This window comes from Bufo gargarizans, chromosome 6 (assembly GCF_014858855.1).
Source record: "Bufo gargarizans isolate SCDJY-AF-19 chromosome 6, ASM1485885v1, whole genome shotgun sequence".
Classification (NCBI taxonomy): Eukaryota; Metazoa; Chordata; class Amphibia; order Anura; family Bufonidae; genus Bufo; species Bufo gargarizans.
In genome coordinates, this window is record NC_058085.1 from 274500133 (window position 1) to 274572221 (window position 72089).

Genomic DNA, 72089 nt, shown 5'->3' on the forward strand with positions numbered 1-72089 from the left:
CAGTGTCATCTAATAGATTCCAGAACTGTAAGGGTTACATAGCATCATAAATCAATATAATGCTATGTGACCCCATCAATCCTGGGAGGTCAGGACAGGAGCTGCGGACTCGCAGCGTGACAAACGCTCGTCTGCAAGGTGCCTTAGAGCTCAGGGCTTGTTCACGCGAATGTGTGCTGCCCGTTTCCGTATTGCGGATGCGCAATACACGGGCACCGTTATGTGGCCATTCCGCATCAGGGATGTGGACCCATTCGTTTCAATAGGTCCACAAATCCAAAGATGCGGAATGGAAGAACAGAACACTACGGAGTGCTTTCTGTGGTTCCGTTCCGTGCTTCCGCACTGCAAAAAGATAGAATTTGCTCTTTTTGCGGAACGGAAGGATCGCGGACCCATTCAGGTCTGCGATCCCTATGGACGGTGCCGTGCATTTAGGTGATATTTCATTGTTACACTGGGAGAAAATTGTTTTCTAATATTAAATATGCTTCATCCAATGCTTTCCAGTGCTGCTCATAGTGGCACATTATTCACAGATTATATCATTTTTTCAGGGGTCGAATGACCTGGTTCATATTTATTGGAGATGGATTAGGTCAGGACTCACAGGTTGCGGTGATATCTACTTCCTGGGAACAGGAAGTCAGTATCTCTAGTCATTCCTATGCGACATCAAGGTTCTCATGGAAGCAAATAGAGAAACAGACTTCCTGTCTAAACAAGATGCTGGGAGAAATTTATCAAGACTGGTGCTAAGGAAAACTGGCTAGGTTGCCCATAGCAACCAATCAGAGCTCCTTTGGAAAATCAAATGGATTAACCTGAATGGTTGCTATGGGCAACTAAACCAGTTTTCCTTTGTACCACTCTTTTTGCTCTAAAGCCAGGATAGGAGGTAGCTCCAATCCCAACTGTTCCTTGATTGCCCCAATCTGTGACCACAGCATGATCAAAAAGGGATTTTACCCTCCGATTGGGTACCAGAGACTTAATCGGAGACTGGGAAAGCCCTCTGCAGTCAACCCTGGAGACTTAGAAAGGACCCCAGGACCAAGCTCAGTAATCTTGCTGTTATGGCACATTAGTGCTGCCCTAACCGCGGTCTGTGCCATAGTAACACAAAGCATAATGCATTAGCATACATGAGTATGCCTATACAGTCTAAGGAATTAATTACGAATAATTTTATACTTAAAGGGGTTATCTAAGGCTATAAACTTGATGGTGGAGCAGACGAATCTGTACGCCCAACAGTTCGTCGCTCAAAACCCAGGCTCAGTTTTGGCTAGACCCGGTGGCTGGACGCCGGTCAGTGCAGCCGAGATGAGGACATTTTGGGGCCTGCATATGGGTCTAGTCCAAAAACCCAGTGTCAGGCAATACTGGAGTGGGGACGTCCTGTACCAGACCCCACTGTACAGTATGGTCATGACACGTCACCGGTTTGAGGCCATCCGGAAATGTCTGCATTATTCCGATAATGCAGCATGTCCACCCCGAGGTGATCCTGCCTATGACCGGCTGTACAAGATACGGCCGGTCATCGATCACTTTGGGGCCACATTTCAGCAGGCCTACGTACCTGGAAGGGAGGTCGCGGTTGATGAGTCTCTCGTTGCGTTCAAGGGGAGACTCAGTTTCCGCCAATACATTCCCACAAAGCGGGCGAGGTATGGCGTGAAGCTATACAAAATTTGTGAGAGTACCTCAGGGTACACTTACAAATTTCGTGTGTACGAGGGGCGAGATTCCCGGATTCAACCACCAGAATGTCCCCCCACTCTGGGTGTTACCGGGAAACTCGTGTGGGACCTTATGTACCCACTGCTGGATAAGGGTTACCACTTGTACGTGGACAACTTTTATACCAGCATTCCCTTGTTCAGGTCCCTTGCCGCCAGATCCACGTTCGCTTGTGGGACCGTGCGGAAAAATCAACGCGGCCTCCCTGCCTACCCCCTCCAGGTACCTATCCCCAGGGGTGAGACCCGTGCACTTACCAGTGGAAACCTGTTGCTGGTCAGGTATAAGGACAAGAGGGATGTCCTTATGCTGTCCACAATCCACGGTAACAGCACCACCCCAGTCCCTGTGCGAGGTACCGCGGCAACGGTCCTCAAGCCCGATTGTATCGTCGACTACAATCGGTATATGGGAGGAGTTGATCTCTCTGATCAAGTCCTCACGCCATATAACGCCATGCGCAAAACCCGGGCATGGTACAAAAAAGTTGCGGTCTACATGGTGCAGGTTGCCATGTACAACTCTTTTGTACTATCCCGAAGCGCTGGCAGCACAGGGACATTCCTCCAATTCTATGAGGCAGTCCTCAAAGACCTGATCTTTTCGGACCGGGAAAGAGCAGGCCGGAGTACCTCGGGAACTGGAGGCGCCCGGATCGTCCCTGGCCAACACTTTCCAGGTGTGGTCCCCCATACTGGAAAGAAGGGACGAACCCAAAAAAAGTGCAGTGTGTCACAAGAGGGGGATACGGAAGGACACCACAACTCAATGTGACACGTGCCCCGATCATCCGGGCCTCTGCATTATCGATTGCTTCAGGGAGTATCACACTTCCATGGAGTACTAAATTTTTATAATCCCCAACAGTTCACTAGAGAACATAAAACACTATGGCTCTCAGACTTTGGAGACACGAAAACAATTTTTCTTTTCCCAAAAAATATTAGTTTTAGTGCAGGCATCCTCAAACTGCGGCCCTCCAGATGTTGTAAAACTATAACTCCCAGCATGCCCAGACAACCTACAGCCATCATCAGGGCATGGTGGGAATTGTAGTTTTACAACATCTGGAGGGCCGCAGTTTTAGGATGCCTGCTTAGTGTCTCCAAAGTCTGAGAGCCATACATATTGGGCATCGTCGCGTGCGTAAAAGTCGTCGCTATAAAAATAACTTTTTACCAAACGCCTCGGATGAACGGTGTTAAAAATATAAAATAAAAACGGTGCCAAAACACCTATTTTTGGGCAAAATTTAAATTTAAATCCATTTTGCCGGTAATAAAGCAAGGGTTAACAGCCAAACAAAACTAAACATTTATTGCCCCAATTCTGTAGTTTGCAGAAACACCCCATATGTGGTCGTAAATGGCTATATAGCCGCACGGCAGGGCATAGAACGAAGGGAACTCCATACGGTTTCTGGAAGGCAGATTTTGATGGACAGTTTTTTTTTTTTTTTACACCATGTCCCATTAGAAGCCCCCCCTGATGTAGCCTAGACTAGAAACTCCAAAAAAGTGACCCCATCTAAGAAACTACACCCCTCAAGGTATTCAAAAATTACTTTACAAACTATGTTAACCCTTTAGGTGTTCCACAAAACTAAATAGCGAATGTAGAAACAATTTTAGAATTACATTTTTTTGTTACATTGCCTCAAAAAAGAGTAATATAGAGCAACCAAAAATCTAATTTACCCCAAAAATTGTCCCAAAACAACAACCACCTTATCCCGTAGTTTCCTAGATGGGGTCACTTTTATGGAGTTTCTACTCTAGGGGTGCATCAGGGGGCTTGAAAGGGTACATGGTGTAAATAAACCAGTCCAGCAAAATCTGCCTTCCAAAAACCGTATGGCGTTCCCCTTCTTCTATGTCCTGCCGTTTAGCCAAACAGTAGTTTACGACCACATTTGGGGTGTTTTTGCAAACTACAGAATCAGGGCAACCCATTTTGAGTTTTGTTTGGCAGTTAACCCTTGTTTTACTCCTGGAAAAAACTGATTATATTGGAAAATTTTCCAAAAAATAGAAATTTCTAAATTGTTTCTCCATCTGCCATTAACTCTTGTGGAACAGCTAAAGGGTTAACAAAGTTTGTAAACCCAGTTTTGAATACCTTGAGGGGTGTACTTTCTTAGATGGAGTCACTTTTTTGAAATTTCTATTCTAGGGGTGCAACAGGGGGCTTCAAATGGGACATGGTATAAACAAAACCAGTCCTGCAAAATCTGCCTTCCAAAACCCATATGGTGTTCCCCTCCTTCTATGTGCTACCGTTCGGCCAAACAGTAGTTTACGACCACATATGGGGTGTTTCTGCAAACTACAGAATCAGGGCAACCCATTTTGAGTGTTTGGCAGTTAACCCTTGTTTTACTCCTGGAAAAAATTGATTATATTGGAAAATTTTCCAAAAAATAGAAATGTCAAAATTGTTTCTCCATCTGCCATCAACTCTTGTGGAAGACCTAAAGGGTTAATAAAGTTTGAAAAAACAGTTTTGAATACCTTGAGGGGTGTAGTTTCTAGAATGGGGTCATTTTTGGGAGGTTTCTATTATCTAAGCCTCACAATATGACTGCAAACCTGAACTGGTCCATAAAAAGTGGGATTTTGAAGATTTCTCAAGAATTTCAAAATTTGCTTCTAAACTTCTAAGCCTTGTAACATCCCCAAAAAATAAAATATCATTCCCAAAATGCTACAAACATGAAGTAGACATATGGGGAATGTAAAGTCATCACAATTTTGGGGGGTATTACTATGTATTACAGAAGTAGAGAAACTGAAACTTTGAAATTTGCTAATTTTTCAAAATTTTTGGTAAAAAATGTTTTTTTTTTATGCAAAAAAATTAACTTTTTTGACCCAATTTTAGCAGTGTCATGAAGTACAATATGTGACGAAAAAACAATCTCAGAACGGCCTGGGTAAGTCGAAGCGTTTTAAAGTTATGAGCACTTAAAGTGACACTGGTCAGGTTTGCAAAAAATGGCCTGGTCCTGAAGGTGAAAATGAGCCTGGTCCTTAAGGGGTTAATGGGATATTATTAAAATGTAATTTAAACATTTATAATTTAAAAAAAACTTGAGCGATTAGTTTTCATAAAATACATTTTATTGAGCATACTGAAATAACAAATCAACTCATTTAACAGGTTATTCAGTGTGAAATATGTGCAGTGTAATAAAAAGAGGGGGGGGGGGGGAAGCAATGTCAAATTGCAACACAAAAAAAAAAAAGTAAATTACAAAGCAGTCCGGCAGTAAGAAAACAAGAGTTCAATTTCTCCCGCATAAAACTAGTCCTTCCACAGCCATGTCAATGAAAAAAAAAAATAAAATATTACGGCTGATTAAACATGGAAAGGCAAAAACAGATGGTCATTCAGGGGTTAAAGAAATATTTCTAGCCGGAAGAGTACTGCAGCACTGGAAAACTTGGAAGCCGGATTCACACAGGCAGGTCTGAGCGCCGTGCAATGAAGATTGTAAACGGTCTCTGCCTTCTCTATGGTGTGTCTGGCCGTCACTGACAACACTCACCGCTCCTGCGCGATTTTCAGACAACTGCAAAGACCTTCTGAAAAGTTCTCGTAGATTTACATGTGGACGTGATGGACATTTGAAGAGGTTGTCCCATCTAAGATATTTAAGGCATATCACTTGCATATGCCATAAATGTCAGATAGGAACAGATCCCAGAGGTGGGACCCGCTCCTATCTCCAGTACAGGATCCCAAAGTGAAAGGAGAGCACACCGTGCATGCGTGGCATCCTCTTCATTCACTGCTATGGGACTATGGAGAGTGGGCACACATGCACAGCTTGCTCTCCCTTCACATCGGCGGCCCATTTTGGAAACCAAACATATCTGACCTGTATGGCATATGCTAGAGATATGCCATAAAGTTCCCAGTTGGGATTACACCTTAAACGACATCTGCAAGTGGTTAAATTGGTTGTCCAGCCGTTAATATTCACAACCTATCCTCAGGATAGGTCATCAATAATTGATTGGCGGGGGTCCGAGGGCCGATCCGCTGTTTGAAGAGGAGACGGCGCTCCATGCGAGTGCCACTTCCACGTGATTACACTACAAATGTGTCTCCTGATAAGAAGTGCAGCGCATTGAAGAGAAAGCGGTGCTCACATGGAGTGCTGCCTCCTATTCAACAGGTCATCAATATTAATGTCTGGACAACCCCTCTAAAGCAGGAACAAGATGTAGACTTGTTCAAAAAGTGTTCACTCTTTACAATAGCAAATGTGATTGGAGCAGAAATACAAAACCTAAGGAGAACGTTTATGAGACCCTGTCTTTTCCTGCCCGTAGCAATCAATCACAACATAGCTTTCATTTTATGTTCAGCTCTTAAAAATTTTAAGTATTGCTGTGATTGGTACCTATGCGCAATGACAGATTTTCTTTCATTTTCATAAATCTCCCCAGTAGTGTTTGGAAATGGAGGCAGATACCCTATTTCTATATGCCCTATAAGGTCATCACGGAGGGCACCTCCAACAGCCAGTCAAAAAAGATAGGTGCTAATTTATTTTATTATAAATCACCAGCTATTTGAATATGCAGGATGTAATACCATATCTTTCCTCTGCAAGGAAAAACAGCAGACTGTTGGCGGTTCCAGGAGCTGTCATGCAGTGGCTAATATGAGACAACCCCTTTATATTTGGAAAGATGTACTTTTACCACTCAATGAGGGCACTGATGCTTTCCGAAGCAAAAATGTTCTTTATTCAATCTGAAAGACGACTAGGTGGCATTTTATCATTAAAAAAAAACAAAAACACAAGAGAACAAAAATGGCACAAAAAAAAAACAACTACGGTAATTATAAATGATCAAGTGTGCCAGATTTTAGGGTGCCATTCTCAGACATTATTGTCTGGTTTCGTGGCCATTTTACCACTTAAAAATATCGACCTCATTAAGCAACCAAAATGTTCTACAAATAAGATCATGCATTCACTGAAAAGTCTTCTTCCAACAAACTTGCTCTGAAAGTGAATTATTGGGCAGATGCTTACAGACCATGAGATATATATTAAAATGGTTTAATTTCCAAAATACCAAAATAAATAGAAAACAGAGTGCAAAGAAAGTAACTTCAAGGCTCTGTAGGGGTGGGTGGTCTGGACTGCGGTGCGGGAGGCGAGTTAGCCGATTCAGCGGGAGGTGAGTTAGCCGATTCAGCGGGAGGTGAGTTAGCCGATTCAGCGGGAGGTGAGTTAGCCGATTCAGCGGGAGGTGAGTTAGCCGATTCAGCGGGAGGTGAGTTAGCCGATTCAGCGGGAGGTGAGTTAGCCGATTCAGCGGGAGGTGAGTTAGCCGATTCAGCGGGAGGTGAGTTAGCCGATTCAGGGGGAGGTGAGTTAGCCGATTCAGCGGGAGGTGAGTTAGCCGATTCAGCGGGAGGTGAGTTTGCCGATTCAGGGGGCGGTGAGTTTGCCGATTCAGGGGGCGGTGAGTTTGCCGATTCAGGGGGCGGTGAGTTTGCCGATTCATGGGGAGGTGAGTTTGCCGATTCAGGGGGCGGTGAGTTTGCCGATTCAGCTGCTTCTTCTTCATCTACTACTACCGTTTTCTCCTCCGGGGCAATAGCTTCAGCAGGAGGTGGAGAAGGTGAAGCAGGGGCACCAGAGTTACCGTCTCTAGTCCCTTTGTCATTGCAAACAATCTCGCCTTCCTCAATTTCCTGATCAGACTCTGTAGTAAATGCTACAGTGTCCTCACTTTTGCCTTTATTAGCCTCTTTACTGCTGCTTCTATCCTCCCGGCTACGTTTCAAATTTCTCTCCCGGCTTGGACTGCGGCTTCTCCTGCCGTTCCTTCTGCTTCTTTCTTTGCTGCGACTCCTGTCTCGCTTTCTTTTCCTTTCTTCTCTGCTGCGGCTTCTGCTTCTCTCCTTGCTGCGACTGTATCTCTCTTTGCTCCGGCTTCTGTCCCTTCTCTTTCTATCCCTGGTCCTACTTCTCTCTCTCCTGTCCCTGCTTCTGTTCCTTTCTCTCCGCTTACTATCCCTCCTTTCCTTGCTGTGGCTTCTATCTCTATCATTGCTTCGGCTTCTTTCCTTTTCATCAGCATGCTTTATTGGACTTTTTTCTTGACTCCCATTCTTTTCTTCTCTCTCCTTACTAGGACTTCTTTCTTTACTTCTGCTGTCCCTCACCTTGCTCCGGCTCCGACTTGCGCTTTTATGTTCTCTACTGGGGCTTCGGCTACCTCCATTCTTTCGTGATTTGCTAAGACTCCTGCTTCTCTCTTTACTGTTACTACGGCTTCTTCCTCTCCTACTTTTGCTTACACTTCTGCTGCGACTTTTGCTCCTGCTCCTATCCCTACTTTGACTTTTACTGTCCCTTCTACCCTTGCTTAAACTTCTACTATCTCTCCTGTCTCTACTGCGACTCCTGCTTCTTCGGTCTCGACGTCTGCTCCTGCTTCGAGATCTGTAAAGGTTTTGAAGAAGAAAAAAAAAAGAAAAAAGAAAAAAAATATGATAAGCATAGGGAACATGACCTTTTTTATTCTCAAAGTCAATGATAAAATTTAGCAGTTTCACTTACCGAGATTTAGAGCGGCTGCTCCTCCATGATCGAGATCTGAAATTGGCATGAGAAATTTTAATTCAAAGTAAATAAAGTACCACAAAATTAAAAAAGGGAAACGGCTCTAGTGATTAGATATATGAATGTATGTCAATATAGGAAGCAGATTTTTCATTTTGGGCTGGCGTGAACAGCGCAAAACCAAAATGCAAAATAGAATTACTCCCCCCCCCCCCCCCCAAAACTACTGCTCCATTACATTTTTGTCAAACTAAGGGGACTTAAAGGGGTTATCCAAGTAATTTTTTTGTTCTTTCCATGTTCCTACAGCTCTGCAGGCAGTGAGGAGACCATGCTGGGCACTGAAGGCGACATACTAGAGAGAACATTGCACAAGAAGGTAGGGGGAAGCTCCTGTGTGTATTAGGCTACTTTCACACTAGCGTTCGTCGGTCCGCTCGTGAGCTCCATTTGAAGGGGCTCACGAGCGGACCCGAACGCTTCCGTCCAGCCCTGATGCAGTCTGAATGGATGCGGATCCGCCTCCGCTCGCCTCCGCACAGACAGGCGGACAGCTGAACGCTGCTTGCAGCGTTCGGGTGTCCGCCTGGCCGTGCGGATCCGTCCAGACTTACAATGTAAGTCAATGGGGACGGATCCGTTTGAAGATGCCACAATATGGCTCAATCTTCAGGCGGATCCGTCCCCCATTGACTTTACATTGAAAGTCTGGACGGATCCGAACGAGGCTATTTTCACACTTAGCTTTTATATGCTAAAATAATGCAGACGGATCCGTTCTGAACTGAGCCTCCGTCTGCATTATTATGATCGGATCCGTTCAGAACGGATCCGATCGAACGCTAGTGTGAAAGTAGCCTTAGCAGTGTCATTATACAGGTGGGACACGTAGTTCTACACTTACAAGTTGCTGTTGATTCTCCTAGCACTCAGGGCAGCTCTTGTATCCACTCCCTTAGCAGTGTCATTATACAGCTTGGACTTGTAGTCCCACACATACAACATGCTGCAGAGTCTCCCAGCAGGCAGACATGTCACTCAGGGCAGCTCTTGTATTCACTCCCTTAGCAGAGCAGTGGGAGGGGCAGAGATTGTTTTTATTGCATGTAAACAAAGGGCCAGAAAAGAACCAGGGAAATTAGGAAATATATATATATTTTTTTTTTTTGCATAAAACTTGCTTAGCTCAGTTATATATCAGATTTTCAGTGCTATATTATTTTTTTTTTACAAAACTCGGACAACCACTTTAACCAGGTTTCAGCCAAATTGCTCTTAAAAATACACTGCAACACTTCTGCAGAAGGGGGGTACCAGACCATGTGGCGGCAATAGTCGTTCATAACCCTGCTCCATTACAGAGCTGTACATGTATGGAGAGTTGTGCAAAACCCTTGATGGTAGCATGTCGACAAGGCATGAGAATCAACTCAGATTACCTACTGCAATTTACCAGCACAAAGTAAAAGACAGTTTACCTTGAACGGCTGCGAGAAGAGGAGCGTCTAGTCCCGGATGAAGCCCTATCCTCCACAAGACGAATCTTTCGGCCGTTCACCTCTTTACCATCCAGTCTTTCTAGTGCTCTCTTCATGTCTGAATATGAACGGAATTCTATGACTCCTTCATTAGGTCGGCGATGATGAGCATCAGCATAAGTGACCTCCCCAGCCTGCCGCATAAAGTCCTTAAAAATAAAAAAATAAAAAGAAGAAAAGATGGGCGGTAAAAAAGAGGAACAACTTTCCTTTTCCCATTTTAAAACACTGCCCCCCTCTCAGCTACAGGGGACTTGGAAAATCCCTTCAAAAACTTTGACACACATGTATGTCACAAGCAGGAGGCTACAGTATTTGCTGCAAACCATGACTCTGCTCACAATATGCTAGCTGATGACATTCAGTGCACAAGTCAGGAAAGAAATACCATGGACATAGGCCATCAATATAAAAAGCACCAGAAAACCTTTCAGTTACAAAAAAAATCCACATAAAGACAGTGCCAAACCTCCCCATTCCAGCACAACTGCTGCTATACTCTGCACCGCTGTGGCGATGACATGTACGTATACTGCATGTTATCGTTGCAGCTAGGGGTGGGCGATATGGCCTAAAATCTATATTGCCATATAATTTTAAGCATGTGCGATATGTGATATATATCGAAATATATTATTTTCTATATTGGGGGGGGGGGGGGATTCAACTTTTTTTTTTTTTTACTTTTTATTTAAAGGGATTCTGTCACCTCCCCTAAGGCAAAAAACGATTTAAAACCAGCCATGCAGCACAGCTTACCTGGATTAGGCTGTGCTGTTCAATCTTGAAATCCGTCCAGCAGTTAGTTCAAAAAACGAGTTTGATCAATGAGGAAATGCGTCCTGAAGGTGCCCAGAGGGGCGTTTTTTTCTTCTGAGAGAGCCCAGTCCCGCCCCTTTTTCAGTGCCCAGCCCGCCTTCCTTTTACTTCCTAACTGCCGCCTCCAGCCTGCCACAGCCTCCCCTTCCTCTCCTCCCCCTCCCTCTTGCCGAACGAAGTCTCGCACAGGCGCAGTACCCACTGAGGGCTGCGCCTGTGCGATCATCAGGAGACTGAGGGCGGCAGCTTCATCTTCGTCACTGGGCATGCGCCGAGCCCAGTGACGTCCGATGCTCGCTCTTCCCTCAGCAGGGAAGAGCGAGCATCGGACGTCACTGGGCTCGGCGCATGCCCAGTGACGAAGATGAAGCTGCCGCCCTCAGTCTCCTGATGATCGCACAGGCGCAGCCCTCAGTGGGTACTGCGCCTGTGCGAGACTTCGTTCGGCAAGAGGGAGGGGGAGGAGAGGAAGGGGAGGCTGTGGCAGGCTGGAGGCGGCAGTTAGGAAGTAAAAGGAAGGCGGGCTGGGCACTGAAAAAGGGGCGGGACTGGGCTCTCTCAGAAGAAAAAAACGCCCCTCTGGGCACCTTCAGGACGCATTTCCTCATTGATCAAACTCGTTTTTTGAACTAACTGCTGGACGGATTTCAAGATTGAACAGCACAGCCTAATCCAGGTAAGCTGTGCTGCATGGCTGGTTTTAAATCGTTTTTTGCCTTAGGGGAGGTGACAGAATCCCTTTAATAACCATTAGCCTCCTTAAGGGCTAGAACCCTTGTCATATTCACCCTAATAAAGCTCTATTAGGGTGAATAGGACTTTACACTCTCCCTGCTGCCATGTGCTTTGTGCACACAACAGCAGGGAGCCGACCATGGCAGCCACCAGCCTCTCATGTGCCCCTGATCCGCCCCCCAGCATCTCCCTTTTATCAGCCCCCTCTGGTAACTCAAACCCCCCCTCCCCCCTATTAAACAGCAGTGTAATGATGGAACTGATGGAAGTTACAAATGAGGGACCCCGATTATAAGCTTAGAATGGGCACTCAACCACTCACCCTAAGTAAGCATCAGATGCTGATTAGCATCCATTAGAATTTTAATTTGCATGCTCTTCTGCCATAAAAAAGCCTACCTTTAAGTCTTGCCAACTGCACCTCGTAGATAGGTTCTCCACTCTCAGACGATACATTGTACGAACTGGAGGTCCAAACCTGTCACTGCCACTTCTGCGGTAGCTATAGCCACCTGGGACAGAGAAGAGGGATCAGATGTGGCAGCGGTATGAATGAATATAACAGAAAGGCACACTTCTGTCCCACATATACACCAAGACATTACATCTCGGACAACTATCAGATATGCTGAACAAGTTACACATTTTCTATCCAACCCTCCCTCAGTTTTGACATTTCTCGTTCTTTAAGCCAGTATCACCATGATGCTCTGCCCAGGCACTCTTGTTTCGTCTACTAGCTGTCTATACATGCCACCCTCCCATAAACAAGTTTCCATCAAAATACACATGCACCCCAAAAGTCACTTACCTTAAAGTAAAGGGCTCGCCTTTTGCCGCCCACGCTCATCAGCCTCGGCCCCCCGCCGGCTGGTAAACCCAACGCGCTCACCCACGTACGCGCCCCCCCGTGGCACCTCCTCGGATCTCACGAGAAGAAGAGAGAGGCGGGGGAAGGAAGAGGCTGCATAGTCAATATCACTCGGAGACAGACCCAGCGTCAGCCCCATGCTAGCCTCTGCATAACCTCCTAGCGCAGTCTTATAAAATAGTGACTGAATTATTCCCCACATATCCGAGGTCATTTTTAAAATTCTATACTTAATCGTTAGCAGCAATAGGTCACAAAGGCAAAAGAAAGGTGGGTTTTGAAATATCCAAAGTTGTAAGTAACATGCAAAAAAGGGAAATAGAAAGTCTATTCTACTATGAGCAAGTTATTTTGGTGAAGCAAAAGATTCATCATCATAATTGTAAATGAAGGAAAAAAATAAATGAATTTCGAGCATTAGGCCACTTTCACACTAGCAGTTCTGTCAGGTGAATGGCCTGTCGGATCTGTCCTGCCGCTAGTGAACGTGTGCTCCAGACTGATGCTCCGTCTCCATTGACTATAATGGGGGCGGGGGTGGCGTTCCTGGTCCAGGCACGGCGAGAGGCTGCCGGAAAAAAAACTACGACATTTCTGACATTTATTCTGACAGCCTCTCGCCGTGCCCGCCCCCATTACAGTCAATGGGGACAGAGCGGCAGTCCGAGGGCACGCGTTCACTAGCGGCAGGACCGATCCAACAGCCTGTCGAAGGTCCATGCTGCTAGTGTGAAAGTAGCCTTAGTTTTGCAAAGAGGTATTGCCAAGGGACAGAGAATCATCCCGCTAGTGCCACCTTGTGGAATTGACTCCTTATGAGTCAAAGTCCAACTTACGGTATCAAGTCTTGGGACATTACTTGATGGTTCTCATTTTTTTTTTTTATGGGATACCTCTTTGCATATTATTTCTCCATGGAGCATTGCCAATAAGTCTCCATACACAGCTGGTCTCCAAGGAAAGCCAATAGCCTGCCTAGGGCCCAGTCACACGTCCGTAGTGTATTGCGTATCCACAATACACCCGACTGGCACCCCCATAGAACTGCCTATTCTTGTCTGCAATTGCGGACAAGAAGAGAACATGTTCTATTTTTTTCAGGAGCCGTGGACTGGAAATGCGGACAGCACACTGTGTACTGTCCGCATCTCTTCCAGCCCCGTAGAGAATGAATGGGTCCGAATTTGTTCCACAAGGTTGTGGAACAGATCCGGACCCATTCTACGGATGTGTGAATGGACCCTAACAGTGTTAGTTTTCAAAAGTTATAAAATGCAAATACTAAAGTATTTTTAAGTCTATAAGCCCCCTTTTTTTTTTTCAGGAAATTTTGCAGCTAAGACCGGGGGGACGAACACTTTTAAACCCTTAAAGGGGTTGGCCACCATACACATAAAAAATAAATAAATTGCACCAGATAATAACTAAAGCCAAGAGTATTAGTATACTGAGAGATACACTGTATGTATAATGTGTTCAGCATAGTATGCTCCCATAGATGAGGCTGTGTGGGCGGACGAGCTTCAAAGTGAAAGTAAAAATCCCAGTATGCATCTTCAGAGGAGTGGTCACATGACATCCCTGGCCAACTGTGATACCATAGTAACAGCAGCCCCTCAGCTGTCATTCATGGCAGACAAGTCCACATAATGGTTTTTAGACACCATGCCCCATTTGAAGTGCCCCTGATGTACCCTACAGTAGAAGCTCCCAAAAAGTAACCCCATTTTGGAAACTATGGGATAAGGTGACAGTTTTATTCATACTATTCTGGGTTACATATGATTTTTAAAATCGCTCTATATTACGTTTTTTGTTAGGCAAGGTTGCCAAAAATGGCTGTTCTGGCACAGTTTTTATTTTTAGTTTTTTTTACAACATTCATCTGACAGGTTAGATCATGTGCTATTTTTATAGAGCAGGTTGTTACAGATGCAATGATATCAAATTTGTCTAATTTGTTTGACTTTTACATAATAAAGCATTAAAAAAAAGTCTCCATTAAAATAAAATAAAAAAGTCTCCATTTTCTGAAAGCCATATATTTTTTTTATTCTTTGGGCGATTGTCTTAGGTAGGATGTTATTTTTTTTTGCGGGATGAGATGACTGTTTCATTGGTACTATTTTGGGGTGTATATAACTTTTTGATTGCTTGGTATTACACTTTGTCATGCCATCAAGCATCGGCCCGCTGCCACAGCACAACAGCCGCCCAATGAGAGAAGTCTCCTAACCCCTTCCATACAGCGGTCCCAATGGACCGCAGCATGAAAGGGGTCAAACGGCCGACATTGGTGCCAACACCGATGTTGGCCGTTTCAAGCAAAGTGTGAGCTGTATATTATAGCTAACACTCTGCTAACCGCTCCGGCTATCCTGAAACAGATCGGGGCGGGTCATATTATATATACACATACATTTTAGAAGGTTCTGATCCCCCACAGTCATGGACTGTGGGGGATCAGAACCTTTCAGCCGGTATTAGGATCCTGTGATTGGCTAGTCTGACTAGTTTGTACAATCAGCCCGGGACCGCCCTCATTGTAGCCGGGAGTTCAAACGTGCTCTTACTAGGCTCCCCACTCCGAACTCTGACAGAAATAAGCTGCTTGTACTGATAGGAATCCGCTGCTTGTTCTGCCAGAGACCAATTAGGGAGCGCACAAGTGGCAGGGGGAGACTGTACATACGCTGCTCAGGCAGATTAGGAGAGCAGCACATGTTCAGTTACAATAAAGGCATGGACAAGCTTTCTCTAAAGCTCCATGTCGCGTGCAGCCATGGACGAACTGGCTGCACGGCAGAGCGGAGATCATGGGGCGTGGCTTACTATAAAAAGATTAGCAGACATTTTTTAAATAAAGTATATTTGGAAACTCATTTTTACCCTGCCTCCAATAGTATGATATAGTGGCCAACCCCTTTAATTTTGGTTGGCAATGAATAAGTGCACTTCCCTTGAAGATATGGCAGGGGGATGAGCAGGCTGTGTGCTATTCTTTCACTTATCACAATTTAAAGAGTAGGTAAATGTCAGGGCCCCAAAATTATTTTTCACATTTACCAATGTGTTGGAAAGACATAAAACAGGCCCAAAAATGGTTACAACTCCCCATAAACAAGCATGGTTGGAACAGCCAAGTGTGCAAGTTTATTGCCAAAGAGAAAAAAAGAATAAGAAATTGGCATCTCCAGTGCCAATGATACACTAGGATAGTGACTGGGCAGCAGGCTTTGACGATTTGCCAGGTGGCCCCCATACATAGTATGTTGTTGGAGTGTTCACTGACAATTATCTGCATCTTAAAAATTTAAATTTTTCCTGGGCTTACTATTTTAGTCAGGCAGTTAAGAGGGTTTTCAAAGACTTATATACTGATGACCTATCCTCTGGAAAGGTTATCAGTATCTGATCGGTGAGGGTCCAGCACCTGGGACCCATACAGATCAGCTATATGAGAAGACCCTAGTGCTCCTGTGAGAGTGAGCTGAGAGAAGGCCACAACGAAGCACACTGCTGTACAGTGTATAGCGGCTGGGATTGGTATTGCACTCAGCCCGATTCACTTCAATGGGGAGGAGCAACGTCATGGTCATGTCACAGATGAACAGGGAAAGCTGCAGCGCTACTGCCTTCTCAAACACCCCCACTGATCAGATACTGATGACCTATCCAGAGGACGGGTCATCAGTATACAAGTCTCGGAAAAGTCTCCAGGACACATGATAAAAGAAGTACACTCACAAAACTAAGAAACAAAAAAAATGGGAATCGTAGGTTCACAACAGCTGAAGAGCCGCAGGCTGGGCATTCCTGCTGTAGAACCTCACACAGGTTGATGAAGCTGTGGGCCCTGCTGGTGCATAAATGCTCAATTGGTGGTAAATCTAGTGACCAGGCAAGCCAAGTAAGTTTTGCAATCTGGCAGAGAGATTCCTGGGAAACCTGCCATGCCAGCTGAAAGCCCTGCCACGAGAGGCAACATGTGGACTCAGGATGTCTTGGAGGATTCTGGGAGTGGTAGTTTCCAAACAGCTGGCGTGCCGGTGGTTGCTGATCCCTGTGCTATAGTGTCCCCCTACATCATATGCGATGGCTCCCCAGATTATCACACCAGCAGTTGGGGCAGTGTGACGCTCCACGGCAAAAGACGGACTGAAGCACTACAAGGCCTCCATACTCGAACCCAGCAGTCATTGGATCCCAAACAGAACCTGGATTCTTTGCTAGCCAGACTTATCGCTCACGACAGCACAGAAAACAAAGGCGATGGCGGCTGGTTGTCAATGGCAGGACACAATATCTCCTTCTGCTAAGCACCTGGACGGTCTGGGCAAAGACAGGGGTGTGTAATGAAGGTGCCACACGTGTCTGGACGGTGGACAACTAAATTGAGGGAGCTACTCATGCTTGCTGGCAGATCAAATGATTATTTGAAGTGTGTACATGTTTTCACATAACTACTGCCCCCAACACCTGTGCACACAGTGCAGTTGTGCCATGCATTCGGGATGCAGTTTTCAATTTAGCCAGTTTAGCAGTCAGTGTTCTGCATAGTGGGAAAGATTTCATTAATTTCAGCTAGCTACAATAAAAAATGCATCCTGAATGCATGTCAGAACTGCACTGTGTGCCAGCAAAATGTCTGAGTGCGTTGTAGAGGCATGTCTAGCCGTCCGTGATCTCTCACCAAGAGGTACACTACCCAGAAGCAGCCTCTGCAAGACTTCTTATAGGGGAGTGGAGGAAGCACTTTTCCGTTCTCTTGTGGCAAGACAACACTTGTAATCAGTCACATATCTGCCTGAGATAGTTTTGGAGAAATCTAAAATTAATCTGGGTGCGTTATATTTCTTTTGTCAATGGGTTTATTATTCTCCTAAAAAATTCCCTGCCCACTCGAGACCACTGACCCCTGATTGTCTGCACTGGTCATACATGTCCAGTCACATCGCTTTCAATGCAGAGCCTCAGAGACTGGCAGGGAATTTTCCAGGCGAGTCATTTTATCACATGTCCTGCCCTTTCTGCCAGACTATAAATGTCCCGTGCCATCTATTTAAGTAATAGGCAGGAACTAGAATCATAAATTCACACTAATATGCCACAGGGCTAAGATACAGAAGCTGGAAAAAAATAAAACTAAAGATATGTATTGCTCCCAAAAACTTCCAATCCCCAACTCAGGCTACGCATGTTCGGTGCAGATCTGCACGCCAGAAAAATCCACAACATACTGCAATTACAGCCACATCTCATCCACACCGAAATTGAACTGTGGTGTGGATTCATAAAACCACAACAGGTCAATTTTTTTGAGGATTTCGCCACTTTCTATGTAGAGGGATGAAATATAGAGGAAGAATGGCATGCTATTCATCTATTCATGTGTAGCTTGCTGTAGATTGCTGGCCAAAAACGCCGAAAAAAATAAAAATCCTGACTGCTCATGTACACGGTCTTGCCTTTTTTAAGGTCTGCAAATTGTGCATCCACAAAACATGGATACCAGCCGCATGCATTCCACATTTTGGGGAACGAAAAGGCCAATCCCTAAGAGAACAGTCCTATATCCTTGTCCGTGACGCTGACAAATAATAAGACATGTTCTATTTGTTTATGGAACGGCCATGCGGACATGGAATGTACACTGAGTAATTTCCGAGTTTTTTTTTTTGCAGCCCCCATGAAGTGAATGGTTCTGCATACAGGCTGCAAAAAAAAAAAAAAAAAAAAAAAACAACAGATAAAGAAAAAAAACATGTTCGTGTGAACAAGCCCTTCAAGAGAATTTGTCGTGGTACAGGTGGCTTATGCTGTGCCTTACTTACAATACAACAGCCAGCAGGCGTCCTGTACGAAGGTCCACTCTGGAAGCTCATAGCAGCATGTGCGTCATGAGGAGCACCAAGGGCATGGTGTTAATTTTCAAACAGTGTTTAACTATGAATGGCCCCTGGTCTGCTGGAGGTCCAGGGCACCGAGTGGTAGCGCCCACAAGCACTGTCTAATAGACATCATAGTTTAGAGAAATCCTGACAGATCCTTAACAGTCTCCCAAAAGCAACAATTCATGTGGCTTCCCTTTATATACTTACTGCGCAAATCTCTCCTTGGTGCCCGAGCATGTTCCACAATGATGCGCTCACCACAGAGGTCTCTCCCGTTCATTTCATACACGGCATCATCAGCATCGCGAAGATCTTCAAATTCCACAAATCCGTAGCTTAAAGAGAAACACAGCGGTACATTTAACATTTAGTAGAGCACCTGAGCTGGAGGTGAATAGGAGTAATTACGTCTCACTGGTTGATGCTGCCGATTCTGTCCGCGTTCCCCTTTGGCAGGGGCCAAGCCACCATCTGGGTCAATGAATAGGGTATATTTCCACTGGACCGGGGGTCAAGTGGATGGGTGGACCGTAGGCGCAAAAGCGCAACCAGAGTATTTTCATAAACCAATAGTTTTTTTTTTATTATTGTTATAGTGACAATGCGTTTTGGGGTTCTGCGGACCCCCTTTTCAAGTCTAAAACAACATATACACAAAAATTTGAAACACACTGGTGTGCCTCAGGTTACAGAAATGTCCGGTAAAAGGAGATAATACTGGATAAAAAGTAGTGGTAACATGACCGTCACGAGTAATGATAGTAATAAAAGTGATAACATGACCGTCATGGGTCATGAGGTAGTGACTGGATAAAAGGGTACATAAATACGTAAATGCAAAGCAGTTAATGCTATAAAAAGTCAATAAATAAAGATTGAGAGCTAGGTATGAATTGTAAAAACAAAACATAAAAAATATATATAAGCATATAAAGTATAAATATCTAAAACATATGCACACACATATATACACACACACACACACACACAAGTATAAAATGGGTGCCGGTTGGAATTAAGGCTGAATATTAGGATTAGACGGCGCAATAGCAGGTGATATACAGGTCCTTCTCCAAAAATTAGCATATTGTGATAAAGTTCATTATTTTCTGTAATGTACTGATAAACATTAGACTTTCATATATTTTAGATTCATTACACACAACTGAAGTAGTTCAAGCCTTTTATTGTTTTAATATTGATGATTTTGGCATACAGCTCATGAAAACCCAAAATTCCTATCTAAAAAAATTAGCATATCATGAAAAGGTTCTCTAAACGAGCTATTAACCTAATCATCTGAATCAACTAATTAACTCTAAACACCTGCAAAAGATTCCTGAGGCTTTTAAAAACTCCCAGCCTGGTTCATTACTCAAAACCGCAATCATGGGTAAGACTGCCGACCTGACTGCTGTCCAGAAGGCCATCATTGACACCCTCAAGCAAGAGGGTAAGACACAGAAAGAAATTTCTGAACGAATAGGCTGTTCCCAGAGTGCTGTATCAAGGCACCTCAGTGGGAAGTCTGTGGGAAGGAAAAAGTGTGGCAGAAAACGCTGCACAACGAGAAGAGGTGACCGGACCCTGAGGAAGATTGTGGAGAAGGACCGATTCCAGACCTTGGGGGACCTGCGGAAGCAATGGACTGAGTCTGGAGTAGAAACATCCAGAGCCACCGTGTACAGGCGTGTGCAGGAAATGGGCTACAGGTGCCGCATTCCCCAGGTCAAGTCACTTTTGAACCAGAAACAATCGGCAGAAGCGCCTGACCTGGGCTACAGAGAAGCAGCACTGGACTGTTGCATGTCATTCGGAAATCAAGGTGCCAGAGTCTGGAGGAAGACTGGAGAAAGGGAAATGCCAAAATGCCTGAAGTCCAGTGTCAAGTACCCACAGTCAGTGATGGTCTGGGGTGCCATGTCAGCTGCTGGTGTTGGTCCACTGTGTTTTATCAAGGGCAGGGTCAATGCAGCTAGCTATCAGGAGATTTTGGAGCACTTCATGCTTCCATCTGCTGAAAAGCTTTATGGAGATGAAGATTTCATTTTTCAGCACGACCTGGCACCTGCTCACAGTGCCAAAACCACTGGTAAATGGTTTACTGACCATGGTATTACTGTGCTCAATTGGCCTGCCAACTCTCCTGACCCGAACCCCATAGAGAATCTGTGGGATATTGGGAAGAGAAAGTTGAGAGACGCAAGACCCAACACTCTGGATGAGCTTAAGGCCACTATCGAAGCATCCTGGGCCTCCATAACACCTCAGCAGTGCCACAGGCTGATTGCCTCCATGCCACGCCGCATTGAAGCAGTCATTTCTGCAAAAGGATTCCCGACCAAGTATTGAGTGCATAACTGAACATAATTATTTGAAGGTTGACTTTTTTTGTATTAAAAACACTTTTCTTTTATTGGTCGGATGAAATATGCTAATTTTTTTAGATAGGAAATTTGGGTTTTCATGAGCTGTATGCCCAAATCATCAATATTAAAACAATAAAAGGCTTGAACTACTTCAGTTGTGTGTAATGAATCTAAAATATATGAAAGTCTAATGTTTATCAGTACATTACAGAAAATAATGAACTTTATCACAATATGCTAATTTTTTTAGAAGGACCTGTATATTAGATGGTAGATGACTGGTTTTTGATGGCGCGTCTGGACATGAATCCTGATGGTAATGTGTAATGCCAATTAACAGGTAATATCATGGTTGGTTAAGGGTTAAAGTGTGCAACAATTCGATTAGGCATAGGATCAGGGTGCAATATAACTGCAGCGTCAACCGTAAATAATACTTGGAACCTCAGCTTTACTTTCACAAGTTCAAGGACCTCAATCGACTACCTGGACCTGGGTTTTGTATTCTGAATGCAATACAATACGGACAAAAACCTTTTTCAAGAAAGTGGACGGTAACAGTTACCTAGATTACAAGAGTGCGCACTACAAAAAATGGAAAGAGAACATTCCTTTTAGTCAGTTTTAAACGAATTAGGAGGAATTGCTCATCTACGAATGATTTTATCACGCTAAGCCAGAATGTACGCTCTAGATTCCAGAACAAAAACTACCCAAAAGGCATAATCGAAGGGGCCTTCAGGCGAGCATACAAGCAGAGCCAAGAGGAGTGCCTCACAACAAAAAAGAAGGCAAATACAATGATAGACCGGGCAAAATTCAAATCTTCCTTTATCACCACCTTCAATCCCAACCATGGAACACTGAGGAAAATCATAACCAAACACTGGCATATCCTGAGGGCCGATCCCTATCTTAAAGAAGCCATTCTCTCCAAGCCCCACTTCACATTTAGGAGGGCCCGCACACTAAAGAGTGCACTAGCCCCGAGCAAATTAAAGAGAATAAAACGCGCTACCTTGACCACATCCGAATGGTTCCCTGAACCTAAAGGGAGCTACAAATGCAGCCATAAACTATAAGTCTTGCGATGACATCAATAATCGTTTGACGACCTTCAGGAGCAACACCACAGGAGAAGAATTCACTATCAAAAGCCTCATGAATTGCGCCTCAAGTTTTGTGATCTACCTTTTAGAACGCGCCTGCGGAAAGCAATACGTAGGTCACACCACCCAGACCCTCAAAGAACGCCTAAACAATCATAGATGGAAGATCAAGCAAGGCTATCTTCAACACAGTGGGCCAGATTTATCATGACTCTGACAGGTCACTCCACTTTAACATATGGCTAAAGTCAGTTTTAGCCAAGTCAGATTTATGATCGGCCCTTTAAGACTGTAATAAATGTGCTTTGACGGTAGCAGTTTATCCGTCAGTAAGCAGCTTTACAAAAGTCACACGTTTTTATTAAAAAGTCTCATAAGATAAGCATGGTCCTCACTGGAGTGAAATTGCGACTTTTTAAATAGTCTCAATTAGGGATCGACCGATTATCGGATTTACCGATATTATCGGCCGATATTCAGGATTTTGAACGCTATCGGTATTTATTTTGCCGATATTCCGATAGCGTATAAGGAACACAGATCGCGCTGCTGACAGCGCTCTCCGTGTTCCCTCAGCAGCAGCACAGGGGAGAAGGAAGCAGTGTCTCCTCCCCCTGTGCTGCTGCTGCCAATGAGAGGGCAGGGGACAAGAGGAGGGGAGGAGCTATGGCCACTGCGCCACCAATGAAGCTTAATCTCTCATTTATTCATATACAGGAGGCGGGAGCTGGCTGCGCAGTATCACATAGTCAGCTCCCGACCTCTATGAGCAGTAGCTGCGATCTGCGGTAGTTAACTCCTCAGGTGCCGCGGATCGCAGCTACTTGTCATAGAGGTCGGGAGCTGACTATGTGATCCTGCAGCCAGCTCCCGCCTCCTGTATATGAATAAATTAGAGATTAAGCTTCATTGGTGGCGCAGTGCACCCCCCCAGTATTAAGCATTGGTGGCGCAGTGCGCCTCCCCCCCCCAGTATTAAGCATTGGTGGCGCAGTGCGCCCCCCCTCCCCCCCCAGTATTAAGCAGTGGTGGCGCATAGGGCCCCCCCCACCCCAGTCGCAGTGCGCGCCCCCCCCCCCCCCCCCCCACAGGATCCCCTCTCCCCTGCTCCTCCGATCGGAGCCCCAGCAGTGTAATGCTGGGGCTCCGATCGGTTACCATGGCAGCCAGGACGCTATTGAAGCCCTGGCTGCCATGATGAGCTCCATGCTGCTGTGTGCACAAAGCACAGAGCAGCAGGGACAGCGTGAGCTCCTATTCACCCTGATAGATCTCTATCAGGGTGAATAGGACAAGGGTTCTAGTCCCTAAGGGGGCTAAAAGTTAGTTAAAAAATATATATAAAAAGTTACAAAAAAAAAACCACCAAAATATTAAATATAAATCAAAAAGAAAGATTTACAAAAAAAAAAATATACACATTAACAATAAACATTAATTTTCAGCAGATTTGTGGGAATTTTTTTTTTTTTCAAAAATAAAAATTCCCAGAATATCGGTATAAATTATCGGCTATCGGCCTGAAAGTTCACAAAATATCGGTATCGGCCCTAAAAAAATCAATATCGGTCGATCCCTAGTCTCAATAGTAAATCTGTCTAGAGATTCATTTACATAAGAAAACACGCCCACTTTCAGAAAACTGGCGAGCATAGTGCAGAGCAGAAAAAAAGTCGCAAATTTCTGCGCAGTTTAAGCGATTGCGCAAAAATTTGCACCTTTTTACTCTATTATCCTGACTTGAACTAATGATAAATCTGGCCCAGTGTGTCCAGACATTTCCTGGCGACTCATGACAAGGATCCAACTAAGCTAACCATCACGCCCATCGAACATATCTCTGACGGTTGTTCTGACAGGTTCAGAACTTTACAACGGAGAGAAATGTTTTGGATATGCAAACTCCAAAACATTGGAACTAGGGCTGCAACGATTAATCGATGTAATCGATAACTGGATTCGTTGTCGACGAATCCAGTTATCGAATAATCGCCGATTCGTTGCTATGCGGGCGGGCGGTTTACTTTAAGTCGCTGCATCTTTATTTTACCTTACAATCGTGACGCTCCAGTAACAACTACAGGCAGAGCGGAGGGCAGCGTAACGTTACTTACTCACGTGACGCACATGCTCCGCCTCCTTCATTAATAAAGTGGGCGGAGCAGGTGCATCACGTGAATAAGTGACGCTACGCCGCCCTCCTCTCTGCCTGTAGTTGTTACTGGAGCGTCCCCCTCTCCGGCGCTGCTATGGAGAGGGGGATCTGTCTATGGCACCGCTATGGGGAGGGGGGATATGTGCACTGTTATGGGGAAAGGAATCTGTGCACTGTTATGCCCATAACAGTGGACAGATCCCCCTCTCCATAGCAGCGCCACCGACAGATCCCCCTCTCCATAGCAGCGCCACCGACAGATCCCCCTCTCCATAGCAGCGCCACCGACAGATCCCCCTCTCCATAGCAGCGCCACCGACAGATCCCCCTCTCCATAGCAGCGCCACCCACAGATCCCCCTCTCCATAGCAGCGCCACCCACAGATCCCCCTCTCCATAGCAGCGCCACCCACAGATCCCCCTCTCCATAACAGCGCCACCCACAGATCCCCCTCTCCATAACAGCGCCACCCACAGATCCCCCCATAACAGTGCCATCCACAATTTGTTTTAATATGGCCTTTGAATATAATTTTTCAAGTAAAATCATATAAACCGCTTTGTTTTGTAATTTTGTCGTTTTTCCCGATTAATCGTAGAAATTAACCGGCAACTAATCGATTATTCAAATAATCGTTAGCTGCAGCCCTAATTGGAACCGTACGGCCTTAACGAAAGCCTTGAAAACAATTGCTTCTAATTCCACATACTACTGGACCACTTTCCCATTACGCCCTCCATCCTCAGATCCATATCCACTATATCACCTCATCCAATCACACCATGCCCAGCAAAGCCTCGTTCTCATTCCTCCCTTTTGCCTCCACCCCTCCTTCCCAACCTCGATCTCAGCATCCGAAAGCCTTTAGCCCCCCCCCCCATATCCCCAGCATTATCTCCACCCCATCCACAGACCCTAGACACCGTCCCCACCCACCTCCACTGCCTTTCTTCCCTCTCCCATCACCCCCCCCCTCTTCCCATCCACATCTTTCCCTTCATCATGTTGTCTCCCAACCATAGCTCACTCCACACCCCTCCCCTTCATATCCACCCCCTTCCACAGCCACCTACATCCCCAGCCTCACTGCATTCACTCTTGGCCCCACCTCCCAACCCAAGACACTGGCCCCGCCCCTTTCCAACACCATCCCCTCATTCTGTCACTCCCAGCCGTCCCTTCCCTGTGCCCTTCTCTATCACACACAGTCCGTAACTTCTCACCATCCCTTAGCACTGCCGGGGTATCATTGCCCCATATAGCACAGATCCCGCCATGTCTCCATCCTCTACAACGCAGCACCCTCGCCCCCCATCGCATCACCTAGGACCGCCCTCGCCTCTATCCACACGCCGGAACCTCACACCGGCCGTCCCATCACCGGGCCGGGCTCCGCCCACATACACACCCACTCCACCATCAATGGGCTAGTAACCAGCTCCGCCCCTTTAGGGCGGTCCCACCAACACTGCCCGCCCAGACCGGCCCCTTATAGCCAGCCCAGCGCGCGCTCAATAACATACAGCCTCTGGATGCCACATGCCAGGAGCTTGAAGCAGCGCTCTCTCCACCGGTAAGACCCCCAGCACCTGCCTTTCCCCTCCACTCGCATGCCTCTGTACTTTAACCTCTTCATGCCACTTGTCCCCCAACCCTCATTATAACCACCACACCCCAGTTCATGCTTGTTCCTCTTACCATGATTAGCACTACCAGTCTATATTAATTCACCCCACCCTTACAACCACATAAAAATTTGTACGGCTGACGCTGCAGTTATATTGCACCCTGATCTTATGCCTAATCGAATTGTTGCACACTTTAACCCTTAGGCCTCTTTCACACTTGCGTTGTCCGGATCTGTCATGTACTCCATTTGCTGGAATTACACGCCGGATCCGGAAAAATGTAAGTGAACGGAAAGCGTATATGAACGGATCCATCTTCAAAAAGTGTTCAGTGTTACTATGGCAGCCAGGATGCTGGTTGCCATAGTAGTATACTTACCGCCCGTGCGGCTCCCAGGGCGCTCCAGAATGACGTCCGAGCGCCCCATGCGCATGGATGACGTTTCCATGCGATCACGTGATCCATGCTCGTGGGGCGCCCTGACGTCACTCTGGAGTGCCCCGGGAGCCGCACGGACAGTAAGTATACTGCTCCCTACTACACTTTACCATGGCTGCCAGGACTTTAGCGTCCTGGCAGCCATGGTAATCATTCAGAAAAAGCTAAACGTTGTATCCGGCAATGCGCCGAAACGACGTTTAGCTTAAGGCCGGACCCGGATTAATGCCTTTCAATGGGCATTAATTCCGGATCCGGCCTTGCGTCAAGTGTTCAGGATTTTTGGCCGGAGCAAAAAGCGCAGCATGCTGCGGTATTTTCTCCGGCCAAAAAACGTTCCGGTCCTGAACTGAAGACATCCTGAACGGATTTCACCCCATTCAGAATGCATGGGGATAATCCTGATCAGGATTCTTCCGGCATAGAGCCCCGACGAAGGAACTCTATGCCGGAAGAAAAGAACGCAAGTGTGAAAGAGCCCTTAACCAACCATATTACCTATTAATTGGCATTACACATTACCATCAGGATTCACGTCCAGACGCGCCATCAAAAACCAGTCATCTACCATCTAATATATATCACCCGCTATTGCGCCGTCTAATCCTAATATTCTGCCTTAATTCCAACCGGCGCCCATTTATACTCATATATTTTATATTTAGTTTTTACAATTCATACCTAGCTCTCAATCTTTATTTATTGACTTTTTATAGCATTAACTGCTTTGCATTTATGTACCCTTTTATCCAGTCACGACCTCATGACCCATGACTGTCATGTTATCACTTTTATTACTATCATTACTCGTGACTGTCATGTTACCACTACTTTTTATCCAGTATTATCTCTTTTTACCAGACATTTCTGTAACCTGAGGCACACCAGTGTGTTTCTAATTACAGATGTTGATTCAGTTACATATTTATTCCCAGATAATTCTTGTACAGTCACTCAGAATTGAGAAAGCTCGTTGGAAGAACAAGTGAAATGTTTTCATTCTGGCAACGGAACTGCCTGCCGGATCCTCACAACGCAAGTGTGAAAGTACCCTTAAAGGGGTTGTTTCACTTCAGCAAGTCGCATTTATTATGTAGAGAAGGTTAATACAAGGCACTTAAAGGGAACCCGTCACCGGGATTTAGGGTATAGAGCTGAGGACATGGGTTGCTAGATGGCCGCTAGCACATCTGCAATACCTAGTCCCCATAGCTCTGAGTGCTTTTATTGTGTAAGAAAAACGATTTGATACATATGCAAATTAACCCGAGATGAGTCCTGTACGTGAGATTAGTCAGGGAAGGACTCATCTCAGGTTAATTTGCATATGTATCAAATCGCTTTTTTTTTTTTACACAATAAAAGCACACAGAGCTATGGGGACTGGATATTGCAGATGTGCTAGCGGCCATGTCCTCAGCTCAATACACAAAATCCCGGTGGCAGGTTCCCTTCAACTAATATATTGTGATTGTTCATACTGCTTCCTTTACTGGCTGGATTAATTTTTCCCATTACATTATACACTGCTCGTTTTCACGGTTACGACCACCCTACAATCCATCAGTGGTGGCCGTTCTTGCACACTATAGAAAAAAAGCACCAGCCTGAGAGGCCATCACTTTTTTCTCTAAAAAATCCACTGATGGATTGCAGGGTGATTGTAACCATGCAAACGAGCAATGTATAATGTGATGGAAAAATAAATCCAGCCAGTAAAGGACACAATATGGACAATCACAGTACATTAGTAAGTGCCTTGTATTCACTTTGCCTACATGATAAATGCCACTTGAAGTGCCACAACCCCTTTAAAAGGGGTTTTCCGGGATCTTAATACTGAAGACTTATCCTCAGGATCGGTCATCAATATCAGATTCACTGGGGTCCAACACCCGCACCGATCAGTTGTTTGAAGAGAAGGCCACGCTCCGTGTGAGTGCAGCCTTCCTTTATTTTTTACTCTCCATCGACAGCGGTGCAATTAAAAGCCGCACCATTCACTTCTATGGAACGGCTCCTTCCTATTCACGTGTACACTACAGTCCCATAGAAGTGAATGGATGCCTTGTAGTTACACCTGCTGACCGCTGTCAATGGAGAGCAGGCAAACAATGAAGGAAGGATGCGCTCACACGGAGCTGCCTTCTTACAACCAGCTGATCAGCAGGGATGATGGGAGTTGGACTCCCACCAATCTGATATTGATGACCTATCCCGAGGATAGTTGATGAATATTAAAATCCAAGAAAACCCCTTAGTGGCCACCCATACAACTTTTTCTTAGGCTGGGGCGATGCATTTTTTTTTTTTTTTTTTTACGGCGGCCAAGTCTAAGCACTACGCGGCGGGAGAGAGCCGCAGGAATGCCGATCCAGGCTGTTTAACACTGTAAAGTGCTTACAGAGGGAGCGGACTGTCTCCCTTCGGCACCCCGCAAACGTGAACGCGGGGTGCTGATGTGTGTAAAGGCTGCCTGGGGTCTGATGTAGGCCCCAGAACAGCCTTGAGTAATTCCCAATAGCCTGCGGGTCTATGTTAGAATAGCACTGAAAATGCATTATCTAGGGATAATGCATTGCATTTTAAAAGCAATCAAAAAGCTGCCTGTTTATAGCCCCCTTGTGGGACTATTAAGTGGTATAAAAAGTTTAAAAAAATAACTCATTTATCCAATTTTAAAAAAATCCCATTAAAAAAACTCTCCATTGAAAATACACTTTTCAAGGAAAAAAATTAATAAATCTTGCCCAAGTTTGGTATTGCCGCGACCGGAACGACTGTGACTTCATAAATATCATGTAAATTATCACTGACAGTGAACACCGCAAAAAATAAAGACAGAATTCTAATTTATTCTTAGTTGCGTAATAACAAGCGATCAAAAAGCGCCATTTACCCCAAAAAGGCACCCATTAACAATACAAGTTGTCCCCCAAAAATCAAGCCCTTACAAAACGCCATAGAAAGAGAAATAAGTTATGGGTCCTGTGAAAGTGCAATGCAAAAAGAAGAAGAAAAAACGATGTATTTGGTATCACTGTAATCGTCCTGAGCCAGAGAATATTGATATTATGCATACAAAAAAAGAACGCCGTCAAATTTTGGCAGTATTGCTGTTTTTCCCATCTCCCTTCCAAAAGTTGTGTGTACTCCAAAATGGCGCCATTAAAAAGACTAATTATTTCGCAAAAAACAAGCCCTCATAAAGCTATGCAGACTGAAAAATAAAAAAAGGTATATCTCTTGGAATGCAACGATGGGGAAAAAAAAAGTTAAACGCTTGGTCAGTAAGGCCCAAAACAGGCTGCGATTCTCTCAGAACCGCAGTGTTTTACCGTGAAACGACCATGAAGTGTAAATGGACTTCTAGGAACAAAAATTGAAGGGGAATACTGGTTATAAAATGTAAAGGGGCTTTTGGGGAGTTCAACATGGATGGCCTATCCTCAGGACAGATCATCAATATCGGCTCAGTGGGGGGTCGAACACTAGGGACCCCACGATCTGCTATTGGAAGAGGTTGAAGGGCTCGGGACTCCGTTCACTTGAACAGGACTGAGCTGCCACCGATGAACCGTGATGTCAATGGCCTAGGAAGAGCCCACAGCCCGGCTGATCAGCGGGGGTCCCGGGAGAAACCACTGTAACCTATGGGCTGCACGCCACACATGGACAGTGCAGAAACAGTGTGAACAGCGCCTTAGTGAACTGCTGGGTCATCAGCAGGTGTGTGGGGGAGGCCTCCATACATGACCCTTCCTTGTCGCTGGAGACAGGTGGCGCCAGGTAGCCGCTTATCTCGCACTCAGTACTGCAGTGGGCAGTCATGGAGGCACGTGCTTGTGTGTATGCTCCATGCGGTCCGCCCCGCCGGTCACCGTGGAAGAACCCTATCGGAGGCGGCTCCACACGAGTAGCCGGGTCAAGAGGGAGAGACGCCACCAACGTCTCCCGGAAAGCTCGAGCACTCACCCCTTCTTCAGGTCCACCTCCACGATCTTGCCGAAGCCCTTGAAGAAGCGCTCCACATCCCTCTCCCGGACCCGATGGCTGAGCCCTCCAATGTACACCCTCGGTAACACCGAAGACGACGACGACCGCGACATGTTGCACGGTGGTGAGAAAACTGCGCAACACACAACGTCGGCTCCCAAAACGCAAACACCAAAGCGCGGGCTCGGAACCGGAAGTGCAAATGAGGGCAGGCGACGCAGTGCGTGGAATAACGAAGCTACGTGATGGCGTATTTCCGGGAAGGCACGTGTGGGCGGAGCCTACGAAAGAGTGTCAATGTCAGGATAGACCGGCCACTGTAGTGCTGTGTAGGAGGACTAAGTGTCCCAGCATGCTTTACACTCCCCTGTTGTGCATGGAATGTATCAGAGTCCTAAGAGAGATCCCTGAGGTGCAGTGTCCAGCACAGGATCAGCCCTCTAAGGCCCTGTCACACGAGCGTGACGGATTAGGTCCGGGTGCGTTCAGTGAAATTCGCACCATTTTCCAAGCAAGTTCAGTTAGTTTTGTCTGCGATTGCGTTCAGTTCAGTTTTTTCTGCGCGGGCACAATGCGTTTTTCACACGCGTGATAAAAAACTGAAGGTTTGCAAACAAATCTCTTAGCAACCATCAGTGAAAAACGCATTGCATCCGCATTTGCTGCTGGATGCAATGCGTTTTTCACTGAGGCCCCATTCATTTCTATGGGGCCAGGGCTGCGTGAAAGACAGAATATAGAACATGCTGCGATTTTCACGCAAGTCAGTGTTCAGGCAATGATTTCCATCTCAGACTTTTTTTTTTTTTTTTTTTAGGGACATTCCCCATTTTGGACCCCAGTCCCTCTGAGTCTCTTTTCTCCTTTAAGGGGTAATAATTTCCATCTCAAACAATCGCTAGGATATGCCCCCATTGTCTGATAGGTTAAGATCCCACCTCTGGAAAGGGGGAAGGTGGCCAGACCCAGCATCCTTCTTCAAGCGCTCTCCCCATAGTAGTGAATAGGAGCACACTGCGCTTGCGTGGCCACCCACCACTCCCATTAATTTTTATGGGGCCGACGGAAATAGTCGAGCCAGCACTTGGCTATTTTCGGCATCCCCATAGAAATTAATAGAGGGCAGCTGCGCATGTGTCGTGCACCCTCCACAACTTTTGGGGCTCCGTTCTCTGTGTAGGTGTGGGTCCCAAAGGTGGGAGCTGCACCTATCAGACAATGGGGGAATATCCTAGTGATATGCCCCCATTGTCTGAGATGGGAAAACCCCCTTTAAGATGTCATACAGTCCATGATGTCATAAAGTGCATGTGATGCCTCACAATATGATGTTGAACTGTTGGGACCTTGTGCCAAGAAGACGTTCTTACTAGTCACTCAACAAGGGGTGGACTTGTGCCCTTGGAACAAAAAAAAAACTAAAAGTGCCCCCATGTTGGAGGCAGGTCCAGATTGACAAAAGGCCGAGCTAATGCAAGTAGGCAGGCACAAGAGAAGTACCATAGTGCAGCACCAAATACCGCCCAAGCAGAACCAAATACCACAGAGTAGCTCAAAATACGCTGCAGTATTCAATTGTATCTCCATCCTAGAGACAGTTGAATTCAGGAGGGGCACCTGCGGCCAGCTGCCAGGTGTACAAGTACCTGATGGTTCTACCATTTATTAATGATGAAAGCATTAAATCGTCATGTACCTGGTCGTTGGCCATGAGGAGGAGACCAGGGAGGATTTGGCATTTCTGGACCCCAAACAAAGTTACATCACGCTGCTGAGATCTGCCCAGTCTCATCGCTAAGTTCTACCCCCGCTGACCAGAGCCCAATTCTCAACTTACCAGTGCAGTCGGCCCTTTTAGTACTGCTCTACCACTGGGAAGGGCCGCAGCTGAACTGGTTGCACAGGCAGTAGTTCTGCCCCTTCAGTTGTTTTTTCAGCCAACTGCTTATGCCCCTTCCCCCTATCTCTGGGGTCCCAAGCATTTGCTTGGTTTGAATGGTGGTAAAGTCCACCACTGATGGAAGATACACTATTTTGTGTATCTACTAGGGATCGACCGATTATCGCATTTACCGATATTATCGGCCGATATTCAGGATTTTGAACGCTATCGGCATTTATTTTGCCGATATTCCGATAGCGTATGGGGAACACAGATCGCGCTGCTGACAGCGCTCTCCGTGTTCCCTCAGCAGCAGCACAGGGGAGAAGGAGCAGTGTCTCCCTCCCCCTGTGCTGCTGCTGCTGCCGCCAATGAAAGGACAGGGGACAAGAGGAGGGGAGGAGCTTTGGCCACTGCGCCACCAATGAAGCTTAATCTCTCATTTATGCATATACAGGAGGCGGGAGCTGGCTGCACAGGATCACATAGCCGGCTCCGGGCCTCTATGAGCTGTAGCTGCGATCTGCGGTAGTTAACTCCTCAGGTGCCGCGGATCGCAGCTACTTGTCATAGAGGTTGGGAGCCGGCTATGTGATCCTGCAGCCAGCTCCCGCCTCCTGTATATTAATAAATTAGAGATTAAGCTTCATTGGTGGCGCAGTGCGCCCCCCCAAGCCCCCCAGTATTAGACATTGGTGGCGCAGTGCGCCCCCCCCCCCAGTATTAAGCATTGGTGGCGCATAGGGCCCCCCACCCCAGTCGCAGTGCGCCCCCCCCCACAGGATCCCCTCCTCCCCTGCTCATCCGATCTGAGCCCCAGCAGGGTAATGCTGGGGCTCCGATCGGTTACCATGGCAGCCAGGACGCTATTGAAGCCCTGGCTGCCATGGTAAGCTCCATGCTGCTGTGTGCACAAAGCACACAGCAGCAGGGACCGCGTGAGCTCCTATTCACCCTGATAGATCTCTATCAGGGTGAATAGGACAAGGGTTCTAGTCCCTAAGGGGGCTAAAAGTTAGTAAAAAAAAAAAAGAAGTTACAAAAATAAAAACACCAAAATATTAAATATAAATGAAAGAAAGATTTACAAAAAAAAATAAAAAATACACATTAACAATAAACATAAATTTTCATCAGATTTGTGGGAATTTTTTTTTTTTTTTCAAAAATGAAAATTCCCAGAATATCGGTATAAATTATCGGCTATCGGCCTGAAAGCTCACAAATTATCGGTATCGGTATCGGCCCTAAAAAATCTATATCGGTCGATCCCTAGTATCTACCATAGAATTGTATGAAGTGGCAGCATACATGCTTGGTCAGTGGTCACCTCTCAAAAAAAACTCCCCTCTCCACCATTGCCCAGGAGTAGGGATGGAGGTCCTCTTGGTGTGGATCCCGGTGGTAGAATTTTTACAGGTTACAGTACTACATCGCCTATGTTAAGGCAGTGCTATAACACATCCATCGTGCTCGTTTGCACTGGCCTGATTGCACAGGCGACGCAAACAAAATGTGAGAGGAAGAGATTGCTACCACAGTCGTTCCTTGATTTTTGGCAGGGCCATGTGCCGACGAGAATTGGGTATCTGTCATCCTAATGAAAGACGCCCATCAACAGACAAACGAGCCTTGGTCTGCTTTTTGACTAATCGGCTGCTCTATTATACTGGCCAACTCTCAGGAATGGGGATTCCTCTGAATCCTTGTTCCCAATAATTGGTCCAAAACTCATGCAGTCTAATAAGGCCCTAACTATGTCACATTTATCACCAATACTGTTGTTACGGTGATATCATCAGTGATTCCAGCCTCAGGATTAACATCATGGAGAGGTTTGAAGGTCTCCATAGCTTTGTAGACCTTAGGTAAAGGTGGATACAAACCAGCATTGAGGGGGAGGCAGAACAGATACCAAATATGAAAGCTTTGTGGAGCGTGATTGTTTCTAAAGAAAACAGAGGAGAAATCCATTGCTGGTTGTGGGATTTGAGATGATATTTTGATAAATATGCAGTATAAGAACTACACGTAGATGGAAGGCCCCTTTAATTATATTAACATGGCCTCTTACACAAGCTCATAAGGTCAGCCATTTATTAAAGCCCTATGTTTCTCTGTTCCTTTCTTTTCAATACAGGATATTTAAAGGTCTGCCGAGTTTATTTTCTCCAGCCTGACATTTACTCTGATATGACACCATGCCTGTGTATTTAGATGGTGTGCTTTTCATTTGCATGGAAATCTGCGCCATTCACTTTTTTAGCCCAAGAGAGTTAGGAGCAGTCACGAGCTACTGGTTATTGTGAGGCCTTGTATTATAAATCAGACATTTTGCTAGAGAACTTGTAAGCCTCACACTTCAGTTAGCATTTGCAGAGCAAGTATGCAAGCAAATCTCTGACTGCATACCATTTACTTTCCTCCACATTATAAGCTAAAGACACGTGTCCTCTTCTCTTCTGGGTTGAACCCGGACATCCCTCCATTTTCACCCAGGCAGCCCCCCTGACAGGAGCATCGGAGCAGTTCATGCTCCGATGCTCTCCTTTGCCCTGCGCTAAATTGCACAGGGCAAAGGCATTTTTAGGAGTTCTGGTGACGTACCGGGGCTCTCCATGGGGCTGACAGGAACCCCGGTGACGTCACCGGCACTGAAGGGCGGGATTTAGCTCTGCCCTAGCCAGTAAAACAGCTAGGGCAGAGCTAAAGCCCGCCCCTCAGAGCCGGTGACGTCACCGAACACACTGCCGGGCGGAAGTTACCGCCCGGCAGTGTGTTATTGAAAACAAGAGCCCGTGCGTTTTAGCGCAGGGCACGGCAGCGCATCGGAGCATGAGATGCTCCGATGCTAGGCTCAGGGGGGCTGCCGGGGTGAAAAATAAGGGTATGTCCGGGTTCAGCTCTGAACCCGGACAACCCCTTTAAATACATTTAGATTTACTCAGATTGACAATCTGAAACAATATTCACGGTATTCCTTTTTTATTTTTATTTCATTTAGCTTACAAATTCCATACAGGATATTGCAAGGATAGCAATATATTGCAAGGATGTAGTGGGTTAGGCATACCCATCCGCCATTCTGTTGACATGACCACATTCCTGATTGGTGATCTCAGAGACACATCTCAGGACATGTGTGATGCACACCGGGGTGGGGCCGAGGTGTATAACTGGTTACACACATATATTAGTGGGGACTTCAATTGGAACTTTATCCTAGGTAGGATGTAAGTATTGATTTGCCCAATCTTTTGTACATCCTGTCTTTTTTTTTTTTTTTTTTTTTTCTTCATGTGTTATAACCTGGTAGACAGCCATGTGTTATAGCATGGCAGACCGCATCTCTGCTCCATATTGCATATTTGGGCTAGTGATGTTTATTTACTTTCTATTATTCTGTATGTCATTTGTCTGTGTTAGCCTATATTTAATCACACTTAGTAAATATATTTATTCACTTAGCCTGCATAAGCTTATAAAAACTATTTTGAATTCACATTACACCAAGTAAAACAGCATAAAAAAATTAAATACATTAAAATGTCTCCAGTTTGTCCACTTATATAGTGTTCCCAAAAAATCATAGCCTTCCCAAAGTAATATAACCACTGCCCAAATAGTGAATTCATGCTCGTTTCAGTATTAAAGGGGTATGCCATCATAAGTGTAAAAAATGAAAATCAGACCATGTGCCGGCCTTGCCCGTGCTTGCTGCCATTTGTGGACGTGGATCCATTCACTTGAATGGAGTCTGTGATCCGCATCCAATGGTCTGCATGCACGACTTTTTTGCGGTGTGGAGGCATAAACGGAAAACCCATGGAAGCACTGATCCTTGCCTCTGTTCCACACCAAAATCTCCTGGATTGCGGACCCATTGAAGTAAATGGGACTGCATCCGTGATACGGTGTGCACACGGCCAATGCCCATATATTGCGAACTGGCTGTTTGCGGGCCGCAATATGGGCACGGCCAGGCAATGGCTGTGTGCATGAGGTCTAACCTTACATATAACCAGAGATCTCCCCATTAACCCCTTAACGACCCAGGACGAGAATGCTCGTCCTAAATCGCCGGCACTTAGCACTAGAGGACGAGCGTTCTCGTTCTGCAGTCGTGGCCCTTTCCCCCCCCAATGTGCGGTGCCGCGATTAGCGGCAGAGATCTGGCTGTTACTGACAGCCGGATCCCTGCTGCATCCACCGGCATTGGCGATAACGCCGATGCCAGTGGATTAACCCATCATGCCGCGGTCAGCGCTGACCGCAGCATATGGGAGGTTTGCGCTCCCTCACCTCATCCATCGAGTCCTCGCGTTGCTCTGGCGGGGACTCGATGGTTGCCATGGCAGCCCCAAGCCAAGCAGGTACGGAGACCTAAGAGGCCCAGCCCCCAGGCTGGGTCTCCTAGGCAACTGTTAACGTCTTACAGTGTAAGATACTAACAGTTCAATACAGCACAATACAGATGTATCGTGTTGCATTGAAACAGGGATCAGACCCTGTAATGTTGAAGTCCCAGAGAGGGACAAATAATAAAGTGAAAAAAAAAAAGTTAATTAAATTAAAGTTAAAAAAAAAAACGTTTCAAGTAAAAAAAAATAAAAGCGTCCTTTTCCAAAAATAAAGTAATATTTTATTTTTAATAGGGAAAAGACATATAGACATGTTAGGTATCGTCGCGTCCGTATCGACCAGCTCTATAAATGTATCACATGACCTAACCCCCTCAGATGAACACTGTAAAAAATAAAAACTGCTAAATAAAAAAAAAATTGCCATCTTACATCACAACAGCAAGCGATCAAAAAGGCGTACGCCCACCAAAATAGTACCAATCTAACCGTCACCCCATCCTGCAAAAAATGAGCCCCTACCTGAGACAATCACCCAAAAAATAAAAAAACTATGGCTCAGAATATGGAGACACTAAAACATGATTTCTTTTGTTTCAAAAACGATATTATTGTGTAAAACTTACATAAATAAAAAAAAAGTATACATATTAGGTATCGTCGCGTCCGTATCGACCGGATTTATAAAAATATCACATGACCTAACCGCTCAGATGAACACCGTAAAAAATAAAAAAAATAAAAACTGTGCTAAAGAAAATTTTTTTGTCACCTTACATCACAAAAAGTATAATAGCAAGCGATCAAAAAGCCATATACACCCCAAAATAGTGCCAATCAAACGGTCATCTCATCCCGCAAAAATCATACCCTGCCCAAGATAATCGCCCAAAAACTGAAAAAACTATGGCTCTTAGACTATGGAAACACAAAAACATGATTTTTTTGTTTAAAAAATGAAATCATTGTGTAAAACTTACATAAATAAAAAAAGTATACATATTGGGTATTGCCGCGTCTGTATCAACCGGCTCTATAAAAATATCACATGATCTAACCCCTCAGGTGAACACCGTAAAAAAATAAAAAATAAAACGGTGTAAAAAAAAGCAATTTTGTGTCATCCTACATTACAAAATGTGTAATAGCAAGCGATCAAAAAGTCATATGCACCCCAAAATAGTGCCAATCAAACCGTCATCTTATCCCGCAAAAAATTAGACCCTACCTAAGATAATCGCCCAAAAACTAAAAAAACTATGGCTCTCAGACTATGGAGACACTAAGGCGCCTTTCACACGGGTGAGTATTCTGCGCGGATGCGATGCGTGAGTTGAACGCATTGCACCCGCACTGAATCCCGACCCATTCATTTCTATGGGGCTGTTCACATGAGCGGTGATTTTCACGCATCACTTGTGGGTTGTGTGAAAATCGCAGCATGCTCCACTTTCACGTAACGCAGGCCCCATAGAAATGAATGGGGTTGCGTGAAAATCGCAAGCATCTGCAAGAAAGTGCGAATGCAGTGCGATTTTCACGCATGGTTGCTAGGAGACTATCAGGATGGAGACCCGATCATTATTTTCCCTTATAACATCGTTATAAGGGAAAATAATAGCATTCTGAATACAGAATGCATAGTAAAATAGCGCTGGAGGGGTTAAAAAATAATAAAAAATAATGTAACTCACCTTAATCCACTTGCTCGCGTAGCCGGCATCTTCTTCTGTCTTTATCTTCGCTGTGTGGAGGAACAGGACCTGTGGTGACATCACTCCAGTCATGACATGATCCATCACATGATCTTTTACCATGGTGATGGATCATGTGATGACCAGAGTGACGTCACCACAGGTCCTGTTGCTACACAGATGTAGATGAAGACAGAAGGAGATGCCGGGCTTCGCGATCAAGTGGATTAAGGTGAGTTAAATTATTTTGTATTTTTTTTTTAACCCCTCCAGCGCTATTTTACTATGCATTCTGTATTCAGAATGCTATTATTTTCCCTTATAAATCTACAGAACACCGATCCCAAGCCTGAACTTCTGTGAAGAAGTTTGGGTTTCGGTACCAAACATGCGCGGTTTTCCAAACGCGTGCAAAACACATTACAATGTTTTTCACTTGCACAGAAAAATTGCGCGTGTTCCCGCAACGCACCCGCACATTTTGGAAAGAGGCCATCTGAAAGAGGCCTAAAAGATGATTTGTTTTGTTTCAAAAATGAAATAATTGTGTAAAACTTACATAAATAAAAAAATTGTATACATGTTAGGTATCGCCGCCTCCGTGACAACCTGCTCTATAAAAATACCACATGATCTAACCTGTCAGATGAATGTTGTAAATAACAAAAAAAAACTGTGCCAAAACAGCTATTTCTTGTTACATTGCCTCACAAAAAGGGTAATATAGAATAACCAAAAATTTAATGTACCCTAAACTAGTACAAACAAAACTGCCACCCTATCCCGTAGTTTCTAAAATGGGGTCACTTTTTTGGAGTTTCTACTCTAGGGGCTTCAAATGGGACATGGTGTCAAAAAAACTAGTCCAGCAAAATCTGGCTTCCAAAAACCGTATGGCATTCCTTTCCTTCTGCGCCCTGCCATGTGCCTGTACAGCAGTTTACGACCACATATGGGGTATTTCTGTAAACTACAGAATTAGGGTCATAAATGTTGAGTTTTGTTTGGCTGTTAACCCTTGCTTTGTAACTGGAAAAAAAATATTAAAATAGAAAAAATCTGCCAAAAAAGTGAAATTTTGAAATTGTATCTCTATTTCTCCATTAATTCTTGTGGAACACGACATTTGTAAAATCAGTTTTAATACCTTGAGGGGTGTCGTTTCTAGAATGGGGTCATTTTTGGGTGGTTTCTATTATGTAAGCCTCACAAAGTGACTTCAGACCTGAACTGGTCCTTAAAGTTGGTTTTTGAAAATTTCTGAGAAATTTCAAGATTTAGGCTGAGTTCACACGGGCGAGATTTCCGCGCGGGTGCAATGCGGGAGGTGAACGCATTGCACCCGTACTGAATCTGGACCCATTCATTTCTTTGGGGCTGTGCACATTGGCAAGAGGGACAAATTAAGGAATGGCGCTGAAAAGAGCTCCTCGGAATATCCGAGTGTGGGATCTCTTGTCTGCCCAGACTCTCCATGGTGGGAGGAAGGAGGTTCAGGGTGAGGATTGGGTTGAGCAGACTCTTGGCTACGAGACTGGACTTGGTGGAAGATAGGGTGGTGCTTAACTGACTGGAAGCATTATCTACTGCAATCCAACCGACCACCTGGTCGCACTGGTCTGACTTCAAGAGTGGTGTCCCTGCAAACTGAGACATGAAGCTAGGTATCGTGGATGATTGTTTTTCTTGCGCTCTGGCAGCAGGCACAGTTTCACCATGCCCAGGGTCACGGCCTCTGCGCGCACCATCAGCGTCACCGCCACTGCCCTGTCCCTTACTGCTCGCCTTCTTCATATTAAATGTTATGTATGATTGAAAGTTTGTCACACGTACAGTAGTGTAGTATTTGGAAGTGTATGCGCAAATTTAAAAATATATTTTGGATGTGGAAACGTCACACAGAAGATATCCCGCAGGTAATGTAAATGCTGTCACCAGCGGTTAATGAAAAATTACAGGGAATGTCACAGGTATTTGGGATGAGGAAACGTTATACAGGAGAGGTACCACCGGTAATGTCACTGTCCGCAGCGTCTATGCAAAAAAGTACACTGTATGTCACAGATACATTTTTGAAGCGCACACGTTACACTGCAGATGTGACGCAGCTAATGTCACTGTCATAAGCGGACACCGTCTATTGACAAAGTACACTGTATGTCACAAATATTTTTTGGATGCGCACACTTTACAATGGAAATGTGGCGCAGCTAATGTTGCTGTCTGCAGCGGCCTAACTATTGTACGCTATTTAGCGCAGGATGCACTAAAAATAGATATTGCTGCCGCACACAATAGTCCGAAGGACTTTTCGGTCTGTAAAGTTTTAGCTATTTAGCGCTAAAACAAAGATGATGCTGCTTAAAAGGACTTTTGGGTCTCTGAAAAGTTTTGGTGGTAAAAATATTCTTAAATCACTCCCTGTCTGTCCCTTCCTCAGCACAGTTCTCCCTAAGAATGAGCCAAACATGCGTCATCGGGTTCTATATAGCACCCGATGACGCGTTCCGGCCAGCCAATCACTTGACAGTGAGGGCAGTACTTACCTGCACATTTATTGGCTGCGTATCAGCCAAGAAACGTGCAGGGTCGAAAATCGAGCATTGCTTTTGAGCACATGCGGCATTCGGCCTCAATACCACCATATGTCGAGCATCGAGATGCTCGAGCCAAACTGGTGTTCGGCCGAGCATGCTCGATGACCATTAATCTCAAGTCCTGACATAAGATGCAAAGATTAACCCCTTAAGGACCGGGCTCATTTTGCAAATCTGACCAGTGTCACTTTATGTGTGAATAACTTCAAAACTAGGGATGAGCGAACCTGAACTGTATAGTTCGGGTTCGTACCGAATTTTGGGGTGTCCGTGACACAGACCCGAACCCGGACATTTTCGTAAAAGTCTGGGTTCGGGTTCGGTGTTCGTCGCTTTCTTGGCGCTTTTTGAAAGGCTGCAAAGCAGCCAATCAACAAGCGTCATACTACTTGCCCCAAGAGGCCGTCACAGCCATGCCTACTATTGGCATGGCTGTGATTGGCCAGAGCACCATGTGACCCAGCCTCTATTTAAGCTGCAGTCACGTAGCGCCGCACGTCACTCTGCTCTGATCAGCATAGGGAGAGGTTGCAGCCGCGACGTTAGGGCGAGATTAGGCAGTGATTAACTCCTCCAAAAGACTTCATTCAGAGATTGATCTGCAGCTGTGGATGATTGAACTGCTGCTATTGAATTGCTCACTGTTTTTAGGCTGCACAGAGCGTTTTTCAGTCACTTTTTTCTGGTGTGATCGGCGGCCATTTTGTGTCTTGTGGTGCGCCAGCACAAGCTGCCACCAAGTACATTTAACCCTCAATGGTGTGGTTGTTTTTTGGCTAAAGCCTACATCAGGGTCAAGCTGACACACCAAGTGCATTTAACCAGCAATAGTCTGGTTATTTTTTGGCCATATACTACATCAGGGGCAAGCTGAGCCTGTCACCAAGTGCATTTAACCCTCAATAGTGTGGTTGGTCAAGCTGTCACACCAAGTGCATTTAACCATCAATAGTGTGGTTATTTTTTGGTCATATCCCAGTCTAATTCTGTCAGTAAACGTATACCTGTCACCCAGCGCCTAAATAATAGGCCTCAAATTTATATCCAGCTAAATCTGTCGTTACTGCTGTGGCTGGTCAAGTTATTTAGTGTCCGTCAAAGCACAGTTTTTGTTCTGGGTTGAAATACAATTCCCAATTTAGCAATTTCCTAATTTAGTGGTTTCTGCTGTATCAGGCCTACTTTAAATTTATCCCTAAAAGGGTATATTAGATTCAAGGTGCAGATAGGGTCATTCTGAATAACTTCACACACACGCTACTGTGCATATCCCAGTCTAATTCTGTCAGTAAACCTATACCTGTCACCCAGCGCCTAAATACTAGGCCTCAAATTTATATCCAGCTAAATCTGTCGTTACTGCTGTGCCTGTATTAGTGTAATACGGTACCTAAATAGATAGCCAGATAGTGTTAGTTGTCTTTAAAAAAAGGCCTGAATTTGAATTCAATACATTGGGTCAAATAATATTTTTGTTGTTGTGGTGAACGATAACAATGAGGAAAACATCTAGTAAAGGACGCGGACATGGTCGTGGTGGTGTTAGTGGACCCTCTAGTGCTGGGAGAGGACGTGGCCGTCACACACATCCTAGTGTACCAACTACCTCAGGTCCCAGTAGCCGCCATAATTTACAGCGATATTTGGTGGGGCCCAATGCCGTTCTAAGGATGGTAAGGCCTGAGCAGGTACAGGCATTAGTCAATTGGGTGGCCGACAGTGGATCCAGCACGTTCACATTATCTCCCACCCAGTCTTCTGCAGAAAGCGCACAGATGGCGCCTGAAAACCAAGCCCATCAGTCTGTCACATCACCCCCATGCATACCAGGGAAACTGTCTGAGCCTCAAGTTATGCAGCAGTCTCTTATGCTGTTTGAAGACTCCGCTGGCAGGGTTTCCCAAGGGCATCCACCCAGCCCTTCCCCAGCGGTGGAAGACATAGAATGCACTGACGCACAACCACTTATGTTTCCTGATGATGAGGACATGGGAATACCACCTCAGCATGTCTCTGATGATGACGAAACACAGGTGCCAACTGCTGCGTCTTTCTGCAGGTGGAAGACGATGCAGGGGACGATGAGGTCCTAGACCCCACATGGAATGAAGGTCGTGCCACTGACTTTCACAGTTCGGAGGAAGAGGCAGTGGTGAGACCGAGCCAACAGCGTAGCAAAAGAGGGAGCAGTGGGCAAAAGCAGAACACCCGCCGCCAAGAGACTCCGCCTGCTACTGACCGCCGCCATCTGGGACCGAGCACCCCAAAGGCAGCTTCAAGGAGTTCCCTGGCATGGCACTTCTTCAAACAATGTGCTGACGACAAGACCCGAGTGGTTTGCACGCTGTGCCATCAGAGCCTGAAGCGAGGCATTAACGTTCTGAACCTTAGCACAACCTGCATGACCAGGCACCTGCATTCAAAGCATGAACTGCAGTGGAGTAAACACCTTAAAAACAAGGAAGTCACTCAGGCTCCCCCTGCTACCTCTTCTGCTGCTGCCGCCTCGGCCTCTTCTGCTGCTGCCGCCGCCTCGGCCTCTTCCTCCGCCTCTGGAGGAACGTTGGCACCTGCCGCCCAGCAAACAGGGGATGTACCACCAACACCACCACCTCCTCCACCAAGCATCTCAACCATGTCACACGGCAGCGTTCAGCTCTCCATCTCACAAACATTTGAGAGAAAGCGTAAATTCCCACCTAGCCACCCTCGATCCCTGGCCCTGAATGCCAGCATTTCTAAACTACTGGCCTATGAAATGCTGTCATTTAGGCTGGTGGACACAGACAGCTTCAAACAGCTCATGTCGCTTGCTGTCCCACAGTATGTTGTTCCTAGCCGGCACTACTTCTCCAAGAGAGCCGTGCCTTCCCTGCACAACCAAGTATCCGATAAAATCAAGTGTGCACTGCGCAACGCCATCCGTGGCAAGGTCCACCTAACCACAGATACGTGGACCAGTAAGCACGGCCAGGGACGCTATATCTCCCTAACTGCACACTGGGTAAATGTAGTGGCAGCTGGGCCCCAGGCGGAGAGCTGTTTGGCGCACGTCCTTCCGCCGCCAAGGATCGCAGGGCAACATTCTTTGCCTCCTGTTGCCTCCTCCTCCTACTCGGCTTCCTCCTCCTCTTCTTCCACCTGCTCATCAAGTCAGCCACACACCTTCACCACCAACTTCAGCACAGCCCAGGGTAAACGTCAGCAGGCCATTCTGAAACTCATATGTTTGGGGGACAGGCCCCACACCGCACAGGAGTTGTGGCGGGATATAGAACAACAGACCGACGAGTGGTTGCTGCCGGTGAACCTCAAGCCCGGCCTGGTGGTGTGCGATAATGGGCGAAATCTCGTTGCAGCTCTGGGACTAGCCGGTTTGACGCACATCCCTTGCTTGGCGCATGTGCTGAATTTGGTGGTGCAGAAGTTCATTCACAACTACCCCGACATGTCAGAGCTGCTGCATAAAGTGCGGGCCGTCTGTTCGCGCTTCCGGCGTACACATCCTGCCGCTGCTCGCCTGTCTGCGCTACAGCGTAACTTCGGCCTTCCCGCTCACCGCCTCATATGCGACGTGCCCACCAGGTGGAACTCCACCTTGCACATGCTGGACAGACTGTGCGAGCAGCAGCAGGCCATAGTGGAGTTTCAGCTGCAGCACGCACGGGTCAGTCGCACTACGGAACAGCACCACTTCACCACCAATGACTGGGCCTCCATGCGAGACCTGTGTGGCCTGTTGCGCTGTTTCGAGTACTCCACCAACATGGCCAGTGGCGATGACGCCGTTATCAGCGTTACAATTCCACTTCTATGTCTCCTTGAGAAAACACTTAGGGCGATGATGGAAGAGGAGGTGGCCCAGGAGGAGGAGGAGGAGGAGGAAGAGGGGTCATTTTTAGCACTTTCAGGCCAGTCTCTTCAAAGTGACTCAGAGGGAGGTTTTTTGCAACAGCAGAGGCCAGGTACAAATGTGGCCAGCGAGGGCCCACTACTGGAGGACGAGGATGAGGAGGAGGTGGAGGAGGATGAGGATGAAGCATGGTCACAGCGGGGTGGCACCCAACGCAGCTCGCGCCCATCACTGGTGCGTGGCTGGGGTGAAAGGCAGAACGATGACGATACACCTCCCACAGAGGACAGCTTGTCCTTACCTCTGGGCAGCCTGGCACACATGAGCGACTACATGCTGCAGTGCCTGCGCAACGACAGCAGAGTTGCCCACATTTTAACGTGTGCGGACTACTGGGTTGCCACCCTGCTGGATCCACGCTACAAAGACAATGTGCCCACCTTACTTCCTTCACTGGAGCGTGATAGGAAGATGCGCGAGTACAAGCGCACGTTGGTAGACGCGCTACTGAGAGCATTCCCAAATGTCACAGGGGAACAAGTGGAAGCCCAAGGGCAAGGCAGAGGAGGAGCAAGAGGTCACCAAGGCAGCTGTGTCACGGCCAGCTCCTCTGAGGGCAGGGTTAGCATGGCAGAGATGTGGAAAAGTTTTGTCAACACGCCACAGCTAACTGCACCACCACCTGATACGCAACGTGTTAGCAGGAGGCAACATTTCACTAACATGGTGGAACAGTACGTGTGCACACCCCTCCACGTACTGACTGATGGTTCGGCCCCATTCAACTTCTGGGTCTCTAAATTGTCCACGTGGCCAGAGCTAGCCTTTTATGCCTTGGAGGTGCTGGCCTGCCCGGCGGCCAGCGTTTTGTCTGAACGTGTATTCAGCACGGCAGGAGGCGTCATTACAGACAAACGCAGCCGCCTGTCTACAGCCAATGTGGACAAGCTGACGTTCATAAAAATGAACCAGGCATGGATCCCACAGGACCTGTCCATCCCTTGTGCAGATTAGACATTAACTACCTCCCCTTAACCATATATTATTGTACTCCAGGGCACTTCCTCATTCAATCCTCTTTTTATTTTCATTTTATCATTATATTGCGGGGCAACCCAAAGTTGAATGAACCTCTCCTCTGTCTGGGTGCCGGGGCCTAAATATATGCCAATGGACTGTTCCAATGTTGGCTGACGTGAAGCCTGATTCTCTGCTGACATGAAGCCAGATTCTCTGTTACGGGACCTCTCTCCTCTGCCTGGGTGCCTGGGCCTAAATATATGCCAATGGACTGTTGCAGTGGTGGCTGACGTGAAGCCTGATTCTCTTCTATGACATGCAGACTGATTCTCTGCTGACATGAAGCCAGATTCTCTGTTACGGGACCTCTCTCCTCTGGCTGGGTGCCTGGGCCTAAATATACGACAATGGACTGTTACAGTGGTGGCTGACGTGAAGCCTGATTCTCTGCTATGACATGCAGACTGATTCTCTGCTGACATGAAGCCAGATTCTCTGTTACGGGACCTCTCTCCTCTGCCTGGGTGCTGGGCCTAAATATATGACAATGGACTGTTACAGTGGTGGCTGACGTGAAGCCTGATTCTCTGATATGACATGCAGACTGATTCTCTGCTGACATGAAGCCAGATTCTCTGTTACGGGACCTCTCTCCTCTGCCTGGGTGCCTGGGTCTAAATATATGCCAATGGACTGTTGCAGTGGTGGCTGACGTGAAGCCTGATTCTCTGCTATGGGACCTCTCTCCAATTGATATTGGTTAATTTTTATTTTTATTCATTTCCCTATCCACATTTGTTTGCAGGGGATTTACCTACATGTTGCTGCCTTTTGCAGCCTTCTAGCTCTTTCCTGGGCTGTTTTACAGCCTTTTTAGTGCCGAAAAGTTTGGGTCCCCATTGACTTCAATGGGGTTCGGGTTCGGGACGAAGTTCGGATCGGGTCGGATCCCGAACCCGAACATTTCCGGGAAGTTCGGCCGAACTTCTCGAACCCGAACATCCAGGTGTTCGCTCAACTCTAATAGTGGAGTTTTAGCTGCAGCATGCACGGTTGAGTCTATGTGGAGCAGCACAATTTCACCACCAGCAAGTGTGCCTCCATGCGGGACGTGGGTGCCATGTTGCGCTGAATCAAGTACTCAACTAACATAGCCAGCTGTGATGACGCCGTCATCAGTTTTACTATCTCACTTCTGTGTCTCCTTGAAAAAACGCTTCAGGCGCTGATCGATGAGAATGTGGTACGGGAGGCAGAGGAGGAGGAATAGTGATCATTCCCACGGTTATCAGACCAGTCGTACACAGTGACTCAGATGGTGAGTTCCTTCACCAACAGCAGCCAGGAACCCAACTGTCCAGCCAGGGCACAGTTTTGAAGGATGAGGAGAATGATGATGAGGATCTCTGTTCACAGCAGGTTGGCACCCAAATCAGCTCACGGGCTTCACTGGAGCAGGGCTCGGGGGATACAGAGGACACAGACGATATACCTCCCACCGAGGACGGCTTGTCATTCCTTCTGGGCAGCCTGGCACACATGAGCGACTACATTCTGCACTTCCTGAGCAACGAGTTGCCCACATTCTAACCGGTGCTGATTACTCAGTGGCCACCCTGCAGGATCCCCGCTACAAGGACAACGTGCCATCCTTACTTCCGTCACTGGAGCGTGAACACAAGATGCGTGAGTACAAGCGTACGCTGGTAGAGGCACAACTGATGGCGTTCCCACCTGACAGCAGGGGCTCATTGAAAGCACAAGGAGGAGACGGATGAGGAGGAGCACCGTCAGCACCTCAGAACCTCAGAAGGGAGGGTTAACATGGCCGAAATGTGGAAAAGCTTTGTCAGCGCGCCACAATATACAGCACCACCATCTAATATGGACCGTCTTAGCGGGAGTCAGCTTTTCCACAGCATGGTGGAACAGTACGTCTCCACACGTCTGCATGTACTGACTGATGGGTCTGCCCCATTTAACTTCTGAGTCTCCAAATTGGGCACATGGCCTCAACTTGCCCTTTACACCTTGGAGGTGGCGGCCTGCCCTGCGGCAAGTGTATTGTCCAAACGTATGTTTAGCATAGCAGGGGGGTGATCACAGACAGGCACATCTGCCTGTCCACAGCCAACGTGGACAAGCTCATGTACTTGTCTGTACCTTGGCCAGAGTAGAGAGGTATACTGGCCACACCCATCAATTGCTATATGTTTTGGGGCCTCTTACACCTCAAATGTTGCGTCCGCCTTTACTGCCACGTCCGACTCTGCCATCTGCACTGCCACGTCCGCCTCTTCAGCCTGCACCGCCACTTCTGCCTCCTTCTCCACTTGGACATCCACCTCCAGGCTCAAGATTATTATGTCTTATATTGCCAAAATATAGAAGTATACCGGACGCACCCAGCCATTGTTATACTCCAGTGCACTTTGTGCGTTCTCTTTTCCATCTCCTAATGTTTGGTGTTCATTAGTTACTAAACCCCCCACCAGTTACCATCCTCAGAGAAAGAATAAAGTACAGCATTATATAGATTGTTTAGGACCATAAGAAGAGTGATGGCACTGTTAGCAAGTTAACACTCATCTATGGCAAAATACCTTACTGCCTGTGAAGATATGTGTATTAGGTTGCCTGTGAAATGTACAATGTTATTCGTTGATTTGACTGTGTATTGGCGATTTCCCTTTGTCCTGAGACATAATTGACTTACTTCTCAATTGTCTCCAGGATAAAGGGCTCTGTAAAACCGGTCTGGACCGGATAGCATGCTTACAGCCAGGCCCACAAAATACTTTTACTAACTTCGGAACCCCAGTTCTGATTCGTGCCATTTTTTTTAATATGTTGTTCCCCTGAATGGATTGATTGTGAATATGTAATTTTTATGTGAATGTGATGTATAGTTTTAAAGTTATAGTATATGTGTAAAAACTGTATTTCTCTGCCTGTGATAATTATATTTCCCATTGGGTAAGGTAATTGTATCACAGGCAGAGGGGAGGATTTTGTGTGGGCTGTAACCATTGTTTTATTGGCTACTGTAAGATAATGTGTGTGTCCCTCCCCTGCATGGGAGCACGTAATAAAAAGAGCTGCATCTGGCAGCTCAGCAGTCTTCTTCTACCCTTCATCATATTTCGGCTGGTTTTTGGGTATCTGTGATCGTTGTGGGATTTATACTGTTCCTGTGGAAGCTGCATGTTACCCTAAGGGATTTCACCGAATTTCATCCGAACGGATTAGGGAATTACTGCAACCAAGGTCTGTTCGGCGAAAAGCAAACGAACTACACGCTACCTCTAACAGAGTTTGTTACACTGCCTGTGCTATGGGAATATTGCTTTGGTGCAGCTGTGTGGAGTAAACAGGGCTCTGGAGGTCTGTGTGAAGATATGAGGCCCCAACCAAGCTGATAGTGACCTGTCAGAGTATCATCATTGAGGAAGATTTGCTACTGTAAATGTTCCAGTTTTTTTGCCCCCCCTAAAAAAAAAAGTGTAGTACATGCTTTGTACTGCATTTATGAAGGGTCTTAGATACTTTAAGACACTTTTGTGTCTTGGAGAACAAGGGGGTATGCCTTATTAGAAGGGATGTAGCTTAAAGTGGTTGTCCGGGTTCAGAGCTAAATCCAGACATCCCTCCATTTTCACCCCGGCAGCCCCCTGACATGAGCATCGGAGCAGTTCATGCTCCAATGCTCTCCTTTGCCCTGCGCTAAATTGCGCAGGGCAAAGGCATTTTTGGGAGATCCGGTGACGTACCGGGGCTCTCCATGGGCCTGCCAGGAACCCCAGTGACATCACCGGCACTGAAGGGTGGGATTTAGCTCTGCCTAGCCAGTAAAACGGCTAGGGCAGAGCTAAAGCCCGCCCCTCAGAGCCTGTGACGTCAGCGAACACACTGCCGGGGCGGAAGTTACCGCCTGGCAGTGTAGTATTGAAAACAAAAGAGCCTTACTCGATTTAGCGCAGGGCAAGGGAGTGCATCAGAGCATGAGATGCTCCGATGCTAGCCTCAGGGGGGCTGTCTGGGTGAAAATAAGGGTATGTCTGGGTTCAGCTCTGAACCCGGACAACCTCTTTAAATTTGACCTGTGCACCAAATCATGCGCCACAATTTTGTAAACAAAGTCAACATATAGGTGGTGTAAAGTGAGAGTAGATGGTCTATAGGTGCACCAGATTTATCACCCAGCATCAGCCTCTGTGGTAAATCTGGTGCATGTTTATACTGTCTTACTATAGATAGTATTGTGTATGTGTTAAACAATAGTTGTGTTCTGTGACATTCAAGTACATTGCGCCAGTTAGAGTCGACAGCATCTTCTACGCACACTGTGCAACAAGCATGGTTCATTGAAAAATTAAAGTGAAATCATCTATCGGACTCTTGGTCTGTGATCATTTCTATAAAGGGGAAAACCCCACTTGACCACCCTCTTTTGGCCCTCCTACATAGTATACAGGTAATGAATGGGCTACAATCAGCCAAGGAAGATGCGCAGTTGCAGATTATAATGCTCTCCATGGTTCTTTGTTGCTGATCCTTACACTCATTATGCAGTCCTTGTTCTTATGTCTGAATACATATATAACTCCCGTCATCTATAAAACAATTAGTATGTGTAATGAATGCACATATACAAACCATTCCTGCATTACTGGTTGTTCTTTGGAGACTGAATGGTACCTACCTTATTTCATTTCTGTATTTCGAAGGATTAAATTGCAAATGTATTGACAGTGGAAGCTCCCTGCTTGACGTATGCAACCTGTGCAATTGTACAGGGAGCATTACCCCAGTAGACTGAATGGGCGCCAGGCTCCAGCCTAGCTACAGGTTCTGTTCCTCCAGCATTCCACACCTTCACCTTCCACTATTAGGAGTGTTGAGCCCAAGGAGGCTGCAGCACAGAACTCCTATAGACAATCCCCAAACTTCCACAAAGCCCCCCCTGTTTAAAGTACAACATCTGTCAGGAGATTTCAGTTGCTCGAACCTTGGAGGATGAGCTCAGGTGACTTTGCCCTCCCTCCCTTCTCTCCTCCCTTTCTTCCTTCCCTCCTCTTCTACTGGCCCCCAGGCCCATACAACATCACATGGAGTCCTCTGAAGTTGTTCTAAACCTCATCCTCCCCATTAAGGTAAATGTACATGTATGTTTGTATGTGTGTTCATTTGATCACAATGGGAATTATAAATCACTGAAAAAAACACCAAACAGATATACCACTGACTATACTAGCTGGTCATACAAGCAGATATTAAAAGCTGAGACTTTTGCCAATATATTCCTGTCAGGAAGATATCGGAGCCCATCATGCACCACGTCACGGTCACTCAGCATGGCAAGGGGTCCTACCACTGCACTAACTATGGTGTGAACACAGTCTGAAGGTGATGAAATCCAGCTCACAGCCAAGCTTCCACACAACCGCATAGCAGGTCAGCTAATGCAATGTGAACACAGCCAGACTGTAAGCCACACCCATATCAGACCATGTGATGGAGGTTTCCAGGTGTAACAGAATGTTCAATTGCCAGATAGAGGCTCCGATATCATGATGGGCTCCGATATCTTCCTGACAGGAATATATTGGCAAAAGTCTCAGCTTTTAATATCTGCTTGTATGACCAGCTACTATAGTCAGTGGCATATCTGTTTGGTGTTTTTTCAGTGATTTATATGATTGTATTTTCATCCGCACAATGCTCCTGTTTGTGTAGGATGTTTTTGTGGTGCATGTGGACCGCGCTGGCGTCCTCCTTTGTATGCATTACTTGCTCGGGATGGTCGTTTGCTGCGGTCCACATGCGGTGGGATTGCTCCTACAATGATAAACACGCTACAGTGTTTGGGGTTTGAGCAGCTCCCCCATACTTGCCACGGTATTTTGTGGTTCACATGCGGTGGGACTACTCGCCCAATGAAAGACACGCTACAGTGTTTGTGGTTGAGAGAGTTCCCCCATATTGGCCACTATATTTTTGTGATGTTGTTTCACAATGGGAATTACCAAAAGGATTATCTGATAATGATAATATAGGACTCATTATGTAGCTTTTAGACTTGATTATAGCTGACTCCCTCCTACTTTCGATTTAGTGCCATGGATGCCATGTCTCCTTTTCTTATATTATAATTCAAGCCTTCTGCCTAGCATGCCTGGCCTGCACTGCAGCTACACTATGCCGCCACACTTGTATGACCTTCAAGAGTCAAGATCGGCATGGCGTGGGCGTGGAAGAGGACGGCCTGGTAGGTTTCTTACATTTAGAACTGGCGCTGGATCCACCGCCAGCACAGGGCCTTTATTAAGACTGGTGTCTAAAAAGGTGGTCTTAATAAATGTGCCCCTAAATTATTAAGTGCCATATAGTCTTCTTACATGAAGCAGGCATTGGCTATTCGTTCAGTCCTATAAGCCTACCCATCCCATAACCTCCACCCCTCACCCTAACCCATATAAATAAACACACCACACCACTGCTTGGATTTAATCGGCCACAGCAGCCGTTTATTAAATAAATACAACATAAATATAACATGAGTTAACCCCTGACGAGGGAGGTCCTAGAAGCCCCAATAACTTTATAAACACTGGAACACCTGCGTCTCCATCTTGCCCCCATCCGTTGAACCCAGCTCGGAGGCAGCAACTGATGGACGCGTAATTAGTTCCTACCAGCTCCTCAATGAGAGTCCAGCCCCTCCCGCGGGGCCTTCCCATCCTCAGGTACCACCATATTTCACCACTTCAAGGACCTCCCCCGCCTCCACGACTGCCGCGACATATAACAACACCAACCCTCACAACTTCCACTTTCAACAGGGTCGGGCGGGTTGGCGATTCAGTCTCCTGGCCAGCACTGCTTTCACTTCCGCCTTCTTCCTCCTTCTCACCTCTGGCCACGCCCCCCCGTCACCCTAGCAACTCGCGCCTCGCCTCCGCTCCCGCCCCCACTCACCACTGACCCTTTCCTCACCAGTCCTGCCCTGCCAAGCCTCTTCATGAACGTCCTCCTCCACCGCTGCGCTCCTTGTCCGGACTGACTTGAAGCAGGCATTGGCTATTCGTTCAGTCCTATAAGCCTACCCATCCCATAACTTCCACCCCTCACCCTAACCCATATAAATAAACACACCACACCACTGCTTGGATTTAATCGGCCACAGCAGCCGTTTATTAAATAAATACAACATAAATATAACATGAGTTAACCCGTGACGAGGGAGGTCCTAGAAGCCCCAATAACTTTATAAACACTGGAACACCTGCTTCTCCATCTTGCCCCCAGCCGTTGAACCCAGCTCGGAGGCAGCAACTGATGGACGCGTAATTAGTTCCTACCAGCTCCTCAATGAGAGTCCAGCCCCTCCCGCGGGGCCCTCCCATCCTCAGGTACCACCATATTTCACCACTTCAAGGACCTCCCCCGCCTCCAAGAACGCGCAGCTTGACTACCTCAACCCTGCGCGTCCCTCCACATCCGCAAAGCTATCTCCACTCCACTCTGGAGCCCCAGAGCCCACAAATCCGTACCCACCGCATTCAGGTGCACTCCATCTGCTCTCCAAAACGCACCCTCACCCTTCTCCAATACCTCATGCCGCACCACCACACCACCATTCCTTGCCATAAAACGGCCCACCGCTCTGTTTACCTTTATCCTAGCCTTATTAAGGCTCTCCACTGACCTCGCACCTCTCCACGCCTTCCGCGGCACAATGTCAGACCAGACAATGATCACCCCCGGAAACAACGCCCAAATCCTGAGTAAATCAAACTTGACATCCCGAACCAATTCCCTAAACGGACGCTTTCCTAAATCATTCCCCCCACATGCAAAACCAACACATCAGGAGGACGATCTAAACGAACAAAATTATGCACCTCCCGCAACACTCCGCCCCACAACATACCTCTGACGTCTAACCACCTGACCGTAGCCAACTCCGGACTCACACCCAAATGCCGCCCACTCGGCCTCACATCTGCTCTGATCGCACCCCAGAACACATAGGAGTGCCCCAAAATCCACACCAACGCCGCCACCATTCGACCTGTGAACACAAAAGAACAAAATCAACATCACCTACCTACATCTGTACTCTACAACAATGTAGGCCGCACATATGATTTAAAACGAACCGACTCCCAACGCCCAATCCTCCTAATCACCTCCTCACTGGCGCCCAACCTGGCTGCCTCAGTCGCCGCACCAATTCTGAATGAATGCCCAGAATAATCTTTGACCGGCACCCCCAAAACCTTTAAACATCTTTTAAAGACCGCCAGAAACTGAAACCTAGACAAAAAGGAACCGTCCTCGTGCCTCAAAAACGGGACCTCGTTCCTCTGCAGACTCGCGCCATACGATCCCGCACACCTCACCGGGCACATACTACACCCCGGCACTGCAAACAACGTAAAACGCTGCCCCCTACCCTCCTGATCCGTCTTTGACCTGCGAATCCGGACCTGCAACCTATCCCCCACCCACTCAATGTCCTCACTCCTGAGGCCCCCCGCTCTCCTAACACTATCACACACCAACTCCCCCAAGCGGAAAGCCCAAAAAACGCCAAGGCAAACGCAGCCTTAAACAGCCCCAGCTCCCACCCTGAACTACAAGCACCGCTCAACTTATCACCCATTTGCACCAACAACTCAAAAGACCCCGGCCTCCGACAATCCGGCACCCGACAAGCCAGCCCTTCAAAACCTGTCGCACCAAAAAACTCTTAGTCAAATCAGGTAACCCCCGCCACTTAAAACCAAACGCTATCCCTGAAATAAGATGATTTACCTTTGACACCGACCACCCCTCGCTCTTCAACTGCCCCAACAACATCAACAACCGCACATCACCATCCACTCCACCAGCACCTCAAGTCCCATTCCACGCCTCCCAGGTCGTCCACGCCTTACCATACTCCCTCCAAGTACCCGGACTCAACGAATCCCTCAACAACCCCATCACTTCTCCTCCAGGATCGCCCACAGCCACGCCGGACACTCCAGACCCTCCACCTCCGCTTCTGGCGCAAGAAGCCGGAACCGCTCCCACTGCAAACGAGAAAGAGAATCCGCCACTGAATTAGCCACTCCAGCCACATGTTCCGCCACCAACCACATGTTAAGCGACAAACATCGCAATACCAAAAACTGTAACAGCCTAACCACCGGCGGGGAAGATGCGGACAAACTGTTGATAGCCTGAACCACCCCCAAATTGTCACAATGAAAGCGCACCTTCCTGTTTTCCAATTTTTCGCCCCACAACACCACCGCCATCACAATAGGAAAAAGTTCTAACAAGGCCATGTTTTTTACCCACCCACGACTTACCCACGACTCTGGCCACACGCCTGCACACCATTGTCCCTGGCAATAGGCCCCAAAACCCACACCCCCTGACGCATCTGTATATAACTCAAAATCCACGCTATCACACAACTCTGCCATCACCAAAGACCTACCATTGTACTGACCCAAAAACTCCGCCCACACCCTCAGATCCCCTTTTAACTCTTTACGTAACCTGATAAAATTATACGGCACCGATACCCCCGCCGTAGCCGCGGCCAATCTCCTACAAAAAATTCTACCCATAGGCATAATTTGACACGCAAAATTCAACTTACCTAACAATGACTGCAACTCCCGCAACCTAATCTTCCCCCCCCCCCCCCAATGGCCCTATCAATCTCCTGATGCAAATCCACCAACTTATCCTGGGGAAGCCTACACTCCATCAGTTCCGTATCTATCACAATCCCCAAAAAACACAATTCAGTCACCGGACCCAACGTCTTCTCCTGCGCCAACGGTACCCCAAAGCGCGCAAAAACCGACTGCACTGTATGCAGCAACAAAGAACAAACCCGTGAATTCGCCGGCCCTAAACATAAAAAATCATCTAAATAATGGATAACGGATGAACAACCTGAAACTTCCACCACCACCCATTCCAAAAATGAGCTAAAGGTCTCAAAATACGCACACGAGAGAGAGCAGCCCATCGGCAAGCACATATCCACAAAATATTCCCCATCCCAAAAACAACCCAACAATCCCATGCTCTCCACGTGTACCGGCAGCAAGCGAAAAGCCGCCTCCACATCAACCTTAGCCATCAATGCCCCCCGCCCCAACCGCCTCACCCACTTTACAGCCGCATCAAATGAGGTGTAGACCACCGAACACAGTTCAGGATCTATACCATCATTGACCGACGAACCTTTCGGGTAAGACAAGTGATGAATGAGCCGAAACTTGTTCGGCTTCTTCTTCGGCACTACCCCCAGCGGAGACACCCTCAACCCCCCAATCGGCGGCTCCTTAAATGGACCCGCCATCCGTCCCAACTCCACTTCCTTCTTCAACTTCTCCGTCACTACTTCCGCGTGAACAAGCGCAGACCTAAGATTCTTATGAACCATAGGCCCCGCCATAACAACCGATGGAATCCGAAAACCAAACCTAAAACCATCCCCCAACAAACCAGCCGCAACCTGATCCGGGTATCTATCTAGGAACACCTGCATCTCTTCCACCCGCACCGGCGTCCGTCCCTTTTCCAGAACCATCCCCCCCCTTATTCCTTCCCCCTTTGAAACAACGGTTAGCTCCATGAGCTCCCCCACACCCCGTGCACTCGTGCTTAAACTTGCACTTGGCCCCAAATCTGCAATTTCCTTAGTTGAAAAGGAAACACAACCCTTTTGCCGATGCCGCTGCCAACGCCCCTGGGGATGATCCCCCGGACTCCCCCCGAAAGGACTGCCCGGCCCTAGGAGGCGCCGTCACCCTCAACCACAACCCAATATCCTTATGATCCCACCGGATATCAGGCCTCACCGCCTTACGATGCCGGAACTGCTCATCGTACCTGAGCCAACCCACCCCCCCATAAACCCTATAAGCCTCCCCAATAGCGTCCTGGTAGCAAAAAAGCGCCGAACAACATTCCGGAGCCCTTTCCCCAATGACACTCGCTAAAATGGCAAACGCCTGAAGCCAATTAGCAAAAGTACGTGGGATCAAACGGTGCCGCCGCTTCTCCTCCTCCTCCTTTTTCCCCTCGTCCTTCTTACCCCTATCCAAATTAAACCTTTCTAATGGGAGCAGCGAGAATATCTCCACGTACTCCCCTTTCCAAATCCTTTCCCTCACCTCTTGCTTCAAATGAGCCCCCAGCGGCCCCTCAAAGCACACATACACCTCACCACGAGCCCTATCATCTAACCTCTGCCCCTCCCCTTCTCCACCGGCCTGCGTCTCCACTGCCACCGACCCCAACCCCCCCGCAACCCCTTGCGCACCAGCCCCGGACCCCGGCACCACTCCCCACCCAGGCAATGGAGACCCCCCGCCAGCTCCCATACCTGACAACCATCCAGCCAATCCCCCCAAAAACTGCCCCAAACCCTTACTGAAATCCCCCATGCCCCCCCCCCCACCCACCGGGAGACCCTGCGCTAACATGGAGCCCCAAGCAATCTCACCAGGCACCACGGGCGCTGTGACTCCCGCTGCCGTAGATCCTGACTCCTGCCGCACGGACACTGCCCCATCATAGCTCCTGGACGTCGATGGCTGCTCCTCCTGGACCACTTGCACGACCCTCTGCACCACACTGGCTGGACACCGGGACGAGACCGCGGCCTCCACCACTGCAAGGGGACCTTCTTCCACGCTGCTCAAATCTTCTCTGGACCTGCGCTGTGATTCGTCCTTTACCAGCGCAGTCCGAGGAACCTGGACATCATCAAACAGCCGAGTGGACCGCCCGCTAAAGGAGGGACTGGGCCGGTCCACCGTACCAGGTTCCGAATCCAGCAGCACAGCCGCAGGGAGCGGGGGAAGGGGCGTCCCACTCCTCGCAGGGCCCCGCCGCGTATCGGGATTCCTCCCACGGCGAGAGCGGCTCGCAGAAGGCCGAGCGGCCGCTCTCCGCCGCCGAGGGTCCACAGGGGGGCTCCCTACTCGGCGCCGGGCCCGGGGGGTGACTTCAGGGCTTAGGCGAGCCGGTGGAATACTCTGCCGCGGCCGGGCAGCCCGAACATTAGGGGTAGCCACAGGAGCAGGTGAAACTAAGCATGCACCAACCTGCTCCTGCAGCCAGCCAGGCCCCCGCACCTCCGCTTCTCTCCTCAACCCCTCCAACATCTCCTCCACTGTCATCACAGGCGCCGACATGCTGCAGTCCGTCCGATTCAGTCTCCTGGCCAGCACTGCTTTCACTTCCGCCTTCTTCCTCCTTCTCACCTCTGGCCACGCCCCCCCGTCACCCTAGCAACTCGCGCCTCGCCTCCGCTCCCGCCCCCACTCACCACTGACCCTTTCCTCACCAGTCCTGCCCTGCCAAGCTTCTTCATGAACGTCCTCCTCCACCGCTGCGCTCCTTGTCCGGACTGACTTACACATTGGTCACAAGTGGCCAACCCCTTAAAGCCAGTGGAGCTGCCTAATGATTTGCACCAAGTTTATGACAACACATGCCTTTTTGATAAATTTGGTGAAATTGGCAGTTTTAACATTTTAATAAATAAATGAATGCACCTTATAACACTACTGATAAACCACCGCCATTATCTTAATTCGAGGATATGAGCACATTAGTACTGACTGCGCAGTAAGGCCTCCTGCACACGACCGTTGTGTGCACCCGTGGCACTATAGATATGATGACATTACATAGTCATAAAGGTTAAACAGTGAACAGATTAGTAAGCAGTTACTCAGTGTTAAAGAAGGTAAGGCCAAAGCAGGCCCCTGTGTGAGCCTCTTATGCAGATATTTGACCACTAAAGGGCTTACAAATAAAGGTGTAGCAGCTAGCATTGGATGTGAGGACGATCTGGCTGCAGCATCTGTCACCCCATTAATCGCTAGGCAGATAGAGCTGATCTGGTTCACTAGGCAGATAGGGCTGATAGGGCCGATCTTGCTGGCTAGGCGGATAGGTTGGCTAGGTGGATAGGACTGATGTGGCTGGCTAGGCGGATAGGGCTGATCTGGCTGGCTAGGCGGATAGGGCTGATGTGGCTGGCTAGGCGGATAGGGCTGATGTGGCTGGCTAGGCGGATAGGGCTGATGTGGCTGGCTAGGCGGATAGGGCTGATGTGGCTGGCTAGGCGGATAGGGCTGATGTGGCTGGCTAGGCGGATAGGGCTGATGTGGCTGGCTAGGCGGATAGGGCTGATGTGGCTGGCTAGGCGGATAGGGCTGATGTGGCTGGCTAGGCGGATAGGGCTGATGTGGCTGGCTAGGCGGATAGGGCTGATGTGGCTGGCTAGGCGGATAGGGCTGATGTGGCTGGCTAGGCGGATAGGGCTGATGTGGCTGGCTAGGCGGATAGGGCTGATGTGGCTGGCTAGGCGGATAGGGCTGATGTGGCTGGCTAGGCGGTTTTCCCCTTTCTCTCTTACAGATGATGAAGCTTCTTGTCTCCAGACACATCAAGCATGGTGCTGCATATGGCCGTGGGCCCCTCTGATATGGAATCTTCTTCCATGGGTTCTTTATGTCATAGACTTATGTATCTGATATCAGCACAGTTGCCATAGTAACTATAGGTGCTTAATGCCTCATTTACTTTCACTATGAAGTCACACGCAGTGTGCTCAAGTATTAACCCTTTAATGACTGGCATTGTACTTTTCAAGCAGAAGCCTCGAAAATGTTCCTGACACTAGGCAGGCCCTTTATTATTATGGCTACGGATGAGCGAACTTCTGTTTTCAAGTTCGGTGTACAAGGTTCGGGTTATGTAAGAATTCCGTTATTGAGTCCGCTACCATTGACCATAATTTATGTTCTGTGATAGCGGAATCCATAACGTAATTCTTAGTACCTCGTATGCCAAACTTGAAGACACAAGTTCGCTCAACACTAATTATGGCATTTATAAGATGCTGTAACAAAAGAAAGTTGATCAGTGTATGTACAGATCTGAGATGTAATAAGCAAATGCGGATCTGAAAAACTTGGATACCGGCTGTGTGCTTTCTGCATTTTGCGCACTGCACACGCCCTGCACTATGATAGAACTGCCTATTCTTTTCCGCGATTGCAGACAAGAATAGGACAAGCTCTTTCTTTTTTGCAGGGCCACGCAATGGAACTACGGTGTGCTGTCCGCATCTTTTGTGGACCCGTTAAAATGAATGGGTCCACATTCGTTCCTTAAAATTGTGGAACGGATGCAGACCCATTTATACGGGGGTCTGAATGAGCCCTAAAGCAGATGAATGGTCACTGCCTTTCTGATAACAAAGCTGCATAAAAGGCTTCGTTTTCCGTGCCAATATAGAAATTGGACCTCCGCTAATTGGCAAAGGATTGCCTTCTCCAATGGGTAATTTTTTTTGCTTTTTGACTGGATGGACATTGGTGTGTCATACGAGAAACCTCAAAGAACAAACACGCTGCAACCATAACTGGAAGAACACAAGCTGGTGGTGGCAGAGTTGGCCATGCATGTGGGTATGAATTCATCCTTGCAGATCACGTACACCCATACAAGCTGATTGTCTTCCTTTGGGCAGATGGGATCTTCCAGCAAGGCAATGTGACATGTCACACAGCTAGAAATGTCTCACATTGCTTGGAAGAGACTTCCAAGTACTACCCTGGTCCCCATAATTTCCCAGACTTGAGCTCAATTAAGCATTTGTGGGACCACCTCGATCATTGCGTTCGCTGTTTGGATTCACCCCCACGCACCCTCCATGCACTGCAGTCAGCATGGCTCCAGATACCTGTAACAACCTACCAGGACCTTATTGAGTCACTCCAAGGTCGTCTAGCTGCTGTCCGTGCTGCACATAATGGTTACTTTAGATATTAGCTGGTAGTCATAATAATGAGACTCGACTGTGTGTCACATCTTACTTTAGCATGCTTTTCACCAAGACCATGATATGAAATGTTGATTTTAGTAAATTCCCCCCCGTCTGGCCTCCTCCACCCCTTAATAGCCAGCCATCACACACCTTATCTTCCCATCGCCCATAACATCACAATCAGTTGTTATAGAAGAGGGGAAAAATTGTAATTATATTTACCGGTCATCACCGGTAAATATAATTATAGTGGTTTTTTTTGCTCTCTTATGTATTATATATACAGCAGAACACTATACATATAGTAGCATAAGGCTGTAATTGTCATGGGCATGTAGTGTGCCTGGTATGTCCAGGCACATCATAATGCCAAATAATATTTCCCCAAGGGTACTTACCTCTTTGGTGTCATCCATCTCTGTGGCCATCCTCTTGAACAGGAATATCTCTGGTGTTCCTTTGAGGTCCTGATCCTGACTTTAGTCTTGTGATGATGATGTTTCTTGCCTGCTTGTCCAGGTCCGGCTTGCCCATCTTGATCTTCTCCTTTCTGAAGCTCTACTTGGGGCTTAGGAAGACAGCTTGCTCTGATGGTATTAAAGAGCTGGTGGATGGTCTGGGGTTTTCCAGCTGATGTTGGTAAATGAAAACCCTGTGAATAAGGCCTGGTGGTTTGCTGACATGGCCAAGTTGCTAGCCTCTGCTGCTTCCAGGATTTGGAGATTGAATGGTCTTGAGCCACGCTGGATGTTGTTTGGCTATAAGAAAGAGATAGTAGAAGGAGGTTATCCCACAATAATGATATCTACTCTTCTTAGTACCATACTGAATATGAAAAAGGAGATGAAAGATATGTCACTATAATTTATGTCTATACTTAAAATGTCTCTAAACAGGACTGTACATTGTTTCTTCTTATACTTACTGGTTTAGAAATGTGTGGTGGACGCATCCTAAGGGCTTCCACCGAGTCCCAGTCAATACACTGAAAAAACCTGTGGGCTCTGATGTTGCCATTGACTCCGAGACGCCTGGTAGGATCTTCCCGGAGGAGCTACAAATAGGAATATTAATTTAAAGTTATATTACAGCTCCATAAAAATTTCAATGAAAAAACCAATAGCAAAACTTTATTGTCAATTTCTTTTTAGAAAAGCATTAATAGATTTATCTTCAAACATACAATAATTAAGTAATATATATCACTAATATGTCCTTATAAGAAGTTGAGCACTGTTATAAACACCAGAGGGAAGGTTGGCTGTTATATATAAGATTACTTCAGTACTACTTCAGTACTGCTTCAGGACTACTACTACTACCAGTGTTGTTTCTAGCCGTTTTGATGCCGTATGGTAAAAAAAAATTAAAATAAGTCCAGTCCTTCAAACCACACTGTTAACATGGCCTATTACAGCTTGTTGATTATATTACTGTATAATATACTAACCTTTTTAATGATGTTCTTTGCCTCTTTGCTGGAGGCATTGAATAGTCCTCGCTGGTATTTGTGGCTGTTGGTAATCATGATGTTCAAGATGATGCCAAATGCATACCAGTCTACTCCAGCATTGTACTCCTCCGCAGCCAGGATCTCAGGAGCCATGAAGCCCGGTGTTCCAGTGTATTCTGTGGCTGTTCGGTCTCCATAGATGTTCTCAAGTGCCAGACCGAAGTCGGCAATCTTAATATGGCCCGTTTCAGTCACCAGGATGTTGGAAGGCTTGAGATCTCTGTGAAGATAAGAAAAGCCTTTATTGTTGTCAGTGTTCCTCCTGTAATTATCAGAGTATAATGCTGCATTTGGCTAATGTTATATTAGTCAGTGTAAGACAAAAATATTTGTTGTGGTGTTTTATCCGGGTATTAGGGAAAACCTTTACCACAAGCTCAGTCTCTAAGTGCCTGTTGTAGGATATCAGAAATGAATTGCAGGAACTGGGTGCTTGCATGTAGCTTTGTGTTAGAGGAAGAGGGAATCTGCTGACTAAACCCCGACAGATAGTGGACTAATAGTCACCAGACTATCTGGAAATATATTGGTCGAGGGGAACTTGCAGATGGTACGGCTTGCAGACATTTGGTTTTCTGGTACACTGAATTGCCAGAAGATTTTCCAAAGGTATTTATACATTTGGTGGATCTTCTACCAGCACACTGGTAGATAAGACTGGCGTATCAATCTGTCCCATTGCCTATATCACAAAGGATCATGGTGTCACTAGGATTAGTGCATGTATTTTCTCCTTTCCCTTGCTTGGGTTTCTATGAAATTTCCCCAAGTATGTGCTTGTGTCATACGAAAATTAGATCCTGACTATGGGCAAAGACCAAGAGTACATTCTGTGCACAGTGCAGTGGACTATGTTGGTGCTCGGTGCTATATCAGGATGATACAATATATTTCGGGTTACCGGTGGATGATGCCCTTAGAATGCAGATATTGAATTCCACACACAAGTTCTGCGGCGTAGAATCTGGTAGAAAGGAAAGAAAGAGAAGAGAATAGTATTTAATGGATGATATAGTCTCAGAAGTACACAATGCTCAGTAGACCCGACCGGCTGGATTTTATGTTATTTATGACTGGAGTTTATGTTACTATTATGGCCCGGGGGGACAACTGCACTTATCGTTCTCTTCATAGCACATATGTACCTAAACCTGTTAGATTCTGAATATATGAGATTGTTTTATGTTAATATTGAAGACATACTTCCAATAATATAGAAATTATGGAATTGTTAATTCCTTCAAATTAGATCATCTTCATGCTGTTTTGATTAAAAAAAACGTCCTGGTATATGTAAAGTATCCATTACCTAAGACATAGTGTAATAATAATTATATCAGAGGTGGACATATCACATGTATAACTTATCCAGCTGCACAGAGGCCAGAACATAGAGGCCACAGTCACCTGGAAAGTGACTTTGTGCTACCTATTAGACTGCATATAATGGACTGTGCTAATGAATATAATTAGGGATGAACGAAACAAGTTTTGCTCAAAACTTCGGTTTAATGATGTCGGAACTGAAGCCGAGTTCGGATCTCAGTTTTAAAATGTTTTTTTTTTTTTCAGTTTAAAAATTAAATACCGAAGTTAGTCACCAAAGTCTCACAAGACTTCGGGAATAACTCACGTCGCCTTGTCGGAGGTCATACATTTTAATGCTGTACTGAGATGGATCTCCATACAGCATTAAACCGAAGCGACTTAGAATCTAGGATCTGAAGCTCACATCGGTCATCCCTAAATGTTTTTATCAGGTATTGGTGGATAGTTAAAGGGGTTGTGCAAGAATAGGGGTTTGTCAGGTCACAGCGTCAGAATGCAAGTGAGTATGAAGATAAAAATGACATAACTGGACTCAGCACCACTTACACTATACACCACTTACGCTAGTTTGGGGGTGTTTCAGAGCTGACACATTCTCTATAAGATGGAATACTGTGTACCATAATTGCAACAGACCAAATGAACAAATATTAGGTGGTATAAACTTAGACTAGACAGTCCAAAGGTCGCCAAATTATTTATCCCTCATCAGTCACTGTGATAACGCTGGCACATTTTTAGACTGTCTAGTCTAAAGGTGGCCACAGATCTTCAACAGCTATTGGCTGAACACTCTTTTGTGAGAGCTATATCTCCTGAGCCCCCCAAACATACACGTTCCGTTTGCCCAAACTCATATGTGATGTCAATGGGGAGAGAGGAGAAAGCTGCTGCCAGACACCTCTGATGGTGGCTTATCTCCTAGGAGAACAAAAGCATTGTATGTTGAAATTCAGTGCACCCAATCCTTTTCTCCTCTGACCTCATCTGTTGGGGGAAAATCAGGGGATCCTCATATACGTTCGATCTTCTCCCGGCAGGTTCAGCTGACAATAGCTTATGGTGTACGGGGCCTTAAGTTTACACTGTCTAAATCTTAGATAGCATTAGTAAATCTGTCACATAGTTGTACTGTTTAGGCTTTGACTACTGTACCTTGCACTGGGGATGTCAAGACGCCCCTTCCTCCGCAGGAGTTGGTGGAAATCTCCACAGGTGACATATTCCATTCCAAGTAGAACAAGCTCCTGTCAGATGGATACATATTATATATATATATTAGATATCTGTTAAAGTGGTTGTAGAGTTTACATAGTTACAGTAACCAGCTATTTCATCAGCCAAGACATAGACCATATGGAGACAGTCTGGCTTCCTCTGATGGTCCCTGTATAACAGATCATTAAGCCACTTACTCCTGATAATATAGTTGTGTAATTACAGTAATACTGTGACTTTCCTCTGCTTGTTCTCTGTGTCTGGCATATTCTATGCATGCATATGTAGACCATGCAGATATATTGTGTAAGACATTACATTTCAATGTTTGGATAACTTTACATTATCATGAAGGGCCCATTTCTCACCATTTTGAAGCACTCATTAAGAACTACATCCATAGGGAAGGGGAGGACAGTAGTAGATTTTAGGACCCAGTTGGACCACTCCTGGTGCAAGTAAGATGTTCCATAGACTTCAATAACCCAAAGTCAGCCCCAAATGTTTTAGGCACATTGCCTGGTCCCCAGGGTTTGTCCGGTGTTGCCATAGGTGGTGCCAGCTACACATACAAGAAGCAGGACATTAAAATACCATATATATAAATATGTATATATACATATATGTCAGTGCAGTTTATGATTTACTCATGAAGTAGTGACAATTTTACCTTGGTCTGGAATGCAAATGTGCCATGAAGAAGGAAGGGGCAGCCAGATGCAAGTTGTAACACTCGCCGCTCCACCATTGCGTGCTCTTCTCCTTCAGCAAGCAGGTCTCTCTTTGTGATGACTTTTACAGCAAATTGCTGGTGGTTAAACTTGTCCTCTGCCAGCACCACCTAGAAAAAACACTTCTTACTGGACAATCTTCATAAGTGTGGACAGGGAGCAGGAAAACACCACCAGTGCTGCTATATATACATATAAATGTCAGATTATGTAAAATGGGAACATTAGCCACAGTCACATAGATGTGGACCGGAAGAGGCCTGTGGCCTGCATCGCTGACAGTGGTGGGAAGTCAGGTGAGTATCTTTTTTCTTCTTTGTGTGTCAGGGAAAATAGTATTGGGGCAATATGGAATTGGGATGGGGCATTATAACTACAGGGGCTACTATAAGGTCTAGGGGCTCTGTAAGGTGTGGGGGCAATACAGGGGGCCCAATAAGGACTAAGGGCACTATAAAGTCTAGAAGCATTACAAGGGGGCACTATAAGGTCTAGGGGCACTATGGGGCGCACTAAAAGATATGGGGGCAATACATGGACAGCACTGTAATGACTGGGGGTACTACAAGGGGTGCTATAAGCTTAGAAACAGATGTCTAAAGCTTAGCCATACGTCTTCCTTCATCCACATCCTCTCCCATCCCCGGGCTAAGCCTGTGTCATTTTCTAACTGTACTAGGTAAACTAATGACAATGTTTCTGATACAAGGCCCTAGTCACATGACCATGTGATGGCCGTGTACATTTTGCGGACCACAGACCGCAAATCTGCAAAGCACAGGCACCAGTTGTGTGCACCCTGCAAAGCGGTGCGGACCCATGGACTACAATAATTCTGAAACACTCAAGATCCTCCCAAAAATAGGACATGTCCTATGTAGGGACCCAGAAGCACATGAAAGCAAAGCTCCCACTCATATAAAGACATACTAGGAAAAAGGTCAGTTAATAAAAAAAAGGATTCAGGGGAATTAACCATTTGTTTCAGAAATATATTATGAAATTGATCAGCGCAGAATTGTAGATCTATTGCATTATAAGTACACATTAACCCATGTATAGCCCTGGTCTACCACAAATAATGCTATAAACCTCTTCACTATCCTAAAACACCAGGGATATTAGGTGTTTACTCCAAAAGGGAACATTACTACTAACCACTAATGCCAAAATATCTGCCATCTCTGCTATGTGCCTCTGGTGAGGTAGCACCAGTCAGAAGCCCTTGAGGGCGGCATGATGCTTCTGACATTACTTAAAGGGTCATGTCTGCTTTATTAGGCAAACAATATGCTTGTAGTTTTATGGTTTCTTACCTTTCCAAAACTTCCCCGACCAAGCACATGGTGGAAAATGAATCTCTGGATGTTGTTAGAGATGGTGCTGGTGGGGTGGGATGGCCGACCATTGCTGTTTCCTAATTGAGAAATAAAACACAGGATTAGAAATTAAATTACTGTATATACTCGAGTATAAGCCGACCCGAATATAAGCCGAGGCCCCAAATTTTACCCCCAAAAAATGGGAAAAATTATTGACTCGAGTATAAGACTAGGGTGGGAAATGCAGCAGCTACTGGTAAATTTCAAAAATAGATAACAATAAAATTACATTAATTGAGGCATCAGTAGGTTAAAGGTTTTTGAATATTTATTTCAAAGAAAAACAATATGGCATCAACAATAACTTTAACAGTACAAAAACCAACTAAAGCTAAAACAGCTAAAAGAGTTAAAATCCTTCAAAACCGGATTCCTCATCGTCTGTATGTCCAAACAGAGCTTCAACTGTAGCTGGTGTGAGGTTATCAGCGTAGACATTGTCATCATCACTGAGTTCGCAGTCATCACCATCACTGCTGTCCTCATACAAAGCGCTGTCTTCTCTGCCATCCATAGCATTACTAATGCCACATTTCTTGAAGGCGCGTTGCACCATGTCCTCTGGAATCTCTTCCCATGCATCACAAACCCATGTTGCTATCAATTCTATGTCGGCTTCATCAGATTTCCAACTTTTGTCAGTTGGGGTTGACCAGATGACATCCATTCATGCCACCTCTTTCGCACACGGTCTTTGAAAGGTTTATTTAAACACACATCTAGGGGCTGCAATACAGATGTAAGCCCACCTGGAATAACGGCCAAAGTAACTTGAGAAGACTTTGCCAATTTTTTTATGTCATCAGATGTGTGGGCTCTGAACATATCCCAAACTAGCAATGATGTTTTTTTCTTTAAGGCTGCTCCTGGTCGTCCGTTCCAAATTTCTTCCAGCCATTCTTTTGTTCCGTCTTCATCCATCCAGCCTTTAACATGTGCGCGCACTGTAATTCGTGGTGGGAATTTGACCTTTTTAGGCAAGGTCTTTCTTTTAAAAATAATGACAGGCCGTAGCTTAGTTCCATTAGCCAAACATGACAGAGCAACTGTGAAATGGTTTTTTTCATTTCCTGTGGTTCTGAGTAAAATAGTTTTTTCTCCCAAACTTGCCACAGTTCTGTTGCTTGGAAGATCAAAGGTCATAGGTGTTTCATCCATATTCCCAATATCTCCCAGGTCATAGTTATGGATCCTTCTTTGTTTTATGATGAATGAATGGAATGACATCAATTTTTCATCAAGGTCTTTTGGCAACTTCTGTGAAATCTTTGTTCTTTGCCGCAAACAAAGGCCAAACCTATTCATGAAGCGGGTACACCATCCTGCTGATGCAACAAAATTCTCAATGCCTGGTGCTTTTAATTTGTCATCTTTAGCCATTTGAATTGCACGTAAGCGAATTCCCATGCGTGTTACGCAGTAACCATTTTGACGACACTCCATAATCCATTTATGCAATTCAGTCTCTAGAGCCCCATATGAAGTCGTTAAACCACATCGAGCTTTTTTTGCCTTTGGAATCTTTTCCAAGTCAGCTTTCATTTTCCGCCACTCCCTCACTTGTTTTTCGCCAACACAAAATTCCCTACTTGCAATACTGTTATTGCTTTCTTCTGCTCTTGACACAACCTTGAGCTTGAAACCAGCTTCGTATGACCTGCGTTTTTGTTTTAGTCCAGGATTAGAAGTACTGAATTCCATTCCTAACAGGATATTTTTTTTTAATATTTATCAGGTTGTTTATTTTTTTTTTTGTTCCCCCCTCCCTACTTCATACTTGGCCAGGGAGGGGGGGGGCTGTCCAGGGGGAGGGGAGGCTGTGCAGGGGCCGGTACTTACTGCCGGTGTAAATCTCGTGGTCTGCTCCCAGTGTAAATCTCGCGGCTTAGGCTACTTTCACACTAGCGTTCGGCTGTCCGCTCGTGAGCTCCGTTTGAAGGGGCTCACGAGCGGACCCGAACGCTTCCGTCCAGCCCTGATGCAGTCTGAATGGATGCGGATCCGCTCAGACTGCATCAGTCTGGCGGCGTTCAGCCTCCGCTCGCCTCCGCACGGACAGGCGGACGGCTGAACGCTGCTTGCAGCGTTCGGGTGTCCGCCTGGCCGTGCGGATCCGTCCAGACTTACAATGTAAGTCAATGGGGACGGATCCGTTTGAAGATGCCACAATATGGCTCAATCTTCAAGCGGATCCGTCCCCCATTGACTTTACATTGAAAGTCTGGACGGATCCGCTCAGGCTACTTTCACACTTAGCTTTTATATGCCAATATAATGCAGACGGATCCGTTCTGAACGGAGCCTCCATCTGCATTATTATGATCGGATCCGTTCAGAACGGATCCGATCGAACGCTAGTGTGAAAGTAGCCTTATGGGGTGGATCTGTGGAGGACGCTGTTATGGGGTGGATCTGTGGAGGACACTGTTATGGGGTGAATCTGTGGAAGACGCTGTTATGTGGGGGATCTGTGGAGGACGCTGTTATGGGGGATCTGTGGAGGACGCTGTTATGGGGTGGATCTGTGGAGGACACTGTTATGGGGTGAATCTGTGGAAGACGCTGTTATGTGGGGGATCTGTGGAAGACGCTGTTATGTGGGGGATCTGTGGAGGATGCGCTGTTATGGGGTGGATCTGTGGAGGACGCTGTTCTGGGGGATCTGTGGAGGATGCGCTGTTATGGGGTGGATCTGTGGAGGACGTGCTGTTATGGGGTGGATCTGTGGAGGACGTGCTGTTATGGGGTGGATCTGTGGAGGATGCTGTTATGGGGGATCTGTGGAGGACACTTATGGGGGACCTGTGGATGGCACTGTTATGGGGTGGATCTGTGGATGGCATTGTTATAGGGCATGTGTGCTATGGCACATAGAGCCATGAGGGGGGGGGGGGCAGCATAAGACATATAGCATCTTATGCTGGTCCCCCTCATGGCCCTATGTGTCCTAGACTGCACCCATAACTGGCTTTACCTTTACCATAATTGAGCATAACGTAGCAGACTGATCAGCCATGATCAACTGTGGCATTACTTGATATACAGACGTATATAGCGTTATTTTGGCACCAGCTGCACCAGGATGGTCACTTTAACACAATTTGTAATACAACTGTAATGAGTTTTTCTTGTTTTAAATAAAGAATATGTAATATCACTTGTCTTCATTAAACAACAGCTAAAGGGACGGTCAAATTATTTTCTGCATTTCCCATCAATAATTAATAAACTCATCAGGTTCTAATGTTTTGCCTGTCTAACTAATACTGACGCTATAAAGCTATGTACTGGGGTAAGAGGTAAGACTTATAAATATTGCCCTGATTTGAAAGAACTGTTCTTCATCACTGTCTATAAGTGACGGTGCCACAAGATGACTCTAACATGGACACATAGAAGTATGTACATGAGAAGCTACATTTCATGGTGTGCCCTATGGTAAGCTGCAGTATATCATTATTTACCTAAGCCCCTGGAGTTCTCCTCTTCTTTCTTGCTTGAAGAGTTTTCTCTTCTCCTCTTGGCTCCGTTTCTTCTGTCAAGGACCTCCTTTTCCTCTTCCTGTTCTTCTCTCTGGCCTTGGTGATCTGTCTTTTGGGAGACGATCCCCTCCTCAGAGCCAGTTCTCTTCTCTCCCTGGCTCTTCTTGCTGGACGATTCCTCATCCTCCAAAAACGTGATTCTCCTCTTCTTTCCTCTCCTCCTGAAGACCTCCTCTTCGCTATCCATTTTCTTGCTTCGCTGAAGGCAGCTCCGCTCCATCCACATCCAACGCCAACTGTCACTCTCTAACTGCCAAGTGCCAAGGTTCTGTTTACCCTCACACCACTGGTCATGTGACTAGTACCTGACTGATGGCATTCAGATATATGTCTATATAGATACATGTAGGATTTCATTTTTTTTTTTTCAACCAGTGATTTTTTTTTTTCAATCAAATGACTCTGGTCAAGGTTACATTTGGAGTTTCACTAAAGTGGTTTTGCAGTGGGGCAATTGAAGCATCCAGATGTCTCATGAGGTTTAAAGTAGATGTAATATAAATCATATCTGTTGCAATTAAAATGATGCATATTAGCATTTTTTTAAGTCCCATTTTTATCTATTGTAGTTTTGCTGTGTTTATCCCCATTTTGAAATGCACACGTACCACCCGATAGCGGTATTTACAGGGCCTATTGAAAGCAATTCTTGGCCAATTTCCATAACTAGTCCTTTGATAAAAATCCAGCAGCATCTAAAACCCCATGTTTAGTGATTGGCAGCTCTTTATCTTCCGCCATTTTCACTCTGCATTGTGACGTAGCTTTTTGCACTGCAACATTGTCTGAACTTGTCTCATTTATAACGTTTTAAATGGAGGAAGAAGAAGAAGAAGAAGAAGGGGGCCTCTGGTTCAGGGCTATGATCACTTGGTTCAGTAACAGAACCAGTAGCTGAATACAGGTTGTTTTTGGTGGTGGTTTTTAGAGGAGTTTTAACTGTTTAAGAAGAGTATGGACGCCAGCTTCAAAGAAATAACATCACTCTGAAACGTTCTTCAAATCAGCTGCTGACAAAGACTCTACCGTGTGTAAAAGTTGTGTACATAGACAAGTTCTTACATTGACGTCACTGGGAAGCTGTTGATGGTGATTTGAATGTGGATTACACAGTGAAACACACCAGTTTTCCGCTGCTTAATCAGTGGCAGATTTTAGCCAGGTGAACGTAGCCCAACAGTTTATGTCAGCTTGCTTATGGCAAGTCACATTTCATCATTATGGCTGAAAACTAACAACCCCTATCCATGGTTAACATGAATCACTGAGAGGCATCTGTATATCAAACAGTGAATAGACCAAAACTAGTGCCATGCAAAGACACAGTAGTTATCCAAATCAAGTCCCTTTGATAAGTCAAAGCTGGAAGCATATTAGCTTCCCATGGCTTTGATGCATTATAGCTTTAGGTGAGAAACCATACATGTACACTATGTGCAGAATTATTAGGCAAATGAGTATTTTGACCACATCATCCTCTTTATGCATGTTGTCTTACTCCAAGCTGTATAGGCTCGAAAGCCTACTACCAATTAAGCATATTAGGTGATGTGCATCTCTGTAATGAGAAGGGGTGTGGTCTAATGACATCAACACCCTATATCAGGTGTGCATAATTATCAGGCAACTTCCTTTCCTTTGGCAAAATGGGTCAAAAGAAGGACTTGACAGGCTCAGAAAAGTCAAAAATAGTGAGCTATCTTGCAGAGGGATGCAGCACTCTTAAAATTGCAAAGCTTCTGAAGCGTGATCATCGAACAATCAAGCGTTTCATTCAAAATAGTCAACAGGGTTGCAAGAAGCGTGTGGAAAAACCAAGGCGCAAAATAACTGCCCATGAACTGAGAAAAGTCAAGCGTGCAGCTGCCAAGATGCCACTTGCCACCAGTTTGGCCATATTTCAGAGCTGCAACATCACTGGAGTGCCCAAAAGCACAAGGTGTGCAATACTCAGAGACATGGCCAAGGTAAGAAAGGCTGAAAGACGACCACCACTGAACAAGACACACAAGCTGAAACGTCAAGACTGGGCCAAGAAATATCTCAAGACTGATTTTTCAAGGTTTTATGGACTGATGAAATGAGAGTGAGTCTTGATGGATGGGCCCGTGGCTGGATTGGTAAAGGGCAGAGAGCTCCAGTCCGACTCAGACGCCAGCAAGGTGGAGGTGGAGTACTGGTTTGGGCTGGTATCATCAAAGATGAGCTTGTG

The 72089-nt window shown here is 46.4% G+C and overlaps 2 protein-coding genes across 3 annotated transcripts; both read right to left on the reverse strand.

The window, feature by feature from the left end:
* Positions 1-6289: 6289 nt before the first annotated feature.
* On the reverse strand, positions 6290-30093 carry LOC122941619 (serine/arginine-rich splicing factor 6-like). 2 transcript variants are annotated; one of them, XM_044299010.1, is made up of 6 exons: positions 29872-30093; positions 18403-18530; positions 11830-11942; positions 9817-10025; positions 8336-8371; positions 6290-8218 (listed from the first exon to the last, which is right to left on the reverse strand). In XM_044299010.1, exons 1-6 carry the CDS (start codon positions 30003-30005, stop codon positions 6877-6879), a joined length of 1962 nt encoding a protein of 653 aa, XP_044154945.1. In that variant the 5' UTR covers positions 30006-30093; the 3' UTR covers positions 6290-6876. The 2 variants fall into 2 exon arrangements, with proteins under 2 accessions (XP_044154945.1, XP_044154946.1); XM_044299011.1 differs by lacking the exons at positions 18403-18530; positions 29872-30093 and adding an exon at positions 12242-14135.
* A 30417-nt stretch (positions 30094-60510) lies between these two features.
* On the reverse strand, positions 60511-66891 carry LOC122942146 (protein kinase C delta type-like). The gene is made up of 8 exons (XM_044299645.1): positions 66702-66891; positions 66270-66370; positions 64893-65063; positions 64160-64251; positions 62577-62639; positions 61613-61895; positions 61088-61216; positions 60511-60920 (listed from the first exon to the last, which is right to left on the reverse strand). Exons 1-8 carry the CDS (start codon positions 66889-66891, stop codon positions 60759-60761), a joined length of 1191 nt encoding a protein of 396 aa, XP_044155580.1. The 3' UTR covers positions 60511-60758.
* Between the last annotated feature and the right edge of the window lie 5198 nt (positions 66892-72089).

Coding starts and splice junctions, on each gene's coding strand:
- LOC122942146 (XM_044299645.1), bottom strand. CDS start 66,891: ATGGTGCAACGCGCCTTCAAGAAATGTGGCATTAGTAATGCTATGGAT. Junction 64,252..64,892: donor CATTTGCATTCCAGACCAAG/GTAAAATTGTCA, acceptor TCCATCTGACAG/GAGCTTGTTCTACTTGGAAT. Junction 60,921..61,087: donor CACCACACATTTCTAAACCA/GTAAGTATAAGA, acceptor TCTTTCTTATAG/CCAAACAACATCCAGCGTGG.
- LOC122941619 (XM_044299010.1), bottom strand. CDS start 30,005: ATGTCGCGGTCGTCGTCGTCTTCGGTGTTACCGAGGGTGTACATTGGA. Junction 11,943..18,402: donor ACCAAGGAGAGATTTGCGCA/GTAAGTATATAA, acceptor TCTCTGTCCCAG/GTGGCTATAGCTACCGCAGA. Junction 8,219..8,335: donor AGCAGCCGCTCTAAATCTCG/GTAAGTGAAACT, acceptor AAACCTTTACAG/ATCTCGAAGCAGGAGCAGAC.